Genomic DNA, 60,948 nt, shown 5'->3' with positions numbered 1-60,948 from the left:
TAGTCCTGGACAGTTGTGTCTGCCACTCCCTAACAAGGCTGCCTACTTGGCTACTTTTGTTCTGGCCAGTTTTTATCATGGATTTCTCAGCTATAAATGAAATAATGTCATCTTGCAGTTTTGAGTAGGAAGGTGGACTTTCTTCTCCCTTGCAGGAAAAAAGTGTGGGGATCTGGGGCTTAAACATGGCAATTAGGGAAAACATGATATGTTTACCACCTCTTTTGAGTATAATTCTGCAGCTGACCATGTAAACTGGGTGAGCCTGTGCTTTGCTGTATGTCAGAAGGTGCTGCTCAACATCTGTGTCCCTTTTGAACGATGTTAGATGCTCATTTGTGTCTGGGTGTCACCAAACTTATATGGCCAAGAGCAACGTGCCACTGTGTCAGTGCCTGTGGGAACCTAGCCAAGGCTTGCAGCTCAGGATCTGGCTGGACCAGGAAAGTCAAGGGAAAAAACACTGCCATAGCATTATTCCAGTGAGTGAGGGTTGGTAGATCCAAGTGTAAGAAGAAGAGGAAAATGAAGGCTGGCTTGAGTATATGTTGGGAGTGTGCAGTTATGAGGTGTGTATCATGAGGCAAAAAATCCTGTTTGGGTAGGTGTGAGGTGAGGGAGGGGATGGAGTCATACCTGTGCTCCCAGAAACCTACAGCCTCACACAGGCATGCCACTAATCTGGTGGTATCTAAGCAAATTAATTTGGGATCTATTCTGGTAGGAGGTGTCATCATCAAATGAATGGGGCCTCTCCAAAACGTGGGATCAAGGACAAGTTCTTAATCTTGCTCTCTGATCACTCTCTCTGCCCCTCAGCTTTTATTTAAATACGCATCCTTTATCTGCAAGAAGGCTTGGAGCTTCTTTGAGCTGTAAAGCCCAAACCCAAATCAGCTGTGCTATAGGCTGGGTGAATAGTAGAAAAGTAATTTGCAATATCTATCTCTATTAGGCCATCCCCTTTAAGCAAGGCAACTTTAAAAAAACAAGCTGTGGAGTGGAGAATTGAGGAAATGCTGTCATGTTCTTTGGGGGACTGAAAGTCTCAGCCCCACTGAGCAGGTGACATGTCTAGGAGAAAAAACAATTCCTCAGAGGGCTGTGGATGCCAATGGACCCTGTGTCTGGCATGCCTTCATGACTCCTGTAACACATCACTGAGACAAGCAAATTTTTGCCTGGGGAGTTGAGCAGAGCTGAGGCTTAGATATGCACGTTAGCAGACTGATGACACTACTCATCTCCTTGGCTACAGCACCATGTACTTTAAGGGGATTTCACTCAGTAGGAAGTAAATCTCTGTGGGCCCAAAGTGCCTGGGGAAGTAACACAGGAAAGATAAGTCATCTTACTCTTACCATTGATGGGATCTGAGCTACCCATCCCACACTCTGGTCTGCTGACACGTTCCTGAGGAAGACGCACTTTGCATACCCTGAGCTTGCTGTCCCTATCAAGACCGCAGCTCGTGCCTAAACTAAACTTACTGTGGTTGGCATTGGTTGGCATATAAGCTGTGGAATATATTTTTTAGCTAGTAGCTGATGTGTAGACACACCTTTTACGTGGGACCTTCCTGCTCCTTACCTCCTCCTTGCCAGCACTGAGCGCTGATGGGGACAAGACTCCCATTACAGCATACTAGGAGTGCTGAAGCCTACCAATCACAACATTTGGCTTTCCTATTGCCCTGTTAATTTCAGGGACTTTTCAAAGTAATGAAACGAAGTTTGTACAGGACTGAAATTATGGAAAATAGCCTTTTTTATTATTCACTTCCTCAGCATCCCCATGTTCTGGGGTTGGGGTGGGGTGACGGTAGCAACTTGGCTCTGGGTTTCAAGCATCTCTGATGCAGAAGCCTGGAAGGACTTTTTCATGTCTCTCCTTAGTGTGCAGCCCCAGGAAAATGAGTGTAATGCCTAAATTGGAACTTCTCTGCCATGAAAAGACAGAGAAGAGAACGAGTCTTCTAGGATGCTCCCTTCTGAGGCTTGACCACCAGGCTAGGGGCAGCAAAGTAGCTCTGAAACCTTTCAGATTTAAACCTTTGCAAATGCCGTTTTTTCTGCACTTATTGACTGATTTTTTTATATATTTCTTCTTTTAAGACAGACTAGCATCATTTAAAGAATGCTGTATATCTTTTCAGTAAATCAAGATAAAAATTAACAGAAAGCAATAGTTTGGTGGACAGTGGACTTCCTTGGTATCTTTATGCTATTTTCAGAAGCATATGGGACCAATTTAGAGGACTTTGAACTATGCAAGGAGCATCTCAGGATTCTGTGTACTTAGTCTGGTAAAGATATTAATTTATTTTCTCTGTTAGTGGTCTCAGACTCTGAGGGCTCTAATTAGCCACATGCTGACAAGATCGAGGCAGGTGTTTCTCTTGGTCAAGCTGTCTTCTAGAACAGCATTGCCAGATTTGTTCTGTGTCATGAAATTATTTTCTAGAAAAAACAATTTAATTTCAAAAAAACCCTAAATTACTTAGTTTTGCCATGCTTTGTAGTATTGTGTAAAGACAGTGAGATACCATGAATAAGTTGAATAGTATGTAATGTTGCTCCTTATAGATGGAAAAACCAAAATATGAATGATGATCTAGAGGTCTTTTGGCCTCCTGTATCTTCTAAATTGTCTCCTTGTATTTTCTAACTAGTTGCAGGGGATGCTAGGTTACAGGAATTTTGTTCAGACGTCTTAACGTGATTTATTTATTTTTAAATCACACTTCCTTCACTGTTTAAGAATTAAATGGTTTCAATATAGCTCAGGGTGATTGATCTAGAATTTTGTTCAAGTATTTTTGATCTGGTGCAGAATGCAGATAAAACAGCTGGAGCTGTCAGACAGTTCTCCTGTTGTGCTTAAAATTAAGCATGGCTTACTGCCCCAGCTTGTGAAAGGAAAGATAAATTCAGTAAGTAGCTCTCTGTAGAAATGTAAGTGTTCCCTACACTATTTCTTTTCTTTTTTTTTTTTTTAAAAGAAGAGTCTATTATGGAATCTTTTACTATGGAGTAATTTTGTTAATCAAAGTGGCCAAAACAGATATTTTATAATTTTATCCTTTTTTTTCTTCATAAATAAACTTTAAAAAAAATCTTTTGATCAATGAGCGTGTAAAGAAATATTTGCATTAATTTCCTATGCCTCTTCAGTGTTGTTACCATTCTTCTTCTCTTAGCATTCAAGTGTGTGATTAGAGGCATTTATAAGATAATGAAACAGTTTCAGTATGCAAATATTAATATTTTTCAGTGATGACCTGGCTCTATCAAAATTCCTAAGAGGGAATGAGAGATGCCTACTTTTTTCCTGTGAATAGAAACTGCCCTGTCACAGCCATCTGACTGACTGATAATTCCTCACTGCTAATTTTGCTGTGCCAAAAAATAGGTCGCGCTTACATTGAGTTTGTAGTGGATATGGGATATGAAAAATATTGTGCAGAGTGAATACCTTCCCATTGCTGCCTGTGCTTATCACATATTGGTTTTATTTCTGTGCGCATGCACATGCTGAGGACTGGTGGTTGGAAAACCTTGGTTTTTGGCACAGGAGCCATCAGGCTGCCTAGCCAGGTGTGATATGAAATGACACTGCTGGAGGTGATGCTTTCTGTCAGGGTCTAATGGAAAGCATTGCTGCTGCAGCTGGCAATCTGCACAAGAGGAAGCCTGCTGTAAGCCTGGTACAAAACTTTCGGGCTTCGTCTGTTGGAAGAAGTGTTATGTTAATACAGGCACCGATAGTAAGGCTTCACCTCAGCCAGCTTGATGGAAAGAGACTGGAGCTGTGTTACTGTTATGTGGTAAATTGGTGATAGGGAGCATCGTCAGTTTTTAAGAACTAGATAAGAAACAGGTGGGTGACTGCCAGCACAAGTGCAGGATAAATAATTTTATTGCTACGGTGCTGATGACATAATGTTATTTAGGTTTTGGCTTTAAAGTGCTGAGTGATGTCCACTAAATCCTGGGATTCACAAAGCCGCCTCAGAAGGGAGATCTGCTACAGAGAAGCAAAGGGACTGGAAATGGAGCTGTTTTGTCCTCAGCAGCTGTGGAAGCCAAGGAAGCACTGCAGTGCTGTGTTTCAGTGCATAAGGAAGTGTAGCTGCATGTAGTGCTAAGCAAAATGTAGAGCAAGAGAAAAGGGGTTTTTGTTTCAGGCACAAGAAATGGTGATTGGTAATTAGCAAATTTAGTTTCATGAAGTAATAACATTACTCAGCAAACAGAAAAGGATGGCTCCCTCCAGCACGCTCTATAAAATGTGTCCTTTTACTCAAGGCTTATCTTTACTCTAAATCTCAGGATTTTTTTTAGGCTTGTTTAGTTGTATCTATTTTAGATAAGTCTGAAGGAATCAATATCAGAAAAGAAATGGTAGGAGGTATCAATCATGATTTTCAATGGAGTTACCTTAAAAAAGTGTTGCAACCACTCTGGGGCCTTTCTGTTTCCATTATCACTTTGATATCCTTTGCACTTTGGAGATGAAAAAGGAAATATTCATGAACGTTTTAGCAGAGCAAGGCTTTGAAGAAATATTGAGCTTTAGAAATTTGCTGTAACCACCCGTAAGTGCTACAACAGCTACCTCAACAGCATCAAATGCTTAAGGCATGTGCTGGGGGGGATGGGGTGGTGTCATGATTATTATATCTTTTGAGGTGTGCTTAAAGGGTGCAATGATATGAAAAGAATAGAGTCAGCCTACTGTTCTGAATCACTAAGCATATTGTTTCTCTACAGTAGCCTGTCTTTCGAACCACGGTTTTCTCAGTGAAGTCTGATTTTGAGAGAGGGGACTACGGCTGCTGGACTGGGCTGGTAAATCTCTCCTAACAGTTTCCCCTAAGAAAGAACTTGTGTAGATCTTCTCAAGAAAATGATTCCATGATATAATGCAACCAATTACACTTCTTAAAAATTTGCCCTTCTTTATTTTGATAACCAAAGAGCCTATGACTTGGTTGGTCTGAAACTCAGATCACTGAAATACCACATTCAGATAATTCCTAGTACGAACAGGAACAGCATCTCTCTTTCTTACAGGGTCTCTTCCTTAACATCACCATGTAAATTAAAAACAGAAAGCTAATAAAGATGAAAGAAACAATACTCAATGACAGTTCCAGCACCCTCTTCCTGTGTCAGGAGGGTGAAAAATCTGTCTTTACAATTCTAATAATTGACCAAATAGTTGAAATTTCAAAACAAAAGTTCTCCTGAGAAGCATGGAGAAAATAATTTGGAAAATCCTTCATAGCAAAGACTATTATTTTAACAATTTTCATATGAAATGTATTTCTCCTGAAGTTGAGACTTCTCTTTGTGCACTCAGATTGTATGCCCGTGACAAAACGGCGTTTCTACATATCATTGGCCATGCTCTTGGGTTTGTTAGAGCAAACCAATATGGTGTGCATCCCTTCTGGTTGGGGACTGTTGTAACAGTGGCATCTCATGGCTGCGATAATGAAGCCATTAACAGAATAACAAGCTGATGATGAAAATCCTGGAGAGGATGTAGTGCCAGCCCTCCCTTGAGTTTCCATGGTTAGTGGTATCTTCTGCAATGCAGAAATGATTCTATAGAATAATGTTTCAGTACGCCATAAAGCTGCAGAGAAAGGAAGCTACTAATACAAGGTGACACTTTTCCCTCTAGAAACAGTATTTTGATGGTTTGAGAATCTGTGCCTGAGTTTGAGTGCACAAACACATGGAGTGCTGACACTGCCAGGCACTCATTTGTGGCTTTTTTTTTTTAAAGAAGCATATATTAAGCCCATAAAGTTTTATAAAATACTTTACCTGGAATATCTCTTTTCCTTCTCCTTTCTGAACCATTTAAAAATGCTTTTTTCAACTTGTTGTCTGGAAACTTTATTTCTTTTTCAGCATAAAATGTGAGACTCTCATGCAATCATACAATTGTATCTAATAACCCAGGCCATGGCTCCTGTATAAAACATTAGAGGAAGAGATATGGCAGCACTGCCCTGGTGCTGGTCATCTTTCGCAAGGACTCTCTTGAACAAATTTTTGGAAGTACTAGCATTAAGTATTGTAAAGTAATTGTTTTGTTTGGTAAAAAGAAAAAAATAAGAGTTTCCATTTGGCCATGTAGTTCACCTATAAAATCTACTAATGTTAGATGAATATCTTTGAAATGTACTAATAATATCATATCAATACTAAAGAAAGTCTGCTTGAGGCATGACACTCCCATGATGCATAATATGTAATGATGTCATGAGTTTGTGTTCAGGACAAATGCTTCCCATCAAGAGGCAAAGAAAATTCATCATTTTGGTCACTGGTATAATTTTGTTTCGAAGTTGTTTTTTTCCATTCTGCAGCAAAGCTCTTTTTTGCTTATAGATATAAATTGTTTGAGCTGGAAAGTGCTCCACCAAAATCCATTCTGCCATTGTAATGGTATGTACTGGATGAGATTTGCTTTTCATACTCGGTGCAATAAATCATCTTTGTGATGCAGGTAGCTGCGTACTTTAGATGCAGCAATATCAGTAGCAACGGTAAACAAATGCTTCTTTAGAAAACACTTGAAAAGTTAAGTGCATAAACTCTTCTTGGACTCTCAGCTCTGAATAGAGGCAAGTGCTTTAAAACTACGCTGTTCGTATAGTCAACATAGTGACAGAGTTGACTGGCTCCACAGAAAGAAAAGGGGTGTATAACTTTTGCTGACACAGCCAAGTGCATGAGACAGAAGGATAATCTGCTTCCCTGCCAGAAACTCAGCCTCTCTCCCTCCTCCTTGACAGTCAAAGGCTGCTGCCTGGGAAGAGTCTCCCCTACGGATGGAGAAGGGCTCACTTTAATGGAGCTGGAGAGTGCTTGGAGGACCATTTCTGTCTGCTGCAGGTGCGGCCAAGCTAGATCCCCTTTGTTTGGGCAGCTAATGTCCTCTGACTCTTCCAGTAACTGTGTGTGTAGAAAAGGGTAAAGAGGACAACATTCTGTGCAGTTTTTCCTTCTTTTCCAGATGCTTTTAACAAAACAAGGTCGCTCAAAGCAGCAGCTGGGGCAGTAGCAGGTCCCATGGCCCAGCGGTCCTTGGTGAGACCATACTATGATCATTAGCACGGCCCCACAGCACCACCTTGCCCCAGCTATGCCAAACTCAGCCTGCTCCCCAACCCTGTGCCTCTTGGTGGCAGGCAGCATAGAGCTGTTCTGAAACAGAATCAGTTTTGCTGGGCTGTTCCACAGGTCTTATTTTTAAATAAATGCCGCATCTGTATTTCTGGGTGCAGTTCCAGTGCCCCATAATCCACCACAGGTTGTTATGTCAAAAGTAAAATATGCAACTTTTTTTCTTCAGCTATGTGGTACACTTCTATTAATATAAACTTAAGTGCATGTGTACATGATATAAGCAATGAAAGAACCCAGCTAAGTGCAAATACAGAAGTTTTCATCTGCAAACAGATAATTGCAGGCATGTGCAAAACACCTCTTAAATTATCTCTTTTCTTTCACACTGATAACGTCATTTCTCAGTTGTACCCATCATGTAATTTAGCAGGCACAAATATAGCCTGTTTTTCACACAGGTATGCAGAAAATCTGTCACCATTGTTTGATTCCCTACCAATAGGATTTTACTTTTAACTTTTGGTTTTAAATGCAGGCTTAATGTAGCCACACAGCATGTGTATGTTCTTTCAGGAATTAATGTGTATCGTCTCCATGCACGATTTACTTGAATTGCAAAGGTATTGCTTGAATTTTAATGCTTTCGTACACCGAATTACGATGTGACTATCAATTTGAGTGTTGTAACAGTGAAAACAGAAAGCATTTCTATGTGCCAAAACTGAATTTCTGTGATTAAAAGTGTTCTTCTGTTGTTCAGTGAGGTGTTTTCAATACAAAGTAGTTATTGCAGAAAGCAGCGTTAGAAGTATATTGACATTGATGCATATATGTCTTTTAACTCTGTTACAGCTGCGCTTCTACAACAACAGCCCAGGGAATGGTTTAGATAGAAGAAAAAAAAAGGTCGTTTCTTTTCTTTTTAGTTTGCCAGAAAAAAATTTATCATTCAGCCTTATCTTTTACAGTGCTTCCTAAGTTTCATAGCACCTTGTGGAAGTGGCCAGTTTGGTACAGGGTGTGCACTGCATTTCTGGCTTGGTCACTGTTGTTACCTTTGGCCAAACCACTTCACCTTGCTGGGTGGGCTTCCTCCCTCCAGGCTTCTGGGAGAGCACGAAGCACCATGACAGATGAAGAGCCTGGCTTTTTAACAGTTGGTTCACATTTCATTTCTTCTATATTCAGTAAGTGGTGATACTGTTTAATTTGGAGATGAATGCAGGAAACAAGAGTTGATGTTTGTTGCACGTGCTCTGCATACCTCTCTAAACAGGAGTTTCTGAGCTGACGAGTTGCTGATTTATTCTGACAGAAACCAGATATCTATCAGGGATCGAGCAGTGATAATTTTTAATGAATATCATAATGGATTTCATGTAGCCCAGATGCTCTTTTTGTTGACAAACATTTCAGTCTATACTCTTTCAAAAACATTCAGAGAATGATTTGAAGAGAGTCTGCCTGTGTTCCCTGAAAGATGTGGATAGATTTGAGGGTATTTGTATGCTTGCTTACAGAAAAAAAAAATCCATAGTCTTCTAGTAAAGACCATTTTCTGTGAAGGGAAGTGAGCTGTTTTGAATGTAGCATGAGGACACAGAGTTTTACCCAGACTCGCAGGCAGCTGCATCCTGGTACAGTACAACAGTACAAGGAGCTGCTACGTGTTCTTGTCCTGGTGCTCCGGGAGATGTTTGTTAATACAGCCTGTTCAGGGTCAACATGGAAACACTTGGTCATTACCAAAGTTTGCACCGGGACTTGTCTGTATCTCGTTATGCTAAAGATGTTATCTACGCCATAGTTTAAGAAGGTACAGGGACAAAGTCTGCAGTTAAATATTGGCTCTTGGTAGCTCTGAAGGAGCTGCTACTGGTGTACTCTGAATGAAACAGCATTTTAAAGAACCACTGTAATAATTAAAGAACCCCCCACTCAATGTTATTCTGCTCTAGCTGCGATGGCTGGGGGCTGAGTTCCCCACAAAGATTTCTGCGCCCAGACATTTCCAGATTCTTGCTTATCTCTTAGTTAGAGCTATGCTGAAAAAGATGATCCTCCTGACATGAACACAGCAGAAGACTCATTCTTGGTAGCTTGGTGGGGAAACGCTGCAGAGTCCAAGCCCCTGGTGCGGTGCATACAGAGAGGAAGCCCCAGGTTCATGGTAGGGCTCTGTGTGCAATGGCTCTGGCTCCCCAGGTTAAGTTGGGCTATATCTGCACCATGGAGGGCTGGTATCCATGCCACAGCAGATAGATGGAGATGATGAATGGAGCTGGTGGTCCTTTGGGTTATGCCTAAGCAAGGCAGGCTGCTGAGACCCTGACTTCAGCATCTCATCTGGGGCAAGGGGAGTGTGTGTGAGGAGACAGTGCCTACCAGAAGAGCCACCACCTGTCATGATGTAGATGAATAATGTATTTTTGGGGAAAAAGAGAAGCAAAAAGGGTGCAGAGCATATTGGAGGCAGGCTGTGATGTCAAACTGCCTGTAGCATCTCCCCAGCAGGGACAATTACCAGTATCACCCTGAGTTTACTCTATGTGCTGATTTCCTAGGAAGATTTTTATTGCTTTATTTAAAGCTTGCTTGCATTTTCCCGACAGATGCACTTGCAGCAGTGCTATCGATTAGCTTATGCAGGCTGAGGGATGTCAGGCTACTGCCATCAAAAAAGAGCTCACTCTGTGTCACAGTTGTGGCTGGCTGTTGCAGAGGTGGCAGGGAATTTAGTGAAAGCCTCTCCAAAGCCTGCAGTGAAGCTGGAGGCCTGGCATCACCCAGTAATCCAAGGTGCGAGTGGCCTAGGGCTGCAAGCAATGCCATCCAACACATAAAAGCATTTAAAAGATGAAGGAACCTTAAAAGAGAAATTAAAGACCACAGAAATGATTAAAAAGTCCCTTTGAAGTGGTCAATAATGCCTAGACTATATTGCTTACTTCTGAAGGCTGAAAAGATATAAGAATAAGAATTCCTTTTTGAGTCTCCAGTACCCGAGGATGCCCATAGGGACAAACATTTGGGGTAGGAGGGTGGCAGGAGTGAGCTCGCAGTGGAGGTGGGCAGTGCTGGCCTGGATACCTGCAGATGTGCCTCCATGACTGCCCTGGACCTGCTGGGCAGGCATAGACCCACAGCCCTGCCACAGCACAGCTCCCCACTGCTGAAATATGATAAGGACTTTTGGTTTTGGATCGTTGGTAGAGTTAGTTGGAACATTTTAGGCTGTGCCTTTTTGTGTGCATTCTGTTTATTTCTAGCTTGGAATATATGTCTGTACAAATATATAAATCAATGCCAATCTTCAGCTCATAGTTAAAAACTTAAATTAGGACAAATCTGACATTACTTTACCGTCAGAAATTAGAATGAGGTGTTTCGAATGCCAAATTAAACCCACTTATAAACAGCCAAGTAAGAGCAGAAGCAAGCCTTTCTTTCTAGGTAAAATGGTGGTGGTGTGGTCATCGCACTGGAGGGAAGAGGTGCCATCCAGAGGGACCTGAACAGGCTTGAGAGGTGGGCCTATGCAAACCTCATGAAGTTCAACAAGGCCAACTGCAAGGTCCAGCACCTGGGCTCGGGCAATCCCAAGCACAAACGCAGGCTGAGAGGTCCTGGTTAAAAAACCAGGTTTTGAACTGAAAGAGGATAGATTTAGTTTGGACATAAGGAAGAAATTTTTTATGATGAAGGTGGCGAGGCACTGGAACAGGTTGCCCAGACAGGATGTGAATTATTTTGAGTTTGGTGGGTCCATGACACTTCAGGTCACCATGGCAGGGGTGCAACATATAAAAGGATCCATGCCCAAGGGGTGGATTTAACCATGGATGCTATTGTGCAGGTTATCCATGATGGTGAAGCATGTACCACCATAAAAACCCTAAATGGTTAAAAACTTGTGACAGGGAGACAATGACTGAAATATAAGTACTGGGAGGCCTTGCAATTTGACTATATCACACTCTCTCAAACCCACCAGGGTAAGTGCTATGTGTTTACAATGGTGGAAGCAACCACCTGATGGCTGGAAACATCCTGTGCCCCATGCCACTGACCATAACACTACCCAGGCCATTGAAAAAGAAGTGTTGTGAGACATGGCACTCCAGAAAGAATTGAGTCAGACAATGGTACTAATTTCAAAACAATCTCATAGATACCCGAGTGTGGTATTGAATGGATATATCATATTCCCTACTATGCAACAGCCTCAGGGAAAACTGCGTGATATAATGGACTATTAAAAACTACTGAAAGCAACGGGCAGTGGCATATTTAAAACCTGGGCTAAGCATTTGGCAAAAGCCACTTGGTTAATCAACACCAGGAGATCTACCAGTTGAGCTGTTCCTGCTCCATCAGACCTTCTACATTTGGCAGAAAGGGATAAAGTCCCTGCAGTGCATGGAAGGAATTTGTTGGGGAAAACTGGGTTTCTGCTGCTTCAGGCAAAGGCAAACCCATTTGTGGGGTTGTTTTCACTCAAGGACCTGGACACACTTTGTGTGTAATGCTGGAAAATGGTGAAGTCCAATGTATACCTCAAGGAAATCTAAATTAGGGTGAGAATGCTCAATTTTAAGCTGCATAATGTTAATTGCTACAAAACAGTAAGTGTTTACTAAGTGTTTTTCAGGATAATGAGACAACTTCCTCATTTGGCTTCCACAAACCTCCTCAGGGTCGACATCTCTAACCTACAGCCTGTGGCACTAATCATGACCAGTTCTCACACCATTTTTCTTGCCCTGAGAGACTGCTAAAAAGGATGGAGACACACAATCATGAACTTAATTAACTTTTGTGCAGAAAAATCATCGATTAGTAATCTATATATGTGAAAGAAGCAAAAAAGGGTCACACCTGCAGGGATGGGCAGACAGGACAGGTGACCCAAAACTGACCGACAGAGTATGCCATTCCATGTATGTCATACGCAGTATAAAATCGAGTGATGACAACAGTCAGCTGTCTTATTTGATGGCCAAATAGTAAGAACCCCATCTGCCTTTTTGCCCCTGATCCCAGATCTGCGAATTCCTGAATCCAGTTCCTGAGTCCAGCTCCCATCTACCTCTGCGTTCATCCTAGGACCCTTTCCCTGTGCCTGCTCCACAGAATCAATGGTGATGCAGCCATCAAGGGGCATTTTATTTTATTTATTTGTTTTTATCTTATTATTACTATTATTTTATTATTGTTATTTCATTAAAGCTGGATTAATTTTAGTTTCCAATCCACAAATCTCTTTCTGTCATTTCCCTTTTCCCTCGGTGGGGATTTGGGATCCCAGCTGCTTGTGTTAAGTTGCCTGTCAGGTCAGACTGGGGCTAAGCCATGACACTCATCATTGGAAGTGTTCAAGGTCAGGTTGTATGTGGCTTTGAAAAACCTGATCTACTGAAAGACTAGCCCATGGTAGGGGGTAGATGATCTTTAAGGTTCCCTTCTAACCCAAACCATTTGATGATCCTATGGTTTTGCCAGAAAATTTCATCCCAGCCCTTGCTGGATGTTGTTAACTAATATCTGTGCATACTCCTAACACTTAAAGCCACTTTGTGTTGTCTGGTTTTCTCTGGAAGCAAATATATTTGCAGTAATTGCTTCTGCTGGGAGGTTTGTGAGATGTGCAGGCTGCAGGGAGTGAGCAGCGGGGCCTTTTCTCTCGATGTCTCACAATTCAGCGTATACAGACTGTGAGCTTTGAGAGCACTATGGGCCTCCAGGCACAGGGAATAGCATTTTAAAGCTTTTTCTTTCCTTTTATCCTATACTGAGCATTATTCAGCATGCATTTCCAGAGTCTTTTTGCCGTGCTGTTAGCCCAGCAATCAGCTTCCCCCCTCATTGAGCTCAGTGGGAGTGACACACAAGTTTATTAGTCTGAAAATTAGTCCTGGCAAGACGAAGAGCTGGCAGAGCACCAGTACAACCACTATCTCATACAAGTGTGGTCCCCATTGCAAGTCTGCCTTGGGTTTCCCACTGTGTAACCCCCACCTTACCAGAGCTGGTTTCTGCTTAGCTGGAAGTCTGGTCTATTTTAAGCACAGGCATGCTTAGGCGTTGCTCCTAACCTTGCAGGAACAAGATCCTACGCCCACCCACCCTTAAAGGGTGCAGTTATGGGGATGCCTCAAGCAAACTTGAAAATGGAGGTTGTCAAGTTCACATCCAAAATGGAAAACAACAACCAGTAATCGCTCTGTATTACTTACTTTGAAATCTGGTTTGTATGTGCTGTCTGTTCTCACTGCTGATTAATCTGAGATGAAACCTCACACGTTATTATCAAACAAAGAATATGAGAGTATCAAACAGAAGTATAGCTTTTAGCAGGTGGAGAGAATATAGATCTCCAGATGCCTTGGCATGTGGCAAGATGTATGTAGCATTTTGGGACTTTTCTGGAAGTATAGTAACCAGACATTTTAATTAAACAGATAATCACACTCACATTTTTTTTCTCTTATATTGCATGGATTCAAGCCAATAGATGCTTTTATTATGAATCTGAGGGCTAGAATTTATCAAAAGCTTGGCTTTCAAATAATAAACTCACAATAATGGATGAACTCCACAGCAAATTACTCTACTTGGAGCTGGGGGTTACATGGGGCCTTTTTCATTCAGTCAACAAGCTTCTTAACTTTCATTTGATTTAGGATGGATGACACTTGTGTGACCTGGAGGAATCCCAGGAATTCTTGTCTCCAGCAGCAAATTTGCCAAACCTGCACTAGGAGACTTACAGCCTCCCTGTAAAAGGAAGTCATTCCTATGACATTTCTTTCCAGTCTCAGACCACTGTCACTTGGATCCAAGTCTCATTCCACAACAACGTCACTGCCACCAAATAAAGTATGTTGCAAAATCCCCAGAGTAGTTTTTATTTAAAATGGTGCTATCATAAAATTCCAGACTATGAAATTAGGACCTCGGATTTCCATTCAAGCCTTACCCCCCATCCTTTTTAAAATATACAGATAAGTAGTCACAAAACATAAAACATGCTGCAATGATACAAATATATTTTTTGATACGGAAATTACAGTACATTAAAAACCATCAAAACAAATTGAGGCACTAGACTGTACATCAGCTCTGTTCTGCACTGCCTGTGATGCTGATAGACTCGCTTTCAGTGAACAAAATATTTTCTTTGTTTAGTGAACATAACTTTATGGGTCATATCAAACAATGTGCTTTGTTGTGAGACGACACCAGGGCTGATGGTCCTTTCAGAACCACAATGCACCTACACAACATGTATCGCTGCCACAATGTGGAAAGTAATCATTTTATTGAACATATAACTAAAAAAAAAAACCAACCCCCATTGGTTATTATTAAATAAATAATTATTCCATTCAGTGGTTAGTTTATATTACGCTGCATTGGCCATTGGAACAAGTGAAGTTTAATAAATAATGCATGAGAATGTCTCATTTACGCCTTCTTTCATAATTCTGTGCTACGCTCCTTTCAGAGGATCCTGCAAAGAAACAAAGCAGAATGAAGCACAAGGTACAGACTTGCATAATCCCCAGCACCCACAAGGAAACATCAGAGACCTGCAGCCTGCTGGGTCACGGCCAGATGCCATCAGAGCATTGGACCTGAGACGAGGGATCCTGACCTAGCCCTGAGATGTTTTGATTTGGTTTTACCCCTCAGATGACACTTTCCTCTACGAGGCTGAAAGTCTGAGCAGGGCTTTCTGCCTCTCCTCTCTTGAGCTGCTTGAAGCTCCATTAACTCAGAGCCTTTTTACATTCCAGTAACCCATCTAAGTGATGGGATCCAAGCAATCAGATCAATTTGTGGTTAGAGGCTTTCTGCATCAACATTGCCACCTTCTGTCCTGCAGAGTCAGCTCTTCACCAAGTTTAAACCTCCCTTGACCCCAAGCCCTGCACATAGCAATACCTTTTACTAAAATCAGCAGCAGGAGCTAAGCAAACCTCAGACTACCCTGTGGACCAACTGAAGCCTAAAATAGTCTTCAATAACATATTTAGCATTCAGTACAGTAGATCTCTCCTTCTTGCTCTTTTAGAGGAGGGAAACCCAGAGAGCCCTTCTTGGGCAGAGCCTCATCACAGGGTGATGTAGCTGGTCACCAGTCACGTTTGCTTTCACCCCAAAGAGAGGACTGCTTTCATGGAGCATATTGCATGAAATACACCTCAAGTTTGGGGGAATTCAGCACTGCATCCTGCAGGGAGCTGGCATTTCAGATCAGTGACAGTTTTAAGTTAATCTGACTTCAATTTTTCACCATGCAAAAAAGCAAAATGAGTTGAATGCACAAATAGAAAATGAGTTGAACTTTCTCAATATGGATTGTTACGACACCAAGAAAAGGTCCTGCCCAGGCAAACATATTTCAGTCTGGAGAAGTAAGGGCAGTCCTTGCATATATATATACACTCCTAATTTTGCTTTGATTACAAAGTCCCAAGGATGTATCTTCTCCTCCAGAGGTGCAGAAGCAACTAAACATTTTCCTCTCAGGGAATCAGGCAGAAAAGCAGTAAATTCTAGTTTTACCTGTCAGGCAGATATTACATAGCCTGACAAGGTAAAACTTCATAATGCGCCTTTGTTACAAACACTACATTACAGTATCTTGCCTATACCATCAATTTTGAAATTAAGGCAATCAAATCTTTGCCTTTCTTAAACATATGCTGTATTTTACATTCTCATATTAATGTAAATGTGATCCCAGTGGAAATCAAATCAGTTTATTACTTCCAGGCTATTTACTTTTGTGATAGCAGATATATTTACAGGTATTATGCATTTAATAGCTATTGCCACCACAGATAAAATTGTACAAAATTATTCATGATACATAGCAATTTGCAAAATGATGCAGAGAGCAATATCACTAGTCTGAATAGGGTTTAATTGAAAAGTTACTGACAACCATAATTGCAGAATATAGATCGCAGCATGTATCCACATAATATAAAGGTGTCAGCTAGTAATTTAACTTTTATCATTCATTTAACAAAACAGTGAGAACTATTTCAGAGGCATGAAACACACATTAGTTTTTTTATTTTTTAATTCCTATGCTAGGGTATTAACTGACACTTTATGGTTCACAGTGAAGGATTTACGCATTACAGCCCTATTGCACAGGGAAGGTAGCACTATCAGCATTCTACAGTTACCCACAGGGACTGTGGACTTGAGGAAGGAGTATTCTGCCCTATACATGTACTATGGGAAAATAAAAAAAAACACAAAACAAACACAGTATCAGTTCAAAGCTTAAAATGGGTTTTGCTTGTTTGGTTTTTTTTTTGGTTTTTTTTAGGTAAAGTGAAAAGTTGGAAGTTGGAGGATTCTGGGAATGTTGAACAGCTTGACCTACAGAATGAGGGGGTGCTAATGGCAGATCTCTGCTCTTTCACCTCCTGCTGAAGATTGAGGAATAGTGCTCTGCTGAGACAACGAAGGCATCCCTTTATCTGGAGGGATTTGGATCACAAGTTTAAACATTTCCAGCCTCATTTTTTTTCCTGATTTGTGAGTAAAATTTCATCTTTTCCTGTAATGGCACTTCAGGTATTGGCAGAACATGCTGCTAGCAAGAACAGGGGAAGCAAGAAATGTACTCTGGGGACTTCTATCTGACCTTGGGTGCACTATGGCATCACAAACTAGTCCGATCATCTTAAGCATTAGATTGAAGCACACCCCGAAATATCTTGGTTAAGAAAGAAAATCCTGGTCCATATGCAGAGTACTCTAGGTCTATACTGCATAAAGGCTGCTTCTTTCATCTGCTGGGAGAGAACAAAGAGGCAGCTGAACGAAGAGACTGTATATCACCGAGTACCAGATTTAGTCATATACGTACTAGATTTAGTCATGTACGTACCAGAATTTAAAGATCTTTTTCCCATAAGTCCAACAAAGGAATCTGTTTTATGCCCTGAAAAAAATATATTTGGGTGTGTTATAACGAATTTTTAATAGGCAGGTTTTAAGGTAGCATGTTCTCACAAGGAAAGAAAACACAGGTTCCAATCCCATTTATCTCACATACTAGTTGTTTACACCACTCTTGGACAACGGAGAATGAACATCAATCTGCCTAATCACTGCAGGCAGGTTAGATCAGAGCACAGGGCAGTTAGTGGAAGTCTTCTCATTGACTCTGACAGAATTCTTGGTTTGTTTTGTGGTTCTTCAAACTTTCATGGAAAAACAATGGCAAATAACTGATTCTTACTCTCCTCCCAGTACAATTCCCGTGGATTTGAGCAAATGCACAGGAAGGCAGTATCTTGCCATAGTCTGCACCTACATGATGCATCTCTTCTACCTGTTGGTGTTTTTTCTCTGTAACGCAGAAGAAAAAAATCTTTCTCACAGGTCAAGCAGAGCCTTCACTGGAGAGGAAGCCTATGGGACTCTACGTCTGGACATGTTTGAGCTAGACAGTCTGGCTCTATTTTTGGAATATAAATGAGTTCTGTTTTTACCTTTCTGTGCCATTATTACTCCTTGAGGCACTGGATGTGTAAAGGATAAATTACTTCAAGTTTTGGTCTTCAACATCTATAAGATACAGTGGTAGCTCTAGTTTCAGATAAGGACCAAAACCGAGCCATTCTTCTTTCTCTAAACTGACATTTAAAGCAAACTTGGAAATTTCCCTTTGGAAAGAATTTTGATTGCCTAATTCATCTAGAAAGCAAGATGAATGGTCCTCAGACCTCACAGGTATTAATTCTAGCTGAATTAGCTTCAGAAAGCTATAATTTTTTACTTAGTCAGCAGGTTATTTGGCATCAGCTTTGTATCAGATTCTTTTATTGGTCTTCCAAAACATAATTGTAGTGATAAAACCTTGTGGGTAAAAAAACACTGGGACAGTTACTGGCCTCTGTGGACAGAGAAGATCTCACAGACTACAAGTTATTTCTACTTATTAGAAGTCTTCTGGCTCCACTCTAAGCATCTTCAGATAAATTCAGAGAATAAAACTGTCACTGTGCAGAACAAGGTAACACCACACTGCTGATAGCATCTCCCACTTCGTGTTACACAGAAGCAAAGCAAGACATGCTTATTAATGGGGCATGATACGGTTGTTTATAGGGCAGCACATCATCAATCAGCTTCTGATGGCTGCAGGGGTCTGACACCACCCAGACAAAGCTGAGAGCACACATACAGTATCTCACATACAATGACATGAGCTCTCCCGTGGAATCATTCTCCAGGGCTTGAGAATTCACTATTCCAATTTTCCACATTTTGCTGTCTTAATTGCTCCTTTCTGAGTCTGGCAGTAAGCCTGCCTTGCCTATGAGAAAGGCTTTCAGAATCCCTCCCATGGGAAATAAAAGAGAGCTGCAACATTCACACATTAATGTGGATTGAAATCTCAAAGCTTGTGGTGGCTCAGATAAGGCACAGGCTCATGGTTTCACTGGGGCGGCTTCAACCCCTTAACAGAAGATTTCTCCACCACTGGTGCTATTAGTCCTTAGCTGAACTCAGTCGCCTTCTAACAAATCCCCTCAGACACACCATTCCCCAAATGACTATCTTCCAATAATTACTTAAAATTATTGCATTTTTTAAACTTACTTTTGTGAGAGATCTGGCCATAACCTGATTGGAAGATGGAAAGAGAAAAAAAGAAATAAAGAGTTGTTGAAAAGGATTGGCATATACATACGACACTACTGCAACGCTTTGAAGAATCGAACACAGAAACTACCCTACACATATTCCATGTAAGGAAAATTAAGGTGCTCACTTACAACTGCATTTCTTTTTGAACAGGCTACGAAATCTTGTTTCAGCTAAACACACACTGTTTAGGACCAATTCTTGAGTCACTAAACATGTAGAAAACAAGGCAGTTAATTGTATACACAACAGATTTCTACACAACTTGGCGACTGTGCAATTTGGCACACAGGTGTGCACATACTGCAGTTCAGCAGCACGTACGCCGACCTGGATATTACGGTTTCCCTTCTTACTGTGGGTTTCGTACTGAAATTGGTGAGCGCTTTGCACTTGAGCGTGAAGCCCCCTCTTTTCCTGTCGGTGGGTTTATCTGATATTAAACTTGGGGGAAAAAAAAAACCAAACAACAAAACAACAATGAACGAAGTAAAGCAAAACCCGAGCAGCTCACACCGCAACTTCTGCGGAAGGTCTGAGGCGTTAGAGCCGAGCGATGGGCGCGGCGCTGGGAGGAGGCATGCAGAGGGACCCCCGCTCACCGGCATCCCGCTTGCCCATGAGGCCGAAGAACTGCTGGGGCCGGGGTCTCCGGGCCATCCTCTGCAGGAAATGCTCCAGGGGCAGCGGCAGCTCCTCCTGCGGGGCGACAGCGCCGGGGCTGAGCGGGGCCGCCCGCCCCACCCCCCGCCCGCCCCGCGCCGCCGCCACTCACCTTCCCCGGGTCGCTGTCCGACCAGTCGGACCAGTAGCTGAGGTCGTCCGGGGCGCCCATCTCCGAGGCCAGCGCCCGCGCCGAGGCCAGGAGGAGCACGGCGAAAGCCAGCGGGAGTCTCATCGCCGCCACGACGTCCTGCGGGGGGCGGAGGGTGAGGCAGCGGCGCCCCGAGCCCCGCACGCAGCTCCCCCCCGCCGACAGCTACGGCCCCCGCGGGCACGCACCCCATCCACGCACGCGTGTGCGCTTAGTGCAGGCACCGGCACGCAGGGCAGAGGTCCCTCCGCATGCTAAGGTAGAGTTATACAGAAACACACCGTCGCACAGGTGTGTGTTCACACCTGCGCACCTACCTACACCCGCCCGGGCACTCACGCATATATCTAAATCGCAAGGCATCACACCTTCGATGCACACGCACCTAGGTATAGCCGCATCACGCAAACACACGCACGTATCTGGAGGCACGCAAACACCCCTTCGTACATCGCGATACACACACCGGGACAGGCACGGGAGCATCCTTGCTCCGACAGAGCAGACGCACAAACAGACAGGCACCCACCACCACCCCCGCACACGCGTATAGACAGTAACGTAAAAGTACAACACGCTCACGGACAAAGCGCACGGACGGACAGACGGACACGCTCCCGGCGGCCCCACGCACCGTCTGCAGCGGGAAGGGCGGGCGCCGCTCTGCGCGCGCATTGGCCGTCGGCGGGAGCGCCCCGCGCTTTATAGACCTGCGGACGGGGAGGGCCGAGGCAGCCTCATTTGCCTAAATCCCATTACCCCTGGTTTTATCATCTCAGCCCCATGACAGCCCCCGCCATGACGAGGCGCGCGGGGCGGCGGGTGCGGGGCTGGGACAGCCGCGGGACGTGGAGCCGAGGGACGCGGAGCCGAGGGACGCGGAGGCAGCCGCGGCTGCAAGGGTGCGGGAGCCGCTTTTCCGTGTGTGTCGCCCCGCACCGAGGACGAGCAGTGGGCAGGGAACGAGGGAGCGGGCGCAGCCGGCGGGCGCGACTCCTGCCCCAGGCTGGCTCCTTCCCCCCACTGGGCGCTCCCTCCGTCGTGCCCGGAGCGTGGCTGGACCCGAAGGGAGGGACGGGCGAGGCTGAGGAGGAGCTGGCCCCGTGGGCGCAGCGTTTGGGGACCCAGGGACCCGGGTGGGTGCTTGCAGCAGGGCTGCTAGAGCAGGGCAGCAAGCGTCTGCGGCTGGGCTGGCCGCTCTGATGGGGCGAATGCCTTCACTGGGAATGACCAGTCTCTCCAGCAGCACATCTCTGACTTCATCCTTCCCTTATGACAGGTTTGCGTTGCTGCTGGCTTTCAGCTCTGCTAATGGCTTAGGCTATCTTCCATTTCACAGTTGTCACATCTTGTTTCTCCAAAGTCAGTTATGCATGAGGCTTCTCAGTTAAGCCAGGTGGCCCCTCAGCACCTGTGTTGTCATGATGCGCGGTACGACAACCTAAATCAGACACTCTGTGCAGAGTTTAGCAGGAGCTAATAGTATTTCTTTTGAGAAAGCAGAAATTGCTCAGGAGCTGAATCGGCTCCTTGGTACCACCACTCTGCTTACTCTTGGATGCATTAAGGTGGCCTTGCTGACCTCCTCTCCAAGAGCCTTTTGATGGCTTGTAACTAGGTATCCAAGGTGGGCCTAGCACTTTGTTTGCTGAATAAACACATGTTTAAAACGAAACTACCCTGTTAACCAAAAACGTTCCTCAGGCCCCAAAGTATTCCCCAAAGCGTGACCAGGTGTGAGCCTCTTCCCAGCTTTTGGGGGTGCCTACACTTTGCCTATAAGACTCTGCATAAAAATAAGAAAGGTGGTGGCCCAGTGATCTGGCAGTCCCTCTGAAGTCAACATGGGCTGCTTGAGAGGGTGGTTGAGAAAAATGGTGGTTTGGAGGGGCCTGCGTGGGGACTTCACGCAGCCCAGGCACCTGCTGTGGGCACCTCTGCTGAGACTTTGAGTGTGGGTTGTGTGAATGCTCTTCATTCTACCTATCAACAAGCTGGCAGAAATGACATTGCTTAGCGACTCTGTGAACCCAAACCATCAGATTTTCATGCTGCAGCTTTGCGCATTCTGTTTGATGCATGAACTTTGAAGACCCTTAAAGGAAAATTGTTTTCTTGTGTTCTTTCTGTTTACTGCAATGACAACAGACCAAAAGGTCAGATACATCAAACCAGACTTGCCAATCCTACAAGTGTTGATGAAGCTTATGTTTTACAGAAATGCCAAGAACTCCCATCTTCCTCTGAAGTTGATTTCTATCATCCAAGAGTACATGGTAAGATAAATTTGAACTGGGATGAGGAAAAGGCTGAGGTACTTAATGCCTTCTTTGCCTCAGTCTTTAATTGTAAAGAAAGTTGTTCCATCTGTGCACAAACCCAGGAGTTAGAGGAGCGAAATGAGGCACCCGTGATCCAAGAGGAGGTGGTCAGAGCCTTGCTAGCCCAACTAGACACCCACAAGTCCATTGGGCCGGACGGGATTCATCCAAGGGTGTTGAAGGAGCTGGCGGATGTGCTGGCCAAACCCCTTTCCATCATCTTCCAACAGTCCTGGAAGGCTGGGGAAGTCCCACTGGACTGGAGGCTGGCTGATGTTGTGCCCATCTACAAGAAGGGTCGCAGGGAGGATCCAGGGAACTACAGGCCTGTCAGTCTGACCTCAGTGCCAGGGAAAGTCATGGAGCAGGTGATCTTGAGTGCTATCATGAAGCACATGCAAGAGAACTGGGTGATCAGGCCCAGTCAACAAGGGTTCACAAAAGGCAGGTCTTGCCAAACTAACCTGATCGCCTTCTATGACAAAGTGACTCGGCTGCTGGATGAGGGAAAGGCTGTGGATGTGGTCTTCCTGGACTTCAGTAAAGCCTTTGACACAGTTTCTCACAGCATTCTGCTTAGGAAACTGTCAGCCTCTGGCCTGGACAGGCGCACACTCTCCTGGGTGGAAAACTGATTGGATGGCCGGGCCCAGAGAGTGGTGGTAAATGGTGTGAAATCCAGCTGGAGGCCAGTGACAAGTGGGGTTCCCCAGGGCTCACTGCTGGGTCCAGCCCTGTTCAATGTCTTCATCAATGACCTGGATGAAGGCATTGAGTGCACCCTTAGCAAGTTTGCGGACGACACTAAGCTGGGTGGAAGTGTCGATCTGCGGGAGGGTAGGGAGGCTCTGCAAAGGGATCTGAACAGGCTGGACCGCTGGGCAGAGTCCAATGGCATGAGGTTTAACAAGTCCAAGTGCCGGGTCCTGCACTTGGGGCACAACAACCCTATGCAGTGCTACAGACTAGGAGAAGTCTGTCTAGAAAGCTGCCTGGAGGAGAGGGACCTGGGGGTGTTGGTTGACAGCCAACTGAACATGAGCCAGCAGTGTGCCCAGGTGGCCAAGAAGGCCAATGGCATCTTGGCTTGTATCAGAAACGGTGTGACCAGCAGGTCCAGGGAGGTTATTCTCCCTCTGTACTCGGCACGGGTGAGACCGCTTCTCGAATCCTGTGTTCAGTTCTGGGCCCCTCACCACAAGAAGGATGTTGAGGCTCTGGAGCGAGTCCAGAGAAGAGCAACAAAGCTGGTGAGGGGGCTGGAGAGCAGGTCTTATGAGGAGCGGCTGAGAGAGCTGGAGAGCTGGGGTTGTTTAGCCTGGAGAAGAGGAGGCTGAGGGGAGACCTCATTGCTCTCTACAACTACCTGAAAGGAGGTTGTAGAGAGGAGGGTGCTGACCTCTTCTCCCAAGTGACAGGGGACAGGACAAGAGGGAATGGCCTCAAGCTCCGCCAGGGGAGGTTTAGGGTGGACATTAGGAAAAAATTCTTCACAGAAAGTGTCATTGGGCACTGGAACAGGCTGCCCAGGGAGGTGGTTGAGTCACCTTCCCTGGAGGTGTTTAAGGCATGGGTGGACGAGGTGCTAATGGGAATGGTTTAGTGTTTGATAGGAATGGTTGGACTTGATGATCCGGTGGGTCTCTTCCAACCTGGTTATTGTATGATTCTATGATTCTATGAAAAGTCCTATCTGTTCTGTAATTCAGCATTTTATCAAAATGGATGTAATCATAGCTTGACCTATGAAATTTTAGGGATTTTCTTTTTTTCAAGGCAGCAGGAGATGGAAAATTAAGAAGTGGTCCTTTATATTCTTCAGAAATTTTAATGAATTCAAGTACTTTATCACAGACTTACCTAACAGCTTGGGTGGGAGTGAAAAAATGACTAACATGTCAAGCTCACTTTTCTCTTTCTCAGTTCCTAAAATAAATTGACTGCTTAATCTTTCATTGACCTGCAATACCCAGACATTACACTATGGCCTTTTCTGGAAGTGAGCAGGTTTCATGGCTTAATGAGCAGAGATGATTCCTAGGAAGACTTTCTGAGTTCATTTTTTCATGTGGAAAGGAGACAGAAAGCTCAAGTAACAGACTAAGAGCTACCTTTGACCTGGAAGCAGTTGAACCTCCTGCCTTTGTGCTGTCCAGTCCCTGCCCTAGGGATGCATGAGAGCATGATAAAATGTCTTTGGGCATGAACCCTCAATTTTGCTAAAAATTACCTCTACCTCAGACATAAATGAAAATGTCTTTATAAGATTTTAGCGGCTCTATATCTATGAGTTACCTTGCTCGTAAGCATATGAGAGAGCATGCAGGTACAAGGTGTCTATGTTCTATCCCTGCCCAGAGCACAGATCCCACCCTCCCCATAGACCACATACTTTCTAACAACCAGTCGAAGATTTTTGTTCATGAATCAAGAGATCATTAGACCCAAGGTAACCCAAATAGTGGCCAACATCTGCTGTGGAAGTGACAGGGAGAGGTGCTTTTGGAGTTCTTGTCCAGACATTTCCTTAACTGAGCTTAGGAACTGGATTAAAGGCGTTTGTTGTGGCTTGAATCTCAACAGTAATGGAAGACTATTTGGGAAGCAATTGCCTAGGAAACACACCTCAGAGAATTTCTTTTTCAGTGAGTTTAATATGATGCATCCTGTGTGATGATCCTTGTGAAATGTTTATTTGCATTTTATGTTGATGTTTTGGTTTCCAGTAATACGTCCAATAGTTTAATGATAAGACACATTGGCTGCTACGCTGTTATCAAGTGATTCTTATACCATCAACAAACAGCTAATGTGGTATGGGAAAACAGCAAATTACATGCGACTGTGTAAAACTTTGCGCAGAATGTAAATCTGAATTGTTTGAGTATACACAATTTCAGAGCACTTGACGTGAAGGAAATGCATCTGGTGTTGTCCTTTAATGACCCTATGCTAAACAAATATATGCTATATACTTAAACATAGTGCCAACTTCTCACATATATTGAGGTCTCTTTTCATCCATTTACTAGGCATCTACAAATAACAGAGTTGTCTCCAGAACAGTTATTTCATTTAAATTCAAAAATTAGGAACGAGATACAGTCTATCTAAGCACAGTGGTCCTATCTTTAAACATACCGGACCTCAGTGTTGATTTTTGTTGTGACAAGAACACTGGAAATGTTCTTACCCAAAGATAAAACTTTATAAAGATTGGAAAGAGATACCATGATTGATGACGTCTTAAATTTTTCATACGTATGTGTCTCCAAGGGAAATAGAATTATTTCAATCACAGATGAGGAGTCTTAGTAACACAGTGATTGATTGTGATGCTGTAAGATTATTTATTGGCAAAATATTCAAGTGGCATCAGAAAAAAATAGCAGAACTCACAACAGAATCCTGATTTTCTAATCAAGTGTGGCCAGGATAGTGAATTACTCTTTCAAACATATTTTAAATTTTACATTACAAGTTTGTCATGTTTAATTTTTCCTTTAATGAAAGTTTACATTTTCAGAGCATCTGCTTGTACATATTAATGCATATGAAGCATATGTGGTAATTATGCATCTCCCTCTTTCTCCCCCTCTCCATCCATAAAGAGAGAGAGATTATTCTTGTGCTTGTGAAATCTGACATCATAGGTTCAATTATGTTGTGCTCACTGGCAGGCAAGAATGGGAGCAGTGAGATCTGCATGCCAAAGAAATGCTTTTTTCTGGATGGGTACAGGCAGAGGTAAGGCTTTCCCACACTTACTCAGTTATTTGGTAAGAGCTGGAATGCAGTGTTGGTCTTAGGTTCTTAATTTGAAAAGTTAACGGGTTTCCCCACTCTTCTGATCCCTGTCATCTTTTACACTCCCATTGCTGTTGTCCATCCCGCCAAGCCACTTGCCATCTTACCTAGAGTGAACTTCTTCAACCCTGATCTGAGGCCATTTTTGTCCACTAATGTTAGGTGTACAGGTGGGATGTGAGAACAACTGAAATAAAAATAAATGTTAGTGTATTGTTACAGAATGTAAATATTTAATGAAAACATTGCAGACAAGGCTATTCTCCCAACCTAGTAGCTCTAGAGGCAATCAGCTGCAAGAGGAATAAATGCAGTCCCGTCAAGCTTCTTCAGCTATTCAAGAGAGCATATTCTTGAAGGAGAAAAAGCATTTACTTGTTGCAGGGTACCTCATAGGAAGATGAGTCCCGAGTAATGACTGTACACTGATGCGATGCTAAATCGTTCTCACTTTATTGCCAAAGTACCACTTATTTAAACACCTTAAAGCTGTCCATGCACCACAAGACATAACATTATTGGTTAACACAAGCTGTCCATGCGCTGAAGGTTGCTTCTAATTGATTATCATGGGATGTGCTGCAGTTAGAGTTTGCTCAGCCTGAATAAGAGCAAAGACCTTGTGCTCATCAATTTGAAACAATGCAGTGTCCAAGATAAAGCTTAGCTGCGAAGATACAGTTAACAATGTTTCAGCCTTGCGGTTTCACATCCTGCTCAGCTCCCTCTTTATCGCTTGCAATGTTTCTTGTACCATCCGTACAAGGTTGATTCAAGGCTTCTACTACGTGTTCTCAATCATGTATACCTACATTGAAGCTTTCATTACAAGGCCTGGATTGTTCATAGTCAACAATAGCCTGGATTGTTCACAGTCAATAAGTCATGTCCTCCCTGGACCAAAAATTCCTCCACATTTACTCTCAACCATTTAGAGGTCTCAGAGACAGAGAGAAGCAGAGCCATGTAAAGTCATTTCCACATCTGCAAGAGCTGTGGAGGACCTGGTGTGGAGAAGGGCATTTCTGTAGCACGTCTAGATCTGTATTCATTCAAAACATACGCAAGAGGATCTGGACTTGCAGCCACTTGGAGATGCCTTACCGTAACTCTCCAAACAGTTTTCACAAGAAAAATGGAAGACGCAGTATTTGCACATTTTTGCTCAAAAATCCCGACAGTGAATGACATGCTAACAACACCTTTTAATAGCAAGTACAGAACAGTGTTCACCTCACAAAGATAGCATCTGCCTCTTTAACCACTTACCTAGTTTTTTCCACAGTTGCCATCACCAACAAAATGGTCAGGGGCAACCACAAAATGTGACACAAAATACTTCTAGAAGCTGAGGCAGATTGTGAGCATCACTAGTCTGATCTTGACCAGAAAAAACTGCACTTGTGAACTCTCCTCACAGTGCAAAAGACTCGGAGCAGCCAAAGAGCAGATTCTTCAGATTAACCAAGTTCATCACTCTTGCAAGAAAACTGCTGACATCGCTTTGTTCTGATGCAAACAGAGACCCTGTTTGTCTCCTGAACACTTATTAGATTACAAATATATTTATAAATCAGTTGATTAAATTCAGACTGAACCTTTTGAGTCTGGAGATTACTCTCGAAAGCTTTCGCTTCTGTTGTCCAAGCTTATTTTAAAACTACTTTACAGTGACCTGTGAGGGTAAGGGGAGGGTTTACATTTACTTCATCAGCAGGAGAAAGCAAAAAGCTGACTTTTAATCTAGCTGTAGCACACTTTCTATAAAGCTTTCCTGTAGGAAGGACAGTCTTTTCTTAGAGACCCCTCAAAGACTGGCCTTGGTCTTATTAAATTTTACAGATGAATCATTAAAGCCAGCCCTCCTGGCCTGTTTTAAATTCTTGAGTGTCTTCTGTTTGATCCTGCTGCCAGAACCTGTCCTAACTGCACTGAGCGCTGGCTGGCTCCCATCACAGACAGCAGCAGTGGAGGACAGTCACACTGGAGTAATTTCCCAGGAGGAGAAACTGCCCAGGTCCCATGTCATGGGAGTACACCACAGCACTTCTTGGTTATCTGGGAAAGCAATGGACACATGACTGTTCCAGTTACTCTTTTTTTCTCCTTTTTTTTTTTTTTCCCTGTGACATGTGCAACAGCAGCCCTCAGTTCTGGGCACAAGGCTGGGCAGTCTCCAAGATGAGTGCTGCTCATGACTACTACAATTTGTGCTTAATTGAAATAGTTTCTTAACTTTGGATCAAACACCGATGAATCATCTTCTTTTTTTACTTTGTTTTAGAAACTGGATAATTTAAATGGCTATGTCTTCATTGAATATTAATATTTTTCTCAGCATCACAACATATTTGAAAAACAGATTCAGAAATCAGCAGAATAAAATGGTATAGTCTCAGCAAAATTTAGATGAATTCCAGTATTACTACAACTACCACTTTTTTAGTAGTTATGTTAAACAGTTTTTACAAATCTGTAATAACCCTGTCTTCTTCATTATTTGCATTTGTTGCATCTCAGTATGTCCCTCTCCTTCCTCACATATCTTCAACAGAAGTTCACGACATCTCCAGAAGCCTTTGAAGTCCTCCAAAATTTTTCTTATGACCCTTCCACTTTTTGTTTACTCCACAATTTTTGGGAGACTTCATTCTAAATTCTTAATCCGTATATGAAACTCTATGCAACAACTTGTAAAAGCAAATTGTCATTTTTGGAAAAAAACATCCAGGAATTTAGTCTGAGATGTAGCATTGTGCATGGTCACATAAAAGTGAAGTAAAGAAAAAGAAATGGCCTGAAGACAAAATCAGTGGGAGATCTGAGGAGCTTAGATGCTCAAATAAAGCAGAAAAGAAGTAAATAAAGGGAGAAAATAACAAGGACAGATTTTCATGCTGCTTTGGTAGTCACTTGAAGTAGTATATCTTTCTATGGCTTGGCTGTCTTCTCTTGCAGTTTTGAATTTTATAATACATATGTTTTTAAAAATCTCTCAGGTGTTAAACTCATGCCTGTAACAAGTTAATTTTTAAGTAGGTCACTTCTTGACAAATCATTCAGCTGGATAGATAAAAAAAAAAGAGTATGAAATAAATTCATGGGGATGGTTTATTACACAGAAGTTTTACAAAAGTAGCTGCCTAGCCAAAGATGGGTATTTATGCTAGAATTCAAACAAGTGTCCTAAGGAGAAAGGTGACAGGGTTGTTGGTGGATGCTATGGAAACCTGAGACTTTTTCATCAGATTGCATGTGAGGCTATTTTATCTGTTTGGTTTCATTGTCTCACTGTCATTCTTTCCCACTCATTCCATGCTGACTTCTGAGCAATTTTAAAACCTAGCCACATCTGACGCAAATGCTTTAACAAGCCTCAAGCCCCACCTTCATTGGCAGAAAGGGAGAGGAACACACACACACACACCTTCTCACAGCAAGTCTTGGGGGGCCACCTCCATGCCCAAGGAAATCAAAGAAGCCTTCTCTCCCCCCACAGCCTCCACTGCTTGACTCAATGTCCCTCGTATGGTGGGATTTATATTTAGCCTATTTGCATCTGTTTCTTCTAGAATTCCTTTTGATGTGCATGATGAAAGACTCGAGGATGTTTGTGAAGAGCTGTAGGACAGAGCAGAAGCATCACACAGCCTTGGGTTGGGCTAAGGAGGAGGGACTCCCTGTTGAGCGTTTGGGCGCTGGCTACTGTGACCTGCAGTGCCCTGAAAGTCAGAGCTCTGTAAGAGCTTTCTTCCTCACCTCCCCTTTCAATACATTCACATCTCACCCACTCTGATGACTTTGCTCCTGGATTCTTCCTCTGGTCAATGGAGATGAATGAACGAGGGTAAATGAGATGTTAACCTGGAAGCACCCATGCCTTTGGTAGAATCCTCATTTCTATTGGGCTCGTGTTCATCTAAAATGAGATTACTGGATCAGCCTGAGACACTTGCCCATTGCAGTCCAATTAGCAATTCAGCCAGTCTTAAAGGGGAAATTGATTCTTTGTAAATTTGAGGTATAAAACAAGAAGTACTCAAGAAGGTGGTGAATCTAGTCTTTTAGGTATACTTATGAGAAAACATCACTAGGTCATCACTTAGAAGTGAAAGCTTTTGTAATTTCAAGGCTTTGTATAGCAGCGGGCTCTGTAATTCCCAAGTCTAGGACCTGCTGCTGCTCACAACTCAGCCACACTCGCAATCCAGCCACACTCACAAAGGGTGCACACTCGTGAGCAGGCATCTCCCTTTCTGCTGAATTCCTTCACTTTCTTCTCACTTGCAGCAATAAGAGGTGGGTCTCATAGGTTCATAGCATTCTCCAGTTAAGGCAAAATTATTGTATTTTAGATAATGAAGAGATGCATGCGGATTAATCTCAGACTGACCATTAAGGCCTGTGCTCTGCCTCAGTGCCCTCACAGACACATTATAGTATGTGTATACAAATACTTTTGATAGTTTGTTCTGATTATGAAAGATCACTCTGAATGGTTTCCCAGACATTTTCCTAGGACATCCTGAATAATGAATTCAGACAGAAAAGATGAACAAATTTGCAGCTGTGCTACCTCCAGCATAATCTGCCAACTTGCAAGTCTGCGTGGCTCTCTGCACCCATAGCTGGGTGCACTGGCTGTGCAGTAGACAAGCAATGTTTGTCTGCAGCCAGGAATCTGAGGAAGGAATGGCTGTTAGGTAAAACTTGGTTCAGAGTGCGTGGTTATACCTCCAAATGATAGAACCATATCACATGCATTGCATGTGTTCCAAATTACGGAAGAAAAGTCTGTCTGTATTTTCATGTGCAATAACTATTTGTTTTGTTTTTAAAGGGCATTTAGGTACATTAGAAACTAATACCGCAATGTTTAAGTTTTAGCTACTTATTAGAGCACCTAAAGGAATGAGATACGGACTCCTACTTCTCATGCCCAACACCAGGAAGAGTTAGATGCTTGAAAATTCAATGCAAACATCCAGTGCACAGTGAGACCACCTGGGATTAGCCAGTAGAAAGTATAGACGTCTCCTATCCTGCCCATCGTCAAGCTAGGCATCTCTTCATCTGTTTGCTCTTCCCTAAAATAAAGATCCACTACCATTCTGCCAAAGGGCTGAGGGGAACTGCTGTGGTTTTTTAAAATGAGGGCGATGATGTCACTCTTTTTATCTAATTTGAGAAGCTGATTGCATGTGGATCTGCCTATTTGGTGTGCGTTCACTAGGAAATGCATAAAAACCAATGCGTATTGCTGAGTTATTTATTCTTAGGTTTAGAATAAAAGGATGAAGGCACCAGTTTTCAGGTAAAGCTCTAGTTAGTGAAACTAGACTGAAAGGTGATGTTCTTAGCAGTGCTGGTAAGCTTTGCAGATACATAAGTACTTCCACTGCAGCATTTCTAACCCATACTTAAGTAAAATTCTTCATTAATTTTAAGATAATATAAGGCTTATCCCAAACTGAAGATGTCTACTGTAAGGAAGTACGTTGAATAAACGCGTTCTAGGTGAAAGCTAGAGTGGTCAATAGTTTCCTCCTTGTCTTAGAATTAAGATAGTTAGTGCTCATAAAAAGTTCACCTTGTTCCACACCATAGAACTACTAGTTATAATGTTTCTAAATTTGAGCAGCTTACCCCAAGCTTTGCACAGCAAATGAAGAAAAACATGTTTAATATATTTGAACACATCAAAGATAAAAATATTACTCATAGATCTGAGGTCTATTACCCCAGGACATATTATGTATTCTGTTTTTTCATATGTTCTCAAATATTTCATTAAACATGAGTAGTTTTCTCCACCTTTGTAAACTTTCCCTTGACATTTTGGTTAAGAAAGATGGAACATGACAGTGTTTGCTTTCTGAGTCAAACACTGTACTGTATTTTTTATACTAACTTCTGAAAGCAAAGGTTTGTCTCTGGCAGACTGTGATTTGATTAGAACTCTTTCCTTAATGTACAGTCAAGCTTTACAAAGTCGAGTGCACAACATGGAAAGCAAACATCAGTTGAACAAAAGCCCTTTCTTTTAAAAATGTCAATAAACATATTAGCTAAGGGCTAGACTAATTTTGCCATCACCATTATTGTTACTTTTGCTTTAAAGGCATTTTATCTCTTCTATACCTTTTTTAGAGAGTAGATTATTTTGGTGTGACTTTTCACGGAAGCAAAGCAGTCATTAGGAGAGCATTCGCAGTCCAGAGCATGCATAATTACCACTTTAATCCTCTTTATGTCAAAACGTGCATAAAATTATCTTAAAGAGAGATGGTTCTGTAAATCTTTGCTGTAGCTGTGAATGGAGAACAGAGACTGTGAAATTGCGAAATGTTCTGGGTCTTTAGTGCTCCAAGGATCTTCACCAAATGCCATAATCCCCATGTGCTCATAAGACCTATGGAAAAAGAGGTGCAGGAGGAGGTGGCAATAGAATTAAAGTGTAAAGATCCTCATGAGGTAGTCATATGTAGCCCTGTATGCAAGCAATACCTTTTGTGCCCTATAAGATTCTGACAGAAGATTTATTGGCTTCTTGAGAGAGAAAGATGCTGGTAAAGGTCACCAAAATGCCAAAAATCATCTATGGATGAAACCATTTCTTCAAGTTACCCCTAGTGGTGTCCTGAGGACCAGGGCTTGCACTACATTGGTCTCATAATGGCAGAGGGGATCCCACCCTTTAAGAATCTGAAATTCATTGGAGAAGAGGAGGGAACAAGTAGAACAAGACAGGTTAAAAGCTAAAGGCAGAACTGCAGCTCAGGCTTCAACTTAGGCTGATTACATGATTGGAAACTACAATGTACCAGTCAGATTGTTGGGTGGCATCTCTGCTATAGAAGAGTGTGTTCTCTCAATCTATCCATGGGTAAGAAATGCAGAGCATGTTTGTTGTCCCCTGATCTAGGTTTGAAGTTATCTGACACTGAGAAAGGCTGGACTGCATAACCTCCAGAGATACCTCACAATCTAAGTTCTTCTGTAGTACAGAGGTATGTACTGGTGATGAACAGCATGATGAGTGACATAGGTGACCGTTGGTTTGGGAAAAGTGTCTCTAACTCCCTCTTTTCTTGCTAGTTGCAACCACTGTCCCACATATCCCAGCAGGTGACTGCTGAAGGAAGAATGTTTTCTACTGAGATGTTCTCCTGTCACTAATACAATGGTTTAATTGAAGGATCTCTTTGTTGCAAGGCCAGGGCAGAAGTGGTGCTGTGATTGCTGAGGTTGTAAATGTCTGTTGCTTGGTTTTGATCTAACATTCTAGCACATCAGCAGAGTATCAGTATTTTTAGCATTTCCAGGTACAAGAAACTCAAATTAATTCAATTAATTTTGTTTGGAATAAACAGAAAGGTCATGTATGAATGGTGGACATGAAAAGAACTCAAAAGAGGCAGTGCTGTACTTCCTAAGCAGAGGGAAAAGTTGGGCATGGTGAGTGTTTTGGTATTTTGGACTTGTAACTTAGGCCACATAAATGTGCTGCTAGTGATCAGGCTGCTGTGGTATAGTTACTCGAGGGGAAAGAACTATTGCTTGGCCGGGGCTGCTAGTACAATCAAGAGAGAGAATTGGTTATGGTGACTATTTCTTTCTACTCACACGGGGGAAACAGATGATTTGGATAGTTTATCGCTGTCTAGTATACAGTAATTCCATTCAAGTTATAGATGGTCTGAACAGAACATAAAATAGCAGTAGGGTAATATAAAAGTAACAGATACATGATTTTTTTCCTTCCTTTCCAATAAGGAACTATTGTATTTGTAATTGCACAGAGCAATAGTGCTTTTCTGATTTCTCTAAGATCCATTACACAAATTTCCTCCTCCGTTCTCATCCTCTTCTCCCGAGTGGCTGTATTTCACAGCTAAACATTTAGAACTACTTTTAGTTAGGGGACACTCCAGGGTGGGATTTATCCTATGACAGTAGGGAAGAGCTGCCTTCTGCAGGAGACCAGGGTTTGTGTCTTGAGTCACTGCTTGATGCACACTGTGACGTGCCACAGGACTGCCACCAGTTACCCACAACAGGCACTCATTTGCGTCATTCTGTGATTCCTCTCCTACATCTTGGTGGTGGGCACCTAAGTTTTGCAGTGAGGTGGAGTTGGTATGTGGCTGAACTACGTACCTGAACTCAGGAATCTGTCTGCATCCCAAGCCCGGTAATATAGACGCTGCCTACGTGAAGGTGTTTTGCCATAGTTAAATATTATATGGATACAGTTGCACAACATTAATCCTATCCCAAGGGTGCTTTAGTCATTTGATAGGGATCTTAATCAAGATCAATTTACCTGTGGCATTGAAGCACTGGAGAGTGAATACATCTTCAGTTTTCAAAATAAGAGAATTAGAGTCCCATTTTCACCCTGTGAATACTTTGATGCCTCATCAGTTTACCTTCAGGGCTCTAAAATAAGATTTTCAAGTTCCTGGAAGGACAAACAAACTCAGAATTATATTTAAATCAGTGTAAACAGGAACGGTGAGAATTTGATCCTCTTATTGCTGAAACCCCTAGTCATCGTATAGTTTGTTTGGGTTTTGTAGGAAGTAGTTCTTTTCAATGCATTCATATTTTACATCACTCTGTCAGAAACCCTGTCTTTAATCTAACCTTGCCTGTAAAACTTCCACTAGAGTTGTTTCTTTACATTTCTGTGAAGTGCTGACATGGACAATTCTCCTAATAATTCATGCATATATCTGGTGGATATTCTGATTGGAAAGGTTTTATTCAAATAGAGAGTAGGTAAAAAAAAAAGAAAGAAAGGAGAAAGGAAAACCTTCTCAATCTTAAGCAGCTTGCCATGTTAGGTAAACTACACGTTGTTTTATGTGCTGTGCTAGGACATTATAAAGCAATACAACAGGGGCACAAAATGTTGAAGGTTTTTTTCTCTTTAAAAAATCTGTTGTGGTGAAGAGAGCTAACTGATCTTCAAAGCTGTATTCACCATTCCTAAAACACGTTGCAGTTTCTTACTCTCAGTGATGAGCCATGCACAGTGTCTAAGTTGTCAAAGTCATCACTATGTCTCAACTAACTGCAGTCACTGTTCAAAATTTTAGAGCAAAATTTAGGGGAAAATATCACTCTGAAATAAATATTTCAAGACAATATACCATAGCCAAGATCAGAAGCTGCTCAACAGAAATGATGCCATGAGACAAGAAAAATGGACAGCTTTCATACTGATCCAAAACCATCTGAGATGCTTTGCTGTATCTGAAATAATGGGGAGAACATGGAATCTCATGGCAAATGTGTATAGAGTATCTGCATAATAAAGAAGACACACAAAAGCATTAAGTAAGTGATTTTGGATTGAAGCAATCAAAATGGATTTGGAAATGAGAATGCAGACGTGTTATACTGCTGTGGTAATCTACAATGTGCCAAATATATTAGCATGTAGTATACGGTTGCTTTATTGAGGCTGGACCCAAATTCATTTAAAGAAGATTTAAATTTGGGGTTAGGTCTCTTCTCCCCCTTTCTCCACCTCTACCACTATCAAACAATCACTCTTTTGCTTTGATTAAATTATTCTCTCCATATTAACATTTTATCTGTAGAATTTAATACTGTTTGCCAGTTTTGGATCAACGTTGATATTTCGAAGTAAAATAACATGCAGGACTATTAATTTCTAAAGTAACTCATTCTCTAATAAATTCAGTATTTCTCAGCTTTTGAACCACTAAAACAATAGAAAAAAAGAAGATGAATATTTTCTTATTAAATTGGTTAAAAGCCCTGCTTTTCATATGTAAAATAAAAGTGCTTTTATGTTAGCAGATCTGTTATCTTGTCAATGAATTAAAGATTTACATGCCTAATATTCCTTTCTGCTCATAAAAGAATAGCTCACATGAAAAATGTGATTTGGAATGAGTAATAATTGATTAGTACAGTGTAGGCTTTAGCTCAGCTTCCTAGGAAATAAGGCTTATATCATCATGATGTCTGTGTGTTTCTTCATCAGCCCTTTAGCCCACTATGAACATTTTTCAACATGATAGTCACAATTCCAACCAAATCTGGTAGAATTAGAAGAACCTTAAAAGATTTACTCAAGTTTCAGGAAAAGAAAGCAGCTCTTGTAACAACAGAGCTGAAACTACTGCCCTTCATTGAAGATAGGGACACAGGATATGGCTGTGGAAATTTTTAATAAGGTAGAGCCTTATGAAATCAAATCTGTGTATTTGCCTATTCACTGAATAGCTTGTCTACTTGAAGCTATCCATATTTTGCCTTTGGACCCCAGACTCTTCCTTTATTTATAGATACAACAGAAGTGTATACAGAGCATGCACCGCCTGGTTTGAAGCCAAGGAGTTGATAACGACGCATTGTGCCTGGGGGAGTCCAGGTGGGTGGCAGACAGAGGATCTGGCGATTTTTCAGGCTGTAAAAGCCAACCGAGGTGGAGATGATAGTCTTTCATAGAGAGGTGGATATGGACTTTTCTTTCAACACTTCTCTCAGTAGGAGAAACAGGAGACATTGCAGGGCAGCTGCAAGAGTCATAAAGATGTATATAGCATAGGGGCAAGTTGTGTGCCTCCTTCCTTGGGATGCTGTGGATGTTGGAAGCATTTATTTGGTTCATTAGCAACCATCATGCTCCACATTAGGAGGGGAGAAAAAAAATACATTGAGAGCTTCCTGGCTTAGGAAGCCATTGAGATTTAAGTTTAGGGGGGAGAGGAAGTGTTCAGGAGTGTTACTACCAGTTCTCTCCATTTGAGTGCTCTTTTCTATTTGCTTTTGTGTTCTGGGAACTGTTTTTTTTTCCACAAAATGCTTTCCATTTATGTTATTTAGATTTGTTCTACATTAGTCACGGTCACATATACTTATTGACAATTTTACTGCTTTCAAAAGACAAACCTCTTTAGACTAATTTATTCACACTGAAAAATAGTGATTTTACGTAAGACATCTGAGGGGCCAGAGACAGTAGCTGCCCTTCCTTAACAGCTGGAGGCAGGACGTCCATTTTTGCACCATCACCTTTTTTAACTGCTCAAACTCTTTTCCTGTCTTTCTGTGACACGTTGTCCACTGCACTCTTTTGGAAAGGTAATCAGGGTATGCTACCTCCTCAGAAGGGATGCTTGTAGTCTGGGCACCATTCAGTGAATCAACAGCACACGTACCTCTTGTAAGACATGCTACCAGCAGAAAAGGGAATGATGGAGGGCTGAAAATATGGATTAACTCTTCCTCAGCTGTTTTGAGCAGTTGCATGGCTTTCACCATGTGCCTCTCATTTCCGTGTTCCTCACACTGGTCCCAGATGCACGACTAGCAGATGCACCAGGAACTGAGGTGCCACAATGACTTCTTGTGGAGCTTCAGCACCTTCCGCTGGTGGATGGTTACTGATCTGCCTTCTTTGTTTTCCTTTTCAATAATCTTTAGTATTAGTCTTTTACCAAAAAAGAATGACCCAGTTAACCACAAACAGTGCAGCTGAATTTCATACATTTGAGAAAATTAAATATCAGCACTCTAGGAGTGCAAGGAATGAGCCTCACCCCAGAAAAGCACTTGCACATGTACAAGACTGGAAGGCTTATACTTCCAGAAGAATAAAAATACTAGTAATTTACAATTCATATTCTCCATCCCAAAACAGTTTCAATCATCCAGGTAAAATTAAGAGAACATCGCTGAGGTCAGATTTCATCCTAATTAAATTAGTGTAATTATGTTAGCAGAATGAAATTCTTAAGTATACTAGCTAAGTGGGTTTTGGGGTGAGTCAAGTAGAAAAAAACTCTTTCTTTTGCCATTAGACATTACAAAATACAACCATTTCTGTGCTTTCTTTCTCTCTTACAGAAAATTATGCCTCCACAGAAATGAGCTGTGTGCAAATAACAATTAATGGTCATAACATGTAGAAATGTACACTAGTCATAATTGTATTAGGCAGTCAAGTAAAGGTTAAGTAAAATCTAAAAGCATTTTTTTAACTCTTGAAAGCAAAGCTGTACAAAGAATGTTAATACCTGTTGGATGTGGTTTTATCCAGTGCAATGTAACTCTAAACGTGATAAAGGAAAGCCTACTTAGCAAGATCTTTCCCTGACAGGTATTGCTGGGCAATAGGGAGTGGAACAAGCAGTGGTGTTTGTGTGGCCTCACTGTGAGGATAAACTTACTGGTATGGAGATGATCATGAATGAGCAAAAGGACAAGATGACCAAGATCAATTATAGTTGGAGAGGAAAGACATCATAAGCTGAAAGATTAAATAGCAACTAAACCTTGATGTAAAAGCAAATAAGAATTATATGGTGGTTTAGGAAGGAGATCCTGAATAGTAGCATTATGTGAAGATAAACAGTTGCAGCATTTTTCTGTTTAAAGTGTCAGACTGATTATAAGACTATATGCAAAAGCAACGCCTGGGTGGTCAGTTTTTTTCCCTCTCACATACATACATAGACACACAAACACAGATGCACCACACTCATGTCCAATGGCAATATTAAAGATGAAGGTAAGAAAACAAAATGCTGCAACAGAAATTTATGATATTTGAATGACAATTACATCCACATAAAATGTATTTTAAACGTATCAATATTACACAATTACTTGACCTATATGCTATATACTGAAATGAACACCTAGACAATACTTTTCTGTAATATCTGGAGCAGGCATGGGAAGCCAGAACACTAATAAACTTTCGGACACTAACCAGGATACGCTCCATACTTTACTTCAATAGAGACAGAAACTTGTTATGAACAGACAGAACTAATCTGGTTTATGAACAACTGTTTATAAAATAGCAGGCAACGTAAGAAACTTTCCTTCTAGGATTAAAAATCTTTTTCTGAAACTTTAATCTGGATCAAATACTTCTCAAGCAACATCAACATCAAGATACAATTACAGCCTGGTTTCCATAGGGTTTTAGAAACAAAAGACCCAAAATTTCATACTTGTACTTTAAAGGCAAACCCTCAAAAACGTTAATTTTGTTAACAAGATCTGCAAAACTGATTAATCTTATTACCAATGTGCTATGTACCCCTGGAGAAGGAGGAAAGTCTGGTGAAATTTCCTTTTGCGTTTTTTTTCATACTTCTTCTGTTAAAGTGTTGCATTATTGGTGCAATAGTTGCAAATTCCATTTGTGTTACGTTGTCCAAAACCATTTTTTTTTTTAATAGGAACACTCTGAAAAGTTGCCCTTCCCATAAGTTACACAATAAGGGCTTTGCCATGACGTACACCAGTAATTGCACAGAATTGCCAGGGCAAATCTAATGGACCAGCATCACAGCTGGTCAGGCACAGTTGAGGCTTCAGAGGAAAATGAGGGTGAAGAGGATGCTGCCCTCTCTTCACTGTGCAGGAAGGCCCTATGTCCTCACCTTCTCTGCAGCACTGATAAGAAACAGATGAACAGAATACCTGAACTGGGAGCAGGCACACTAGAAATCTTTGGGAAGTTTTAAAACAGCTGAAACCAAAGTTTTACAATGCAAAGTAGCAGCAAAAGTTAAACATAAGTGCTGCCATCTGCTCTGCTTGTAGCATAAAGTACAAGATGTATGTCTAGGGTTGCCAAAGGTTCAGCAGATACATCTCCTCTAAAAGCCATGAAATGCAGTACTGATGGTGGGACTGAGACAGCCTTTGGCAAACAAAGCCATGTTCAAAACTCAGAAATGGAACCACCTCATGCATCTTGGATGGACATGTTTGTCAAAATATTCTTTTATTGTAGCAGCAGCGGAGGCTGAGGCTGTTGCTTAAAGCCCCATCAAAACACTGAAGGATGAAGTATATATACTTGCTCAGAAAAGAGTCAAAGTAACAATCAAATAGACTGTCTTCTCCACATTGTTAATATTTATAGTTTTACACCTAGTACCAGCACTTACAAGCTAAGCAGCCGCTCACCAGACTTCATTACTATTCATAGTGGCAAGCCAAGTAACAAAACTCATAAGCAGTGCCTATTACTAATACTTCATGAATATTTATGGCTCTATAGGTGATTTAGCTAACTTATATAAGTTCACAGTAGAAAATTATGATACTAAGGTTGACTTAAACTGTGGCCTCTCAGGCTAAGTAGGATCTTAAAAGCTTTGATATGAGTTAATGTTACTATCTGGAATGGCTTCCATTCTCTTAGTATTTAGCCTTATCACTCAGTTTGTATGAAATAAAGATTTTTCATTTGCGGAATAAAGACTTCTTGCAAAGCAAAATTGGAGCAAAGTCATGTCTGTGATCTACTATGGTAGCAAGACTTTTTCCAGAAATCATCAGCATTTTCAGTATGACTCCAGGAATACTTAGAGGAAACTGCAGACTGGATTGTGTTGGTATAGTAGAGTAATAAATTATAGTTAATTAATATTTGATATAAACTTTAATAACTTACTAGGTGTCATCCCATGTGTCTTTATTTAACAGTTAGTCTAAACTTTATTTAGTTTAAACTTGTTCCCAGAGTCCCTCCATACTCAGTGGGGATAATCCAGAACGTCCAGAGGATGATTCATGCCCTCTACCCAAACACTGTTTAATTCTTTTGTAAAAAATTAAACAGCCCATTTCCAGACTTTGTGAACGAGCTGTAAGAATGATTGTGGAGGATAGGGATGAAGATTTTGAGACAGACATGATTCATGGGAGGGCAAAGTGAGTTTCCTTATCTGCTATATATTTTCCTATATGTATTTCTCATTAAAAGTGATTCACAATTGCCTTATGTGTAGACCAAGGTGGTAATAAGCAGGTATCTTCTTAATTGTTTCTGACTAATGAAGTAAGTAATGGAGCTCTATTTCTTATTCACAGCCCCTACACTGCATCCAAAAAATAGTTCTTCAGTCTCCATGTAGGCAGACTTCTGTCATCATCTCCAATAATTCCAAATAATTTCAAAATATTTTTCAGACCCTGAAACCTGTAACTGGGTGTAAAAGATTCTTATTCCCCACCTTTTAATCTTTTAAAAGACATAGACAGAAACCTAAAAAAACCTATATCTGGCTTCAAGGTACTTTAAAACAAGTCACGGAGCATAAAAGAAACCTAGCATAAAAACCATCATGCTGGAGTAATCTCTTCTGCTTCAAGTGTCAGATTTTAGTCACACGTCTTAATAACACCAATGTCTTTTCAATTTTCAGTAGTAGAAAGAGTTATCTCCTCATATCTCATCATGTTTAGAAAATATGATTCCAGTTTGGTTTTAGTGTGGCACTGTTCCTGCTGTTTTTTCAACTGAGCAATTTTAAACATCTTTCCATGTGGCAAAAACCAACTAGGAGTTAAGCTTTCAAGGTTTAGCTAATTTCATGCACAACAACTTTATAGGGCTATTGATTGCCCTGTAGGATGCATAAAGCCACAGCAATGAAGCTGCTGCATTTCCAAGTGTCTAGACTCCCATATCCTAACACAGAGATCTACAGCCTTTTAAGGGTGGTATGACTGGACAGGCTTTCTTTTCTGTATTAGAGCAGAAGTGTTCTGGCACGAGCTCAACAGAAGTTGGAGGTGTTGTTAAAGGGGCAAAATGCATCTGGTAGACCAGAAATGCCCCTTTCCTTGCAGGGAGACAAAGATTTTTAGCACAGCTGGTCCTTGCTGTTTAATTCAATGCTCCTCTCTTAGCCATACTCATTCCCAAAATCTGCCCAAGCACCTTATGTTGTATGTTATATAAGTCGTCAAATCCTGATGATCATCATCCATAATGATGTTTAAGCTACCAGGCACTTTATGGTGCTGATACATACAATTAGCCAATGATGCAGAATCTGCTAGTGTTCATCCTTTTATACCCTTTTGCTTTCAAACTGATAATGTAGTAGAACTCATTCTCCCACCCACCCTTCTCCTTGGGTTTAGAAAACAATTTCCTTTAGTAATAAGAGAGTTTGGGGGCACTAGTGAACCTTAGAACAAGCATTACTCCAAGTCCCTAGTACTTAACTGGGGAAGCAGAAAGACTAAGACAGGGAAAGCAGGCAAATAACTCCGAAGGTTTAGATGCGAGGAACAGATGGGGTTTCTCAGCTCAGGGCAGCTCTATGCTTACTTGGCCAGAAGGGTTCAGTAGGGCCTGACCTACAGCACAGTGTGGTGGGAGTGCTACAGTATCCTACTGTGCTGGTCATGCATCCCTGCCCCAGCCTTCAGTTCAGACACGTGTAAAACACGTGTGTAAACCTCATGTGAATGTTCAGAATCATGTGGCTTTATTCCATAAATTAACATTTACATTAGAAGAAGCTTTAACTATCTGCTGAAGCAATTTTAAGAGAGCTTTTTCCTCAAACAATTGTCTGAAGTCTCTCCCAAGGCAAGTAACGTCAGATACAAGTGTCTGTGAAGTTAAGAAGTGTAAGAGGGGAGTAGAGGAGAGCAGTTAGCATTTCTGGCCACACCTGCTAAAAGGCTCTGCACACAGGCAGCAGACAGCACCAGAGGCAAACAAGAAAAAATATTTTTCAATCCAAGAGCAAACAAATTGCACAATGCAAAGTGCATCCCTTGGTATTACGAGACAGAGGGTCTTGGATTTAATCATTAATTCTAGCTCTTCAAAGTGCTGGGGGAATTACATCCATCAAATGAAGCATCAGGCACACCCATGCAGTCTTGTGCACTTAGGTCCCATCTCACAGCACCACTCAGTGCCTGCACTGTGGTCTCTTTCTTGTGCTGTCCCACCTGTGGATTGAGCCTCTGAATGGGAGGCACACGCACCAACAACCCTTGTTGGATGGCTTGATCCTTGGTTTGAGCTTGGGATTGTATTGCCTCTGTCCATCATGGAATATTATATGCGTGAGGGAGATTGCAATAGGAGAGCAGAAGTTTGAGAGGTGTGTGACTGGCAAATTGGCTCTGCTGACATGAACACCACATTCCCAGTGAAGCCAGGATTGCACCCACAGTTCCTCTGTTTTGCCTTGCATCTCAGAGTATAAATATGTTGCAGAGGTAAGACTTTGCAAACAACCCATCAGAAAGTAAAGCAAGTGTATTTGTGGTTTGGGGACTGGAGATGAGAAGAACTGTAAGCATATCTTCAACTAGAACAGCTCAGTAGTGGATTAGTGCTTCAGGATGCCATCAAGCCCTGTGGCCAGCGAAAAATGGGCCAGCCTGTCAGGGCTTGGAGTCTTCCTACTACTCCAAGTGCTGTGAGAACATAGCGCAAAGCTTATGAAGGGGGAGGAAAGACTGCTTATCATAAGTAATTTTGAAGTATTTAATGAGCTAGAGAGGTTTTCTTGGAGGATGATTTATCCTCTGTCGCCTCTCATGTTTATTTCTAAATGGTATCTTAATTGCTTTTCTCCTTCTTGTTCCTCAATTAAAGCCTCTCTTCACTTTCGCCTTCATTTACAGCACATCACTTAATTTTCCTTATTTATTTTCTAATTAATAATCTGGCACTTTTTGCTTTCTCCAAGCTCATTGCATTGAAAACTGTGTCTTTCACTATTGTTTCTTTGGAGCGGGAAAATTAAATTTGTTTTTTCCAGACAAAATTAATTTGACATTCTGCTTTGTTTCCTCTCTTCTAATAAAGCCAATGTAGCTTATATAATTGACTGCATAAAATGATTTTCTGGAATCAGATACCCCTCCTCTTCTGTAATTTTTGGCAATGCAGGTATATTAATGTGAATTGTCTTCTGCTAACCATATTTCTCTTCAGGATAAATCAATACCTGCAGTAATTATTTCTGGGATTTAAACAACAGTAGTGTTTCTCTACAGTTTTTCATAGATCTACAATTTTTTAAATCTCTTTCCTGCAGCTGTCCCCATGGCTATATGCAGCAGGTGTGCATAAAACTCTTGAATAGCAAAGTGAGATAAACATGTAGTATATGTGCTCACTGAAAAACCATTAGTGTAGAAAAAAAAAATTCATTGCACTCATTAGCATGGCTTTTAAGCAGATGTAATTTATTCACTTTCACATTGATCTGAATCATTTATTTGCTGTGATTTCTTCAAGTAATGCTCTATTTCTAGCTCTTAGCCATATCATCGCTTTGTGAGTAGGTGAATGTGATGCCTACCACCTATTTTCTGGTTATGCTTAAAATATCACACAAAGAATACGAAATTCTAGGTTTCCCAGATGCAGAGCCTGGCCCACCAATATAAGCAGATTGCTCCAGGGCAATTCTCTCTTGGTCCTTTTGTACTACAAATCCACCCTGTCTCAAGTCTTTCTGCATTATCAAGTGGGATTTCTTCTCATCACCTCAACAGGGAGGAATGTGTTTCAGTGGCTTAGAGCATGATCTTGTGCACTACCCAACAGTTATGTCATGTGGAAAAGCACACAGCTAATTAGTCAGTCTCCAGGGGCATTACATTCTTCAGGAGGCAATTGATCACTACACAGAAGAGGACAACAGCCTCCTGCGAGATCAGGTAAGCACTGAATAGTTCAGATCATGCTCACATGTTGATGTTGGCAGTTTATTCACCAGCCACTGATAACAGTGAAATACAAGACCATACAAAGATTAAAGAAGAGTGAATATGAAGACTTGAATTCTATGGAAATTAAAGAAAATTTCCCTATTCACTCATTCAAAGCTGTCCGGACAATCTCATGAGATATACAAGAAACATGCTGTATGAATAATTTATCCTTAGTGCAAAACATGTGTCATGCTGCTGAAGGCAGAGGCAGCCACATGATACAAATCATTGTCTTTTATGCTTGAATCCTTCTGTATACTTGCCAATTGTCCAGCCAAGCAAGTAAAGTCCTTAAAATACATTTTATACATTGGTCTTATCAGCTGCTTAATACCTATCAATGTCTCCAAAATATATTTGTGTGATTATTAAGGTGCACATTTGAGATGTCATGTACCTACTATTGGTAACATATTTTTCTCTTTTGCAAACGTTTAAATGACTTGCTGTTTTATTCATGCAAACAGTTTCAACTCCTGGCTATTTCACAAATTTTAGCATGGATATCTCCTACCCTCCAGAATTGTAATTGGAATTGTGTCTCATTCTAGATTTGCCTTTTAAAAAAAAAACTATTTCAAGAGGAGAAATGCACAACTGGGACAACTCATTGAGATGCTTTACTTAAAATTCATTAAATGCTAAGCAGTAACTACTGCATAAACAACCTGTAAGCTACAACGTGATGGACCACTTGAACTCGAGCCCAGTTCACAAAAAAATCACAAGAAGGAATACAGCAATTCTTCAGTTGATTTATTTGAAAAGAAAAATTAATCAACCTGTGTCCTGATGAGTATGCAAATCATTAATATATGCCTGGGAACTAATTTAACTACCAAGATCCTGCCAGATGAATGCTGCTGAATCCTGTTGAATTTTCAAGTCTGGTCATAGTCACTAAAGTAAGGCCAGCATCACTTTTCTTACAATTTCCACATCCACATTGTGGTACAATTCTGGGGATCATAGAAATATTTCTGAGAAGTGAAATAAACATGTTAACTAAGCTGATCAACAGATTTATGTAATGTGTTAGAACTTATGCTAGCATTGGTGATTTTTAGAGTTCAAGATTATAAATCTGTTTCATTTTAATAAAAATAATCTCTGCTAGGATATGCTGAATTCAAGAACAACGGGTCACAAAACTGCAGTCTTTCCAGAAAGAACCATTTGGAAAATTCAAGCTCTTTCAGTGGATGGACACTCTGTATGGTCCTTCTTAGAGAATAAGAATGCCCAAAATGCAACATTAGTTACCATATTGAAAAAAGTCTCACAATTCCCCAACCTGCAGAATAGCAAAATATACCTTGTATTATTGCTACTGTTCTTTATTTTTACTAAAAGAGAGATAGAGATATCAATAAAAGTTCAAGAATGTGGAGGGATTTGCACAGACATCAAGTAAAATTCTAACAGTCTTGGTCTCACTCTCCAATGCACCTCTCAAAATGGAACATAAACCCCATCTCAATGAAACAAAGTCAGTCTTATAACTTCAGGCCAATCTATGTCTATTATATCTTTTGTTATTTAGGTATCCAGAACCAAAGAATTTGACAAAAACTTGCTTCAGTTTTGGTCTGAGTCTATTCTGATAAGAACAGGTTAATACGAGCATCCGTACAGCACTGCAACTGCTCTCAGCAGGTTCAGTCCAGAAACACCCATTTTTTTTTTCCTTTTCCTCCTTTTACTGCCTGCAAGGAGAGTTCCCATCAACTTTGGAAGATCTAACAGAGTCTCTGGGGAGTCACTTTTTCCCAGGTCTGTGTGGTCTTAGTGCTTTGTTCCCCAGAGTTGTTGGACACACATCTCCTAGGATTGTGGTTTTTATTGGATAGCTGGTGGCTAGTTTTCTGAGCCACCAGGAGGAGTTTGTGGTTTTGACAATATTAACAGCAAGTATTGAACCAAGTCTTATTTCAGAGACTGGTGGCCAAAGGGTATTTGCCCCTTTCCTCATGACCTTCTGAGATCACAGAAAACTTTGGTAGTTGTTTCCTTAGGTACTGCTCAGGGGAGATCTGAGAGAGGTACCCAAGTGTGCTGTGCATCTTCTGCCTTGGAAAAGCACCGACTGTGGGCATGGGGAGATCTGCACCCTTGATATGGAAGCTACTGCTGCATTTTACAACAGTGCTGTCTTAGTGATGTAGTTAATGGTAGGTGAGCATAAAGTGTCCTAGAAGACTCTAGTCCCTTTCTGTCAGTGTTCTGCCTGACTAACCCCTGAGAACCTGAAGACACGGGAAGAAGACTTACATGGCTAACTCTTATGCTTTCGTTTGCAAGAAGCAGCATATCTTCAGTATATGATTTCCATTCTACTTGGATGTTTTAACACAGCTTTTGAAGAATATACAATCTCCTGTCTTTCTGTAATTGCTATACTCCATGTGGTATATGCTATTCTGGAAAGAAGATGCATTCAGTTAACATTGGCATACTGAAACCTTTGTTCTTCACTTGTCCACTCAGAAAGAAGTATGACTTGGAGGATTGTAGCAATTTTATCTCAGAGAGGTTTTTAAAAGTGTTTTTTGTTTTGTTCTATGAAAACTGGTTTCATAATGGGACAGAGTAGACTTTGACACAGTGGTAGCTAAGAACTGTGTTGTGGTGTTCATCTTTTTAAAGGCAATTTTTTGCACTGCTGCCATCAAAATATTGTGGTGTCAAGTAAGATAACACCTTGAAGGAAAAGCTGCTCCTGAGCTGCTTGACAAAGAAAGCAGGGAAGCCAAGATGCTGGGAAAGGATTTTGATTTTCATGTTGTGAACTCATAATGAGATGCAGATGAAATGAGTTTTTGGGAAATAAATGGAGGTTTGTGAGCTGAAATTCTCAGAGGTCTTAGTTTTATGATTTAAAAGGCCCAGATTTTAGATTAGTGGAATCTCTTTCACTACTTCAGTGCTAGAATGGACTCATGTGATAAAATTGGTTAAACTAATCTTTACAAACAAAGAAAAACAGCCAGTGGCTCTAATTTACGTCAATTCACATTTTCACAACTCTATTTAGTGGACCATTTGCTTCAGATGTCTGAAGATTGAATCAAATCTTTGAATTTACTCTAAATGTATAGATTTGATCAACTAGTTCAGTTAAACAGCAAACTGAATTGAGAATATGTGGATTACAGCTGTACTTGAGAAGGAGAATTAAAAAGAAAAGCCTCAAAACAAATGGGCTCAAATAACTCTGAGTCCTTTCTTCAAAGAGTAATTTTAAGGATTTCTCTGTAGATTTTATTAGGCATTATATCTCTATTCTGAAAGGAATAATAATGCTTTAAATAGCATGAGATCAGTATTGCACAATAAAGTGCTGTAGTTCATTAACTGCTAGAGAAGCAGGAAAGCTTTTGTTTACTTTAATGTAAGGAGCTTAAAGCAAAAGTGTTTAGGCAGTTTAAAAAACAGAAGTCTTCCACATTGTAATATGTTGACTGTGTTCCTTAACAGTTAATTAGTTGTGAAATCTTTAATAATAGGGACATTTTCACTGTGACAAGCACTGGTGTAGTAATACATGAGTAACTCACCCATTTTTAGTGGCACAATTACAGGTTTTGTGCAAAAAACAAGCAGATGGGAAGAGTTTTAAAAAGCAGTTGGTTGAACCCAACTAGAGCAATAAGAAGAATCAATTTACCTGTGAGCTCTGCAGTGATAATGTCTTGCATCAGCTGTCCAATGGGTCACTGTTTATGGTTTTCTCTGACCAGAGAAGTGCCTTGTGCTAATTTTTTGTTAGATGATATTTAAGGAAAGTGCAAGGTTACTCAGTCATGGCTGTGACTTCTCTAAGAACCTGAAGGCAAAGTCCTATATTTAGGAGAGTTTATATTCCATGTTGGATCTAGATCTTTGTCAAGAAGAATATTCTAGAATAATTTTAATCGTCATAACATGTTACTTGTGAGATGTTCCAAGAGGTAATTTCTTTTCATAGAATAATAGAACCACAGAATGGTCTGGGTTGGAAAGGACCTTGAACATCATCTAGTTCCAACCCCCCTGCCATGGGCAGGGACACCTCCCACTAGACCAGGCTGCTCAAGGCCCCATCCAACCTGGCCTTGAGCACTTCCAGGGAAAGGGCACCTTCCTGAGCAATCTGTTCCAGTGTTTCACCCCCCTCATAGTGAAGCATTTCTTCACATGAAGCAATTTTAAGCATGTCTAGTCTAAATTTCCCCCCTTCCAATTTAAAGCCATTCCCCCTCATCCTGTCACTACATGCCCTTGTAAGCAGTCCTTCCCCAGCTTTCTTGCAGCCCCCTTCAGGTACTGGAAGGTTGCTATAAGGTCTCTCCAGAGCCTTCTCTTGTCCATGCTGAACAACCCCAACTCTCTCAGCCCATCATAGGGCTTCATAGGGGTTTGGGTTTTTTTATGTACAGAAGACCTTCATTGCACTGATCTTATTTAAATAAGTCAGTCTCTACAGACAAGTGTTTATTTTCCGTTTATATTAAGTATGCTATTTTTGTATGATGTGCAGTTTATTTCCCAGAAAAATATACTTACAAACATATTGGTCACTGGCCTCTCTAATATATTACATGAAAGTCTTCTAAAAATGTAGAGAGTGTTTTACACACTGGGAACCAGTAGGAATATCTTTGCTTCATTCATAATACCAGATATTACTGTGTTAAGCAACGACTATTTAAAATCATTGTCTTGTTTATTAGTAGTAATATATAATTTAATATATGATTTTAAAAACAATGACATTTATGGATATGATGTGGTGAAACCTTTTGGATGGAGAAGCGCATCTTGTGCTGAGAGAGAAAATGCTGAGCAGTACCAGAAGTTTACAGTAGTGTGTTGATCTGTTCCAGAAGAATTGTGCACGTTGAGCACAAAACTGCACGGTAACAGGCCATAAGCAAGGTAAAATCTTCTTCAAAATGGTGAGTCATACACAAATCTGGTTTCTAGATGTACTCTGAAGGTCTTATTGAAAACTCTTCCACAAAAGATGATCTGTTTTAACAGGTCTGAAGGCACAAGCCCTTCCTGGGATGCCACCAGGCATGGATCATTCCCAGTGAAGGCAGTGATATTTTGGCAAGAGGCTGTCCAGGGCATGACAACGAGAAAGCAATCCTATCTGCCCAGGGAGGTGGTTGAGTCACTTTCCCTGGAGGTGTTTAAGGGACGGGTGGATGAGGCACTGAGGGGCATGGTTTAGTGATTGATAGGAATGGTTGGACTCGATGATCTGGTGGGTCTTTTCCAACCTGGTCATTCTATGATTCTATGGGAAGCCCACAAGTGGAAGCGGAGGCAGATAGGGCTGTCAGTGACCCTGGCTGCAGAAAGGAAGGCAGGATTAAGTCTTCATGGGGATGCAGAGTGATTTACAAAACTTTGTACATTCATGTGAGGAGAACCATAGTCCCAACAAGAGATATATTGTTCTTCCATCCCTGCAGATTTTCTTCCTTTAACATTAACTTAAAAGCAAATAACACTCCTCTTTTCCCTAAAGACATCTTAGACCTTGCCTTCAAAACATGACATCATCTCTGCAAAATTTTAACATGAGAATAGCTGAGATAGATGAGAGTCTTAATAAACTGTGACTTGATATTGTGCAGGGATACTAGCAGGTATCTGTTCTGCGTCAGGGTGATGGGGGCTGGTGGTGCAGGATTTCTCTAGATTTTAGTGATAAAAGCACAGCTCCAGATACTGTAATAAAATAGCTGTTTTAATTAGGTAGAATAAAAAGAGGAATGTAGATAATGAGTGAATCTTAGTTCCCTTCAGATGCTAAGAAGCCCACTTTTGAACAGCATTGGACAGACCCTGCCTACATTTTCCCACAAAACACTGTGCACATCACATCCATGGAGACAGTTCTTCTCCCTCCCATACAGTGATACCTTTAGTTGTTCATAACAAAGAAAACCATATATTTTCTCCCAACAGATGCCTGTCATAACACTGAACAGTGTGCAGCATAGGCTGGGGATGTTCCAGCATGCCCACTGACAGCAGTTACTCATCCTAACACATGGGCTTCTCAAGCTCCAAGTACAAAGCCTCATACAGCAGGTATGGCTTGTGTAATGTCTTCCCCAAGGCTCCTAATGCAGTATAACAATACCTACTGCAAGAGTATTTAAACAGAAAAGAAATAATAACTACCTTTTAAATATTTTAATGTTATTTTGACATAAAATATGCCATTGAAACGACAAGAACTTTTAGCTTAGTAACTCTGTCACGAAGATGTAGTCGAGAAGCATTTTAATGTCTCAGAGCTTAGGCCTACAGTGTGATGAGTGGTTGGTCAGAGTTCATGGAAAGGTGTGGTTGTTCTCATCATTTGGATTTTTTTGTAGACTGGATAATTACATAAACTAAAACATGATCTAACTAAACATCCTATGACCTTTCTGACCATTTATCAGTGCTCAGCTTCAACACAAGATAACCGTGGAATTTTCCCAAAGAAACAGCCACTGAATACCAGGTTAGCAACCTGAAAAAGTCCTTTTGTCCCTGAAATAGACCAGTCTATGAGAGCTTTTCATGTACTGCAAGGATGGAGCTCACTAGGCAGCACACCAATTTAAAGAACTGAAGCAAGCAGCAATGAGAGATAAACGTGTGTTTTGCCCCATGAAGATTTAGAGTTACTATCAGAAGATAGTTTCACAGAGTCGGAGCCTTAGATGAGATCCCAGCGAGTGTGCTGAGGCAGAGCTAGTTGATTGAGGGTCTGTGTCTGACATGCACAGTACAACCTACGTAGTTGTATGGGTGTATACATTCATTAGGTCTGTTATGTCATGATTTTTTTTAACTTATTAGTGAACAGATCTTGCAGCACAAGCTTATTCCAGTTTCAGTACCACCAGAACAAGTCCTATCCTCAGCAATTTCTTCTGGTGTTTTGTGAATCAGAGCATGACACTGATTGCCTCATGGCCTCTCTTTAGGTATTAAAAGAACCGAGATTTCTTTCCATTAAGAAAGGGTACGAAACAATCCAGCAATTACAGCTTTTGTTCTCCAAAAGGCCAAATGTTAGTTGAAGAATTTGAGGTGATAAAGTGCATTTAATTAAACTTGCATCTCTTCAGGTTGATAGGCTTCTTTTGAGATGTAAAATACACTCTTGAACCCAGTGTGCTGGTGGTGCTGCGTTCAGCCTCTAAACCAGCAGTTCCCATTCGTTGCAGTTATCACTGTACTTTTCACATCCAAACATCAGCTTCAGATTGAACAGTGGGAGTCTACAGCAGAGTATCTGCAAAGCTGGCAGTGTCTGCCTCCAGACTCATGCAAAAGATAAGCTCAGAGCCCAAATCAAACAGCAGAACCAGGTAGGATATTCTAGCACACCAAAAGATGCCCATGAGATATACATATGCAGGGCAAATGGGAGAAAGAAAGTAGAAAAGATAATTAGGAAGCCCAACAGTGTTTTCATTTTGCTAAAAGAGATTGCAAATTTTTCCATGCTTAATGCTGATGTGAGAATTAATTGATAAGTTTTGCTGCAGCTGGTTTGTATGCTTAATTATTTTGTGATATATATCTGCCTTATATCAAGAGATAATATGCAGACCATCTCCAGCCTAAATAAATATTCTTTGAGGACTTACACTGTTCTTTGTCTAAAACTAGTATGTATACTGAAGGCAAATCTTGGCCAGCTTGCAGTAACAAAGGATGTGATTGTAACAGGAGTTTAGCCTGTTTACTTGTTGAAACAAGGACAGTCCCCTAGCAGGAACAAAGGGCAGACCTGAGCTCACCAAGAGGAGACAATGAGTAAGGAGATAAGCAAAGAGAATCAGAGTATTCTGAAGACAGAAAGGAACTGTGATGTACATTTGAGAATGGGTGATGAGTTCTGTACATGTTTAACCAATATTCCCTGAATATGTAACCAGTGTTTCTTGGAATCTGTATGAATATGCATGTTCAACCAGTATAAAACTCCTGTAACCAGCCTTTGCATTATGCGTTTTTTAGAAGGGCATCCAATTCAGTGCTGGATTGTAAAATAAAAATATTATTAACTTTGCTTCGAAGACTTTGTCCTTTTTAATATTTTAGCAGTGAATGAGTGTTTCTCACACTGGTCCAGGATACTGTGGTGAAGGAGGAGGTCTGTCAGATTAGGCTGGAATTAATGGATCTCAGGAAGCTTTTTTTCAAACCAAGACTGGGAAAAAAAATTCAAGGAATTAAAAATAATCTACTTTTATTTTCCTACTTGCTTCCTTGTTTCCAGCATATCACGTACAGCAATTCGGACTTTTAGAGAGTGTCTCTGAAGCTAGGTTTCCTCTTTCAGCCCCACTGTGGCTCTACCCTGAAAGTAGCTTTTCTTTAAGCAAAGGGTTATCATCCTTATCCACAATGTCTTTTTCAGAGCAAAACGTTTTTGTCCAGTACCACATGCAGCTTCTTGGAGCACTTAATTGTTTTATTTAGATAGGATAATATACCTCTGGAAACATCACAGGGTTTGGAAACACTGCTACTTGCAGGATGGCATAAAAATAAATATCCTGTATTTGATAATATTAGCTTTTGCCCTTCTGTTCCTAGAGTGCCTGCTGAAGTAATCATCAGCATCATCCTTTTACTGGGGATGGGACATTTTCTGTTGTTTGCAGGTGCGGCCCAAGTTCCTTACCATGGTGCTTTTGAATCTCTAACATCTGCTGGGAATTCCTTTATGCCCAGAGAGTGGTACTGAAAGGAAGGAAGAATTATATGAAAACCATAATCTCTCTGTCCTCCTTACCAAGCTGAAGTGAAGTCAATACAGGAATGATTTACTGCTATGTCAGACCTGCTAGATCAACTTCTCTATTGCTTCTACTGATAATTACCCAAATTTCCCAACAAACCATCACTGTGCAAAAGGCCAGCACTGCACAGACATATCAGACTTTTTGGGGACTTGATGAAGCATCCGTCTAGTAGCCTGGGGCAGTGCCTTCTGCTACCCCTGAGCAGCTGCAAAGGCTTTCCCCCAAGTTAAGAAGATAGGCAAAATGCAATGCTTAGGTCCAGCAGCTGCTAGAAAGGTGCCCACTTTTTCTCCTAGTACTGAGTGTAGGCAGCAAGCCTGTGGTAGCAGGGTGGCTGACCCATACTGGACACAGCGGTTTCCAGGTGGTTCCAGTGGATCCACCACAGGGCACACCTAAGTCCATCAGCAAGGCTGGTTGCGCTGCTGGGAAAACATATTTAAGAAAGGGCAAAACATCTTTGAGTGTGAGTGTGAGTGAGGAGAGGAGTGCAGAGAAAGGACTGAGGAACAGACCTGTGAATACCAAGGTAAGAGAGGAAGGAGGAGGAGGAGGTGCTCCAGGCACCAGAGCAGACTCCCCTGCAGTCCATGGGAAGGACCGTGGCGGAGCAAGTTTATTCTGAACAACTACAGCCCATGAAGAGTACCCACAGTTCATCCATGGGAAAATTGTGAAGAGGAAGGAGCATCAGAGAGGAGCTGTTTTGGACTTAACACAGCCCACCATCTCCCTGTGTTGCTTGGGTAGGGAAGGAGGTAGACGCTGTGAATGCAGGAATGCAGCTTGGAAAAAATTAGGGGAATGCAGGGAGGTGGATTTTTTTTTTTTTCTCACCATCCTCCTCCAATTTAATTGGCAATAAATTAGTTCTCCCTGAGTCTGTTTTGCCCATAATGGCAACTGGTTAATGATTTCCTTGTTCTTATCCCTACCTGTAAGCTTCTTCATGCTATTTTCTTCCCCTGTCCAGCTGAGGAGGGTGAATGAGAGCAGCTGGGTGGACATCTGGCAGATGACTAACGTCAATCCACCACACTCCTTTAGCAGGATTCTTTTATTGGATTCTTTTTATATATACCAGGCACATAGTGCCAATGCAGGAAAAAAAGATCTTTTAAAAATTACTTAAAATGCAAGACTCTCCTGTTGCCTCCATACAGATCACACCGGAGTTTGGATAAAACACACAGATGTACAGTGAGCTAGGATAAAAAATTATCAAAGCAGGTGGTTTGGGATTTGGAAAAAGCTCCCAGCCCGGATGGAAGTGCTTCATTCAGACATTTTGTTTCAAGGTTGATGGATTCTTCACCACTCACCACTCACCACTCCTTTCCCTTTGCTTGACGCAGATGGCTCATTTTGATCTTTGCTAGAAGCCTTGTGCAGTGTTTGGTGAAGTCTCAACTGCCAGAGGTCTTAGCTCACAACCACAACCCTGGAGCACAGTCTTGAGTTTGACTGAACTTGTTAAACCTCTGTTGGGAGGCTTGTAAGCAGAAATGTTCTGTTCTCTGAGGCCCGTAAATGGGAACAAAACCTACAAGACAGCTCTTCCTTTATGAGGGGAAGTACAAAAGGGAGTGGAAAAAAAAAGACGCCTTGTTTTCTTCCTCTTAAATTTTACATGAAGCGATGTTTTCTTTAATGTAACCTTTAGTTTCTATGATGCTTTTACTCAACTAGCAGCTTTTGGAGGTTTTAACTACACTTCATAAATGGCAGGGATGCACTTGCCAGAGTGGTGGGAGACTGGCATTAACTTTGGTCTGGAGAAAAGAAAATGGTTTGCCTGAGAGACATGCTCCAGAAATTGCACCATTCTACTGTTTAAGTAGAGTGATTATCATATCATTGTTGGGGCAATCACAGGAGAGTATTAAACAGCAAACACAAAATTGTGGCTGTTGCTTCTTGCTGTGAAACTCCAACATCTTTCTGTTTAAGGCTTTGCATGGGTCTGTTACTGAGCAGCCAGAGGTGCAAGAATTTGCTGAACTCCAATGTCATAGCAAAACCACAGACTTGCAGAAGACTGAGCAGACAAACTCATGTTAAAAATTGGATTTTGTTTACCCTCTCTGTTTTTTCATGGGGAAGTGAGCTGCAGGGGTGGACTGAAATTAAATGGGAGCCCATTCAAACAAACTTGCCACTTCGGACAAACCATGACTCTTTCATCATCTTGATGTGTCTGTGATTTCATCAGGGCTTTTTGATAAATATTTAGTAACATTACAGTACTTTCTCAGATAGGCCTGTTCATCTAGAGATAATGTCTAACACCTTATTTCTTAATTGATTTCATCTAGTTTTACAGAGAGCAATAACATATAGTCCTGGGCTGAGAAAGAAAGGTATAATTAAATAATCTTCTGATGTCATGGACTGTCATGAACAGTGGAAAACTACAATTAAATTATAACCATTGGCTCTCAATGCAGCCTGGAATTAATGGCTGTTTCCATATGTAATTAATATGTCTATTCCTATTTAGAAACCTTGGGCCAGGCCCACGTCAGCTATAAATTGGTGTTTCCCTGCAGGCTTCAAAGGACTACAGCAGCTTAAATTGGCTGGAGGTCTGGCTAGTCAGAAGTTGGTGACTTATTCTGGGAACAGTGATGAAATATCTCACATTTTAAAAGGATGATCAAGCAGTTCTGTTTGCAGGAAGGCATGTGAACTTGCCATGTCACCTTTGCCCAGTTTGATACTATGTTCCCCATACTTTGTGCACATTTGTGCCTGCTTTTGTCTCTGTTCCTGGTACCCAAACCTCCCATTCAATGGCAACATTAAGCCCATGTCTAAAGATTTTGGAGAATGTGGACATAAATGGAAAACAGTCTCTTCACTCCCATCCCAATTCCTACACAACGTCCATTTTATTTTTTTCCAGGTCCTCCTCCTTCACTTCAGTGTGTGATTCTAATACAAACAGCCACATTGAGTTGCTATTTATTTCATATTCAGTGCCTTTAAATGAGAAAAATCACAACTTTTTAGCATGATTCATCACTCTTACCAGAATTCAATAGGAACAGCAAATGTTCAGGAACTTTGAAAATCTGAGCTTCTCCTTGATAATCTATTTGTGCTAAGGCACTACGCAACTGCTCAGATCATGTTTTAAATAAGCCAGACTTACAGCCAAAATCTATGACTTTAGAGGAAAAGTACCCTGTTTTATACCCAGCTCACTGACAAATTTTACAGGAAAAAACAAAGTAAAATTTTGTAGCCTCAAGTAAATAAGCTGAACTTTTACAAAAGGATCACTGGATCCTTCTTTCTCTCATTTCTCCTTGAAGAATGCTAGTCTTTTTTTCAACCTATCCTTCCTTACTGGCCACGAGCACTAATTCCTCCTCACAGATTCCCCAGAAGAACTGTGCTGTTGGCCATGGAAGGTTGACAGCGCAATGCACCTGGCTGTTTCTCAAGTGGGTACACAAAATTTGGAGAAAAGAGGCAACAGCCAAAGAGGGCAAAAACACAGAGAAAATTCTTACCCTCTCTCTTTCTTCTTTGGCACATAAACATCCCCACAGCAGAGTGTCTTATTGCGTTGCATCATGGAAAACTGAGTAATTATCCCTGGTGTAACATTCTCTCATTCAAAAATACCCTTTAGGCAAAGCTGAGCGTTGATGTAGTAAAGAATTTAATTTTATTAATGGGATGGCTTAAACTCTTTTGTTTGTTTGTTTGTTTGTGAGTGAGTGTTTAGTCTTTTCCTTTCTTTTTGAAATAACTTTGTAATTTCTAAATAAGTTGAAACTTGTATTGGGAGAAGGTGGAAGAGAAGACAAAGTGAAGTGAAACATTTTACCTTATCTACCTCCCATCCAGCCTTTTCTCTGAATATTTGTTTCATCAAAATTTTCTTGTAGTGTTTTGTTCTGCCTCAGAATGAAAACAAACTTTAAACTAGTAAAATTTCAGGTACAATGAAAATTTTCGTTGCCACCTTGCACTAATATTTGCACATCTTAAATGCTAAATAAAGTCTTGTATTTCCCAGGGGTGCTAAACTGTAGAAAACAGGTTGTGATTAAGGCAGACTCCTGTCCCTTGCTAGACCTCTTGCATAGTGCATCCAGCCTTCCAAATAAAAGAGAAGGAAGCAATCAGCATCATGCAGTATTATTGGCATTTAATTGATGAGGTGAAATAATGAAGGGATGAGGTGTCTATCTCCATGCAGATTTCTGAGTGTTGTCTAGTGCTGGCAGAGAGAAGGACATTTCTGAGGCAATGTGAGCCAGGCACAACTAATGTATGGTGAAAGAAATTTGTTCATACAAACAACATGTACATCAGAGAAGTGAAAAACAAAGGGCACAGTGTCATTAAGCAGTGCTTTCATACTAGCATTTTTTTATATTATGAGGAGTTTGTAACAGGATCTAAACAAAGGCATTATTCAGTGATGGAGCTAGTAGTAGAAATAACACCACTTGAAGTCCTTTTAGCACATTTTTTTGGTACATAGATAATAAGAAACTTCAAAACAAACTTTAAAAGTTAATTTCCAGTCAAATAAACTCTCCTACAACTGGCTAATACATTCAATAAAAGACTTCTCATTTTCCAGACTCAGAATGGCAGCTGATGCTTGCTGAAGCAAAACTGAGGTCAGCAAAGACAAGGAGCTGGGAAACACAGGTGTACTGCAGACACAGAAACTTGTCACTGACATTCAGCTTCACTGACTTTTCTTTGGTTTCACTTTGATTGATTAAGACATATTCAAATCACAGAATAAAAGTATTTTCATCCATACATTGTTTTGCATCATGCTCAGAATTTTTTTTTAATGGCATACTTTACGTTAGAGGCATGAGCTGGGTAAGAGAGAACTCTCTTAACTCCTGAGGAGCTTGATTTCCCTTACGTCCTTCCATGTTTTTAAATCAGTTGCAATTTGAAGCAGTGATTTCACTTGGAGGAAAGTGTCATTTGCCTTTCTTATTAACAGTCAGATCAAAGCTAAAATCTGTCATTGGTTACCAAAGAGTAAAACAAGCAGATAAAAGCAACCAAGCAGCTGCTCATCAAATAGATTTATAGCTATTTCTGCCAAGTACTTGTATGTCCTTCACAGCTCAACAGGATTGGTCAGAAAAAAGGCAACACAACTCTGGCCTGACCACAAATACTCTCTTACCACTTATTCTGTTTATTCCATGACTCAGAGAGATAAGAAAAATAGGAAAATTATCAAGAGACCATAATGCTGTCAGCAAACTGGAACATTTTCCATTACAACAAAACATTATCACGGCTGCAACCAAAGTGTCTCTCACCTACTCCAACACAAAGGAGAAAACTTCTGAGCACATCTCAGAAAGTATTCCTCTGTTCTGACAGAAGAATCAGAGCATGGAAATTATGCATCATGAGGAAACAGGTTGGAAAAGGGATAAAATGGACCAAAAGAGAGCTTTATGAGACTCAGGATTGCCCTACAATTTCCTCCATGAAATGGAAAGTCAAAAGGATATGCAGCGATTTTAATTAACTATTTTAACAATCACAGGTTTTCAAACTAATTTCTTCATGTCTCTTTTTTTGTTGAAATATTTTAATGAGAGCCAGACTGTAAAATCCGAATACTTCTAAGATACACAAGCTATGATCATAGAATCATAGAATCATAGAATCATAGACTCATATAATAGATTAGGTTGGAAGGGACCTTAAAGATCATCCAGTTCCAACCCCCCTGCCATGAGCAGGGACACCCCTGACTGGATCAGGCTGCCCAAGGCCCCATCCAACCTGGCCTTGAACACCTCCAGGGATGGGGCAGCCACAGCTTCCCTGGGCAGCTTGTGCCAGTGCCTCACCACTCTCATAGTGAAAAACTTCTTCCTTATGTCTAGTCTAATTCTGCCCCTCTCCAGTTCATACCCATTGCCCCTTGTCCTATCACTACAAGCCTTTGTAAGCAGTCCCTTCCTGGCTTTCTTGTAGCCCCCTTCAGGTATTGGAAGGTTGCTGTAACATCTCCTTGGATCCTTCTCTTCTCCAGGCTGAACAACCCCAACTCTCTCAGCCTCCCCTTGTATGGGAGGTGCTCCAGCCCTCGGATCATCCTTGTAGCCCTCCTCTGGACCCATTCTGTCAGTTCCATATCCTTCTTATGTTGAGGATTCCAGAACTGGACACAATACTCCAGATGAGGTCTCACAAGAGAGGAATAGAGGGGCAGAATCACCTCCCTCGACCTGCTGGCCACACTTCTTTTGATGCAGCTGAGGATATGGTTGGCCTTCTGGGCTATGAATGCACGTTGCCGGCTTATGTAAAGCTTCTCATAAACCAGCACCCCCAAGTTCTCCTGTGCAGGGCTGTTCTCAATCACATCATCCCTTATCCTGTATTGAAACCGGGGATTGCTCCGACTCAGGTGCAGGACCTTGCATTTGGCCTTGTTGAACCTCATGAGGTTCTCGCAGTCCCACTTCATTCATAGTCCTGATTAGCAGAGGGGATGGTTTACACTGCAGCCTGTGGGCAGTAAGGTAAGCTGACTCACACAACATGGAGGAGCAATGTGAGTTGATGTGCTCAGAGCCATGCACTCCCACAGCTGCCGACTGCCAGGGGCTCACCAGGACTCACTGACCGTCACCAAGCACTAGGATGTCTGCCTGCTGCTGGGGCAGGCTCCAGCACAGCACTTCTGGGTGCAACCATGGTGTGGTGGCTCAGTGACAGCAAACAATGCACCGCAGCACAGAGAGTTTCAATTGCTTGAGATGGCGTTATGACTTCTTATCCTATTCTGGCAACAGGTGGAATGTAAGCCTTTGCTTTGGTTGAGTCAATCTTCATTGCATTTACAAGATTTGCAAAACTCATGCTCCTTTTAGAGTGGGAAATTATTGTCTTTCATGCTCTTGCTCTAACTCACATCTGCATTCAAATAACCCTAATGAAACTAATAATAGAGTTGCTGAGGACTGAATACGTCAGTGAGTGAATATTTGGATGCAAGATTCCAGAAGGCTGATGGCAGTGGTCTGTTATTCAATTATCAGATCACAGTTTTACCATCCAAAATGACGGAGCCCCTCAAGAAGTAACAGATAGGGGAAAAAAAAGATCACCAAGCTGCACAAATCCTAATTTGGCACTGAAGTAACAGTGCCAGTGGTTGTAATGCGTGGAGTTAAAGTGTCATTTATTGTGTCAAGTAGTCAGATTGGCCATAGTTTGCAATTTAGTTGTTTAGAATGTCTATATAATAATTGCAGGTTATGTATTACATACACATAAGTAAGAGAGGTAGGTTTTGCATCAGGGATAGCTGGGAGCTGCCTGGTCATTTAGCTCTTAGGCTTGAGAAGGGCTGAGCCACAAGGACCTGCTTTCTGAGTACTCACATATCTCAATATTTTAGGCTACATTGTAGGGCTTTGAGGTCCCTGTGGTGGGGGCTCCACAGCTTTCCTGTGGTGAATGTGGGGAGGTGATGTGCTTGCAGAGACCTTTGCCTCTGGGGTCATGCTGGATCTGGCCCCTGTGAACTAAGCCCATCTCTGAAAAAAGCTGTCGCCTTGTTTCAGTGTCAACTGTTCCAATGGCTAATAGTCCTTCTTGGGAGGTGATGGAAACAGAAGGATGTGCTGAAGGCAGCAAGGCTAAGACTAATGCACTTAGCAGGGTTGATAGAGATGACATGGCTGGGTTTGGTAAGCCAAGCAGTCAGTTCTCTAAAGCACAGCACGTCCAGGGATGTGAATTTTCCTCTCTCTTCCTCCAATGAGGTAACATCTGGAGCACTGGGTCCAGTTTAGGGCTCT

At 41.4% G+C, this 60,948-nt stretch overlaps 1 protein-coding gene across 1 annotated transcript; it reads right to left on the bottom strand.

Moving 5' to 3' along the window:
- Window positions 1-13,798: 13,798 nt before the first annotated feature.
- Window positions 13,799-20,403, bottom strand: TAC1 (tachykinin precursor 1). The gene is made up of 6 exons (XM_069859037.1): window positions 20,279-20,403; window positions 19,606-19,743; window positions 19,433-19,529; window positions 18,786-18,809; window positions 17,065-17,118; window positions 13,799-14,661 (listed from the first exon to the last, which is right to left on the bottom strand). The coding sequence occupies exons 2-6, from the start codon at window positions 19,726-19,728 to the stop codon at window positions 14,612-14,614; spliced, it is 348 nt and encodes a 115-aa protein (XP_069715138.1). The 5' UTR covers window positions 19,729-19,743; window positions 20,279-20,403; the 3' UTR covers window positions 13,799-14,611.
- Between the last annotated feature and the right edge of the window lie 40,545 nt (window positions 20,404-60,948).

Source organism: Phaenicophaeus curvirostris, chromosome 6 (genome assembly GCF_032191515.1).
Source record: "Phaenicophaeus curvirostris isolate KB17595 chromosome 6, BPBGC_Pcur_1.0, whole genome shotgun sequence".
NCBI classification, from domain to species: Eukaryota; Metazoa; Chordata; class Aves; order Cuculiformes; family Cuculidae; genus Phaenicophaeus; species Phaenicophaeus curvirostris.
This window is presented reverse-complemented; position numbering and strand designations above follow the sequence as displayed.

What these genes read in the sequence shown, in the direction of transcription:
- TAC1 (XM_069859037.1), bottom strand. Translation starts at nt 19,728, where the DNA reads ATGAGACTCCCGCTGGCTTTCGCCGTGCTCCTCCTGGCCTCGGCGCGG. An exon ending in CATGGGCAAGCGGGATGCCG is followed by an intron (nt 18,810 to 19,432) that starts GTGAGCGGGGGT and finishes TCTTCCAATCAG; the next exon opens with GTTATGGCCAGATCTCTCAC. An exon ending in AAAAAGATCTTTAAATTCTG is followed by an intron (nt 14,662 to 17,064) that starts GTACGTACATGA and finishes GTTTCTTTGCAG; the next exon opens with GATCCTCTGAAAGGAGCGTA.